General features: G+C 44.0%; 1 long non-coding RNA gene and 2 gene segments (V, D, J or C); 2 read left to right on the forward strand and 1 right to left on the reverse strand.

The window, feature by feature from the left end:
• The first annotated feature begins 1025 nt into the window (after positions 1-1025).
• On the forward strand, positions 1026-13998 carry LOC140460176 (igW chain C region, secreted form 1/3-like). The segment is given in 4 exon segments: positions 1026-1530; positions 11553-11873; positions 13045-13344; positions 13835-13998. Coding segments are annotated over 4 exon segments (816 nt in total).
• LOC140460178 (uncharacterized) lies at positions 13061-55690 on the reverse strand. The gene is made up of 3 exons (XR_011953895.1): positions 55407-55690; positions 36768-37047; positions 13061-13355 (listed from the first exon to the last, which is right to left on the reverse strand). It is a non-coding gene; the product is annotated as an uncharacterized lncRNA (long non-coding RNA).
• On the forward strand, positions 32238-37505 carry LOC140460174 (Ig heavy chain C region-like). The segment is given in 3 exon segments: positions 32238-33277; positions 33368-33685; positions 36789-37505. Coding segments are annotated over 3 exon segments (1002 nt in total).
• Positions 55691-72089: the final 16399 nt, after the last annotated feature.

Here is a 72089-nt window from a genome sequence, read left to right on the forward strand (position 1 = left end):
GGAGATATCTGTACACTGACTGGTGTCTCTCAGTCCCCCCTCTCTCTCTCAGAGGGATATCTGTACATTGACTGGTGTCCCTCAGTCCCCCCCACCCCCTCTCTCTCACAGGGAGATATCTGTGCACTGACTGGTGTCTCTCAGTTTGTTTGTTCTTCACAAGCTCTTTAATTTTGAAATAATGAACCAGGACAATGTGTGACAGGATCTTTCACCTGATTATTGCTGTGGATCTGTTGCCTGTTGGAGAGAAGTGAAATCTCTGCTGGAGGCGTGGACAGGAAGCTCTGTTTCTGGTTCAGTGGGTGGAGCTGCTGGGGAAGTTGGTGAACCTTCACTCACTTCACTCCCCTATTTAAACAGCACTGACTCCAGCTCCAGACAAAGGTGCCCTGAAGCAGCCGGATCTCTGGAGTGTCTAACTCTGTCTCTGCTTCCACACGGCGATGGGGATTACTCCTTATCTCTGTGTCCTTCTGCTCTGTCTGACAGGTGAGAGTTCCCGGGGCTTTCTCCCCACACAGTGAGACTGCTTCTTCCCAGATTCTGGGACTCTCTGTTTATCTGACCAGTTTATTAAAGTGAGCTCTCTTCTGTTTCTCTGTTATTCACAGGTGTCCGCTCTCAGATCGTGCTGACACAGCCTGAGTCAATAGTGAAAAAGCCAGGGGAGTTTGTCAGACTGACCTGTACAGTGAGTGGGTTCAGCCTCAGCAGCTACGATGTGTTCTGGTTGAGACAGGTCGCTGGGAAAGGGCTGGAATGGTTAGCATGGATAGCTCCTTCGGATAACAAAGGTTACGCATCAGGAGTTCAAGGCCATTTCGAAATATCGAAGGACAGCAGCACAGTCTATCTACAGGTGACGGATCTGAGAGTGGATGACACCGCCATGTATTACTGTGCGAGATACTGGAGTGACACAGTGAGAGAGATGGGGGGTCTCCCCATTCAAAAACCTGCCACTGGAAATCTATTTAAACTGCTCTCTCCGGGTGCTATCACTGGCTTTACTTCCTGAGCTGTGGAAATAAATCAGATCCAATTCAATAATCTGGGTGTGGGAACAACTTTCTGTGAAGATATCGTTTGAAAGATGGACAGAACAGTGAGGAACAGAGAGAGGATGATGGAGAGTGAAAACTCCTTGTGGATTCCCCCAGCTTCCCATACAATCCTGAAAACCCTGGCATTGACTCCTGGAGTGTGGGAGACACTCGGATACAGACTGTGGAGTTGTTTGGGACATTTGATTTCGGGCTGGATCCTGTAGCTGTGGTTTCTGAGCCCGGCTGAAACACTGTGATGGGTATACTACCACAGCAGCACAAAACCTGACACAAACTGCCCCGCTCCTAATGACAGTGTATATCCATGGATTTCACATTCCTGTTTCCCAGAGTGAAATATCTAAACACTGACTGGGATTGTCAGGGAAAATGTCGATTCCTGGTAGATAACAAGACAAAGAGGAGGCGATTCTTTTTATGGATAACTTGCAGGAGCTGGTGTACCACAGACAGGAAAACGGTAAAAACACCTCATTTATAGATACATTTGGGACAGGATCAGGATGGAATTTCAGATGAAAATACAGGAAATGGCTGCTCCGGGTTAAAACACAGTTTATATTTAATTCCCTGGGGATTATTATATATTGAGCTCAGGGCCAGTTATTGTATTGGGTGAATGAAGAGACAGAGCACAGTGGTATTATCTTGACTACTGGGGGAGTGGGACCTTCCTGGAAGTGACTTCAGGTAAGACAAACTTCTCAATTCTACTATTTTCGACAATTTATTGTATTTAATGTGTGTTTAGTGAATTTGATAATTCAGTGAAATCAGTGAGATATTTTGGACAATTACATGATTCCATCCCAGAGAGGTGAATTTCTGCAGAGTCAAGAATATACCCAGTAACTGGAGCTGAAACCGGAGACTAGATTTATTCTCAATCGTTAATATTAAACCTCAGAAAACCTAATGAAGGTTCTGGGATCTGTTTAACATGCTCAGCTTGATCCAGATTACATTATTAAGGATACTTGCTGTATTGGGGTAGGTTTAATGATTTTCGACTGTTGGATATTTGGAGGCAGGTTGGGATTTTGTTATAATCTCAGTTAAAAGACAGGATCCAATTGGGTTGTGATTTAATAGTTGGTGTTACAGTGGTTTCCATTTTTGTTTTTTTTATAGTTCATACCTTGTTGAACAGCTTTAAAAGTGTTAAGTTCCTGATTTCACTTGATAATTTTGCGAACTGAGAGAAATTATTTGGACAGAGTGAGATACAGGGATGAGTGTTTATTAAAAATCCCTCATCCCAACAAATTTGCAGCATATTCCACTGAGCTGTCCAGACAGACAGCAAACAGGCTGTGGGTGTGGAATGAAGTTGTGTCTGATTGAGACAGGATTTAGGGTGTGCTTTGACATGAATGGTTTCATTAGCTGTGAGATTTTAAACCCTCTCTCACTCTGAAATCTCTAACTAGACCCACGCTGAAAGGTTGAGAACAGAAGAGTTTCTGCTTGGTTGAAATCGTTCTTGGGCAATAATAGCATGGAATTGATTATTTTTAAATTCATGGATATCATATTTTTCCTCTTCGCTGTTTCAACGTTTACAATCATTGGATTAAAACATTTGACAAGGAAACTTCACCCTAATATATGAGCTGGACAGTGATTAAATCTCACCGTGGGTCTAAGTCCAAAGGGTTTAGTGTCAGTGGAACAAGGTTATTAATATTCAGCTAGTTCTGACCACTGCTCCTTTTAATGGAGATGGTCCCTCAAATGGAAGTAAGGCTTATGGGAAAGGAAGGGGATGATCCTTTTTCAGGGACAGGTTTATATCCACTCGAGATCAAGGAGCTTGAATTGATATTTCACAACTTTCCTGTGGAACAAGAGTTTTGTGAAGGAAACTGATTCTATCATTATTCCTGAGCACGATGATATTCTCCTGTGTGCTTTTTACAATGAGTTTTCTTCATTTTTTAAAAATAAATTTATTTTAATAACATCGTTAACTAAATTAACAGGAAGGGCAATGATGATTTCAACATGTCCCCCTGAGGACATTTACCTAAAAAGATGAATTTTACAAAAAGCACACAGTAAAGTTTCCTCGATCTCCCTGGATTCACTGGGAGAGAAATTCCTCCCGGGGAGTGAGACAGAACAGGCAGTTTCCGACTTGTCACTCCTCCTGCCCAGCACCTGATCCTGAATTTCAGGGACTGACCTGGAATTGAATACCGGGCACTGTGTGGAACAGGCAAGTGATCCGATTCCCTCAGTTCTCCCTGAACCCACCCCACCCCCACCCCCACCCCCTGGAGGAATTTCTACGTTGTAGTGTCTGATTGTAACAAGGTGTATGCAGTGGGAACATCTCTGACCACAAACACTGAGTGAGGGGTCAGTGTCACTGGAGTGAAACACCTCAGTCTGTTTGATTGCAATTCCTATTCTTCCTCACCGGGAAAATATAAAACACTGAACAAATATTTCTTGTACTTGGGTAATTTTAGGTGTGTTTCTGCAGTTGTCGTTGTTCAAGCTCTTGTCTGAATTTACTCACTGAGTGCGTTCTACCTCCTTTCTCATCTTTCTTTTTGTATTCCACTACCTTTTCTTCCTTTGTTGTCAGTTCCTTCCCTTTTCTTTGGTCTCTATTTCTCTTCTTTCCCTGTTTTCATTCCTTAGCCTTTACCTTTCTCCTCTCTCTCTCTCTCTCTCTGTGACCTACAATGCCAATAGAACAGTGCCCCCCCCCACCTCCCCCCATCACTGGGGTTAAAGCTGGAACATTCTGGAAAGATGCTGAAAGGATCAGTTCAGTGTGAGGGGGTGAGGTCTGCAGTAGGATGTTGATACTGGACTGTAATATACTGGTGTGAGATCCTGTCAGCATTGAACAGACATTTCAAGTCTCTCAGCATTTATTATTGAGGATCTCGGAGCTTTTAATCTGATTGGCTCAGTGGTGGGAAAGGTGGTTAAAATTCTCAATGACACTGAGAAAGTGGATGCAGGATATAAGGGTAAAAGGGAATAAATTAAAAGCAAACCTATCACTGACACAGTCCAGTCAGTCTGATGGTGGAGTTGAGGATATTTTTACAGTTAGTAATTCAGGATAAAATTTAAGGCAACCTCATTTACTCAGGGAGTTCCTGTGATCTGTCATATTCTGGTTAAAAGGACAGAAGAATCAGATTCTATTGCAAAGATCAACATCAGATTAATATTGAAAGGAAAACATTTGACAGCCCTCTGGGACAGTAACAGGGGGGTAGATTGAGTGGTTTGTTCCACCAAAGAGCCACCATACACTGATACACGCAGCATAGACAGAGGGGTGCCAGTGGATGTGGCATCTGGATTTTCAGAAAACTTTTGAGAGCATTTTGGAAAGGCCAATCAGGGCAGGACTTATCCACTTAATGGTAAGGGCCTGGGGAGAGTTGCTGAACAAAGAGACTTTGGGGTGCACGTTAAGAGCGCCTTTAAAGTGGAGTTGAAAGTAGGTAAGATAGTGAAGAAGGCAATTGGTGAAAGCATCCAGTTTCGGAGTTGAGAGGTCATGCTGCGGCTGTACAGGACATTGGTTCGGCCAGTTGTGGAATACTTTGTGCAATTCTGGTCTCCCTCCTATCAGAAGAATGTCGTGAAATTTGATAAAGTTCAGAAAAAAAATTACAAGGATATTGCCAAGGTTGAAGGATTTGATCTACAGGGAGAGGTTGAAGAGACTGGGGCTGTTTTCCCCGGAGTGTCAGAGATGAGATTAGTTTGGGATATCTGGTTGGCATGAACGAGTTGGACCAAAAGGTCTGTTTCTGTGCGGTACATCTCTGTGACTCTCTGCCTTTAAATTCCCATACTGGGGATAATAAATTAGACTTGGGGGAATGTATAAGTCTGGATGGAGACAGAAGCAGAGAGTTGGAATAAATGGATCATTCTCAGGACAGCAGACTGTTACTGGTGAGATACTCCAAGGGTCAATGCTAGTTCCATAAATGCTCACAATCCGTATAAATGACATGGATGTGGGGACCAATGGGGATGTTTATAAATTTGCTGATAACATCAAACTGGCTGGGAACATTATTTGTGAGGAGGGTGCAAACAGGCTTCAGGAAGATTTGGACTGGCTTTGTGAATGGGCTAGAATTGGACTTTTAAAATATATTATACAGAAGTCTGAAGTTATTCACTTTGACAGGAAAAAACAGAAAGTCTGATTTGGAAGTGCGAGTGTCCAAAGGGATCTGGGTGTCCTTGTTCATGAGTCACTCAAACCTAGCAGGTGGGTGCCACAATTACCAAAGAAAGCAAACAGGATGTTGGGATTAATTACATGGGGATATGAGTCCACAAGGAAAGGTGCCTTACTGCAGTTGTATAGGGCCTTGGTGAGACCACACCCAGAACATTGTGTACAGTTTTGGTCTCCTTATCCAAGAACAGATAATACTTGCTGTGCAGGCAGTGCAATGGTTGTTTACCAGACTAATCCCTGGCAGGGTTGTTTAATGAAGAGGGATTGAGGAAACTGTGGAAACTATGTCTGTATTCTCTGGAGTTTTGAAGAATGAGAGGTGATCTGACTGAATATACAAAATTCTTACAGGGGCTGATGTGAACAGGATGTTTCCCTTGGCTGGCGATTAGAGCCGGGGGAACCAAAACTCTTAGGATGAGAGGCAGGCCATTTCCAATTGAGATGAGGAGGAACTACCTCTTTCAGAGGATGGTGAATCTTTTGGAACTCTCTACCCAGAGGGCTGTGGAAGTACGATCATTGATCAGGTTCAAGACAGAAATCAGTGTGGATCTGGAGACTGATGACATTATGGGAAATGGAGATAAAGCTGGAGAATGGAATTGAGGGGATGGTCAGCCATGATCTAGAATGGCAGGTCAGGCTTGAGAGACTCAGTGGCCCACTCCTGTTCCTAAGTTCCTGTGTGTGACTGACACACAATGAAAGGATTGACAGGCCACCGGGTGTCTTCTCTCTTGGATAGAGAAGGCTGAGGGGTGACTAAATCAAGATTGTTAATGTTCTGAAAGGTTTTGATCAAATGGAGTAGAAGGAGAATGTTTCACCTTGTGGGGAAGATCTAAGACAGAGTAGACCATTCAGCCCATTGATTCTGTTCCACCATTCAATGAGATCATGACTGATCTGATCATCCTCCACTCCATTTTCCTACCATTTTTTCCATAATCCTTGATTCCCTTTGTGATTAAAAATCTGTCTATGCCAATATTGAATATACGTAATGACAGACCCTCGACAGTCCTTTGCAGGAAAACATTTCACAGATTCACTACCTTCTTGGCGGCATTGTGGCTCAATGGTTAACACTGCAGCCTCACAGCGCCAGGGACCCGGGTTCGATTTCATTCTTGGGCAACTGCCTGTGTGGAGTTTGCACACTCTCCCCATGTCTGCTTGGGTTTCCTCCGGGTGCTCCGGTTTCCTCCCACAATCCAAAGATTTGCAGGTCAGGTGGATTGGCAAATTGCCCATCGTCTTAGGTGCATAGTCAGAGGGAAATGAGTCTGGGTGGGTTCCTCTTCGGACGGTCGGTGTGCACTTGTTGGGTCAAATGGCCTGTTTCTACACTGTAGGGAATCTAATCTATGAGACAAAATTTCTCCTCATCTTTATCTTAAACGGCATATCTTGAGGCCATCAGTATAAGACTGTTCCCAAGGAATCCAATTGGAACCTCTTCAGCCGAAGAGTGGTGAGAATGTGAAATTGTTAAAGGATGGAGTCATTGAAGTGAAGAGTGGAGATGGATTTAAAGGGAAGCTAGACAAGGCTGTGAGGAGAAAGGGAATGGATGGTTATGATGGTTCAGATGAGGAAATATGACAGAACTGATTAGCATCCCATCGAAACCCCTCAACATCTGCTCCCTCCACCATCAATACTTAGTGACAGCAGTGTGTACTATCTACTGCAACAACTCACTAAGGTTCCTTCAACAGCACCTTCCAAACCCACAACCACCACCATCTAGAAGGACAACGGCAGCAAATACTTTGGAACATCTCCACCTACATGTTCCCTTCCAATCCACACAGCATCTTGACCTGGAGCTATATTATTGGATCTTTACTGTCACTGGCCTCAAATGCTGCAACACCTTTTCGAACATGCATGGGTGTCCATATACTAAATGGTCAGCAGGGGTTCAAGAAACATCTCACCCTCATGTTCTCTGGGGCAATTAGGGAGAGGTAATTAATGCTGCCTCAGACAGTGACCCCCTCACTCCAGGAATGAATACAATAAAAGGAGGCTTGAGTGGACCAGAAATACCAGCATGGACTGGTTGGGCTGAATGGCCACATCCTGTGCTGCATATTCTGTCTAGCTATCAAAGCTCCTTTATTATATTAGCCAATACTCATTGTCATGTGCTCAAAGTAGTTGCGAAGGAAATAACTTGTATTTTTATTGCACCTTCCATGAGTTCAGGACATACCTGACCAGTTTATAGCTTTTGAATAGATTTGAAGTGCTGTCGGTTTTTGGAAGCAGTGAATACGTCATTAAACCAGGACCCCATGACCAATAAGATACTGACAGTTTTTAATGATGTTAGAGGGGGGATAAATACTGGACGACACTTTGAGAAGTCAGTTTAATGTCTGATCTAAAAGACCAGCCCCTCCAACAGTGTAGCACTCCCTCAGTAATATCAACCTAGATGTTGTGCTCCAAGAATCAGCTTAAACCCCCAACCTTCAGGTTTAAAGTGACACTGTGACCACTGAGCCACTGCTGAGTGAACAGCTATTGTCTGCATTATACCAGGGCCATAAGGGAACATTACCGTAATCAACTCTTCCAAAGAAAATAACCGCAGGCTGCTTAATCCCCGCCCCCCCCCCCCCCCCCCCCCCACCTCACCCCCACCACTTCATTTCCTAAAACTCTGAACCATCCTGGATCTGTTGCACCTTGAGCTCTCATGGACCAGAGAGTCCTTTGCCTCTGGCTGAGTCAGAATTACCCACAGACCTGACAGAGGTGTCACCAAGGATACACTGAGGGTGAATTTGGTCTTGGCTGTAGAACACATCAGGTTACAGTGAAAAACCTGAAGGGTTTGCATCCACCGCCGCTCCCTCACCACCTGACGCCTGGAGGAGGAACGCCTCATCTTCCACTTCGGAACACGTCAACCCCAGGGCATCAATGTTGACTTCACCAGTTTCCTCATTTCCCTTCCTCCCACCTTACCCCAGTTCCAACATTCCAGCTCAGCGCTGTCCTCATGACCATTCCTACCTGCCAATCTCCCTTCCCACTTATCCACTCCACCCTCCCCGCTGACCTATCACCTCCATCCCCACCCCCATTCACCTATTGTACTCTTTGTGACCTTCCCCCACCCTCCTCTCTGAACTATCACCTCCATCCCCACCTCCATTCACCTATTGTACCCTTTTCTACCTTCCCCCATCCTCCTCTCTGACCTATCACCTCCGTCCTCACCCCCATTCACCTATTGTACTCTCTGTGACCTTCCCCCACCCTCCTCTCTGACCTATCACCTCCATCCCCACCTCCACTCACCTATTGTACTCTTGGCTACCTTCCCCCATCCTCCTCTCTGACCTATCACCTCCATCCCCACCCCCATTCACCTATTGTACTCTTTGTGACCTTCCCCCACCCTCCTCTCTGACCTATCACATCCATCCCCACCTCCATTCACCTATTGTACTCCTTGCTACCTTCCCCCATCCTCCTCTCTGACCTATCACCTCCATCCCCACCCCCATTCACCTATTGTACTCTGTGACCTTCCTCCACCCTCCTCTCTGACCTATCACATCCATCCCCACCTCCATTCACCTATTGTACCCTTTGCTACCTTCCCCCATCCTCCTCTCTGACCTATCACCTCCGTCCTCACCCCCATTCACCTATTGTACTCTCTGTGACCTTCCCCCACCCTCCTCTCTGAACTATCACCTCCATCCCCACCTCCACTCACCTATTGTACTCTTTGCTACCTTCCCCCACCCTCCTCTCTGACCTATCACCTCCATCCCCACCTCCATTCACCTACTGTACTCTTTGCTACCTTCCCCCACCCTCCTCTCTGACCTATCACCTCCATCCCCACCCCCATTCACCTATTGTACTCTTTGTGACCTTCCCCCATCCTCCTCTCTGACCTATCACATCCATCCCCACCTCCACTCACCTACTGTACTCTTTGCTACCTTCCCCCACCCTCCTCTCTGACCTATCACATCCATCCCCACCTCCATTCACCTATTGTACCCTTTGCTACCTTCCCCCATCCTCCTCTCTGACCTATCACCTCCATCCCCAACCCCATTCACCTATTGTACTCTTTGTGACCTTCCCCCATCCTCCTCTCTGACCTATCACCTCCATCCCCACCCCCACTCACCTATTGTACTCTCTGTGACCTTCCCCCACCCTCCTCTCTGACCTATCACCTCCATCCCCACCCCCATTCACCTATTGTACTCTTTGTGACCTTCCCCCATCCTCCTCTCTGACCTATCACATCCATCCCCACCTCCATTCACCTACTGTACTCTTTGCTACCTTCCCCCACCCTCCTCTCTGACCTATCACATCCATCCCCACCTCCATTCACCTATTGTACTCCTTGCTACCTTCCCCCATCCTCCTCTCTGACCTATCACCTCCATCCCCAACCCCATTCACCTATTGTACTCTTTGTGACCTTCCCCCATCCTCCTCTCTGACCTATCACCTCCATCCCCACCCCCATTCACCTACTGTACTCTTTGTGACCTTCCCCCATCCTCCTCTCTGACCTATCACATCCATCCCCACCTCCATTCACCTACTGTACTCTTTGCTACCTTCCCCCACCCTCCTCTCTGACCTATCACATCCATCCCCACCTCCATTCACCTATTGTACTCCTTGCTACCTTCCCCCATCCTCCTCTCTGACCTATCACCTCCATCCCCAACCCCATTCACCTATTGTACTCTTTGTGACCTTCCCCCATCCTCCTCTCTGACCTATCACCTCCATCCCCACCCCCATTCACCTATTGTACTCTTTGTGACCTTCCCCCACCCTCCTCTCTGACCTATCACATCCATCCCCACCCCCATTCACCTATTGTACCCTTTGCTACCTTCCCCCATCCTCCTCTCTGACCTATCACCTCCATCCTCACCCCCATTCACCTATTGTACTCTCTGTGACCTTCCCCCACCCTCCTCTCTGACCTATCACCTCCATCCCCACCTCCATTCACCTATTGTACTCTCTGTGACCTTCCCCCACCCTCCTCTCTGAACTATCACCTCCATCCCCACCTCCACTCACCTATTGTACTCTTTGCTACCTTCCCCCATCCTCCTCTCTGACCTATCACCTCCATCCCCACCCCCATTCACCTATTGTACTCTTTGCGACCTTCCTCCACCCTCCTCTCTGACCTATCACATCCATCCCCACCCCCATTCACATATTGTACTCTCTGTGACCTTCCCCCACCCTCCTCTCTGACCTATCACCTCCATCCCCACCTCCATTCACCTGTTGTACTCTCTGTGACCTACCCCCACCCTCCTCTCTGACCTATCACATCCATCCCCACCCCCATTCACTCATTATACTCTTTGCTACCGTCTCCCCAGCAACCACCGTCCCCTCCGCCCACCCCCCCCCCCACCCCGCCCCACACCCAACCCCATTTATCTCTCCATCCTGGAGGCTTCCTTCCCTCTATTCCTGATAAAGGGCTTTTGCCCAAAAGGTCGATATTCCTGCTCCTCAGATGCTGCCTGACCTGCTGTACTTTTCCAGCACCACTCTGATCTAAACTCTGGTTTCCAGCATCTGCAGTTCTCACATTTGCCTCTTGTATCACAATCTGTCAGCTTCTCCAGATTCTGTGATCTGGTGCCAGTCCATGCAAGTCAACAGCTTTAACCATCTCAATCAGGGCAGGTTTTGAACTCACGGCCTGTTAGACAATATATTTCCATGAGTCCTGAATCCTTTCTTGCCCATATTGCTATTGCCTCCAGGTTAGAAATGTCACTTGTTTTGAATCTATGGTATTTTAATCTCTCAATCAATGTCACCTCAAAACAATTATTACTATCACCATAATTTTGGAGCTAGATTCTTCCATTTATGTGAAGTACCATCTGGTGCTGTCAGTTCTATATTAAATTAATCGATTAATTAATTAGTTTGTGTTTCTGATTCAATTTCTCATCTGGAGGATGGTGGTTCAAACAGTGGAACACTCCAACAGTATCAGCTCAACTCTGAAATGAGCTTGAACACATGACCTTTTGATTTTGATGTGACCGTGAAACCAACTGAGCCACAGCTGATCTATAAATGTGTAAACTCTCTGTGTAACAGTGTAATTGTTTTCAGAAGTAGCTGGTTGTAGCTTTAACACAATCTCTCCAGTTTCATCTAATTGCCATGAATTTATTTACTGGGTCTATCTATTTCTGTTTCAGATGTCCAGATCAAACCTGCAGTTTATGCTTCCAGTACTTACTGTGAGACAAGCTCCAACCAAGATGAGATCAGCCTCCTCTGTCTAGTCAAGGATTTTCAGCCCAAGAGCATCAATCAGAATTGGTCCAGTGACAATAGAGTGATCACAACTGGAGTAAATAACTATCCAGCAGTCTTGGGGCAAAGTATGAAGTACACAATGAGCAGTGTGCTCAAAGTCTCTGCATCGGATTGGAATGCCAACAAGGTCTACCATTGCAAAGCGGGTTACAAGTCAGATGAAATGGTGACAGCCGTGCTCAAAAAGCCTCAGCCGACACGTTAGTACAAGAGCTTACATACCATTCTAAACTGTACTAGGATCAGGGGATGAAGTTGGAAAGGAACCTTCAGCAACCAGTGAAGGAGGTTTCTGCCAAATCGACCACAAATGAATTCTTGTAGCCATAGAGTCTATCCTGACTTAACAGCAGTGCTGCTGGGAGCTAAGTAAAGAGCCATGAGAAATCACCCCAAACGACCCAAGGCAGGGCAACAATGTCATCGCCTGTGATGTCACAATCCCAGCATTTAGTTCTGCTCAAGTCAGTGAAACTGAATATCGGGACTGGGGCAAAGGGGGGAGGGCTGGGGTGGTGGGGTTGTGACACACAGGAAACAAATCCCATAACTTTGTCCACTTTCTGATCCAGCTCCAATATTAGAGCCCTGCACCCACCCTTTAACATATCACCAACAAGATCCTGATTTAGAAAATCATACAGGAAAGGAGGTCATTTAGCCCAATAAATCTGTGCCTGCATTATCAAAGATGCAAAATTGTTTCACTGCTCTGCTCTTTATCCACGATCCTCCCAATGTTTTGTATTCTCAATAATAATCCGTTTCTCTTTCGGAAAATACAGTTGAATCTGCTTCACCGGCCCCTTTCAGGAAAATTCAAACAAATTGTTATATTTCCAAAGGAAAACGTTCTCATGCCAACCTGGGTTTATTGTATCACTTATTACGAGTGATCTCCCTGGAAATGGAAACAATTCCTCTCTATCCTTTACTGGTTGTTTACCTGATTTCACACACACTCCCAAAATCTTGCAGTGTGGAAGCTCAGTTATTCAGATCAAAACAGAGATTCATAGATTTCAACATGCTCTTGACATCAAGAGATATCTAGATAATATGATCATGGCATTGAAGGAGCTGCCGAGCCATGGCACATGAACAGGGGGAGGCCAGTCAGCTCCTTAAGACTGCTCCACCATTTCATTAGATCATGGGTGACCTCCACCTCAACTTCCAGTTACCTGCCTTTGTTCCAGGTCCCAGTATAATGTGATACTTCACTTGGGAGACCGTAGATATGCTGCTAGCACTCTCTAACCCAGCTCACTTCACATTCATGGTCATTCTCATCAGGCTGTTTATTCCCAAGTGAATCAAAATCTGTTTCCAAAACAATCACATCATCTGAAATATTGTATCTTTCCACAGCTCCCCATGTCTTCTCTGTTGTTCCATCCCCGGAGGTTGTCTACAATCAAACTACTGCTGCCCTGGGGTGCATGCTATCTGGATTCTATCCTGACAGTGTCCAGGTTTCCTGGTTTAAAGCTGGAGTGCACCAATCGGGTACCAAACTCCCTTCCAAAACGGGAAAAGGCAATATGTTTGAAACAATCTCTTACCTGACTGTACAGGTGGCAGATTGGAAGAAAGGGGATGAATACACTTGTGAAGTGATCCATGAGGCTACAAGCTTCAATACCAGGATCAACATGAAGTACCAAGAGGGTAAGTAGAGTCTGACGGGGAGAAAGAATACCCTGTTAGAAATCGAATCTCCTCTTGACTGAATGCCTGAACACTTGAATTACTGTCCTTCATTGCAGGGAGAGGTGAGATGTTCAGTATTTTCTGTTTTGATATTAAAGTCACATCTGAGTGGAGTATTGTAATGTAATGTATGAAACAGGAAGACCACCGGGGTGGGGTTGCCTGCCTATTAAATCCCTCATTCCATGTTACTCGACGTAACTGCAGTAGAAAGAAAATCAGACGAGATATCAAATGGTCTTCTGAAACCATCCACAGTCCAAATCACCTTCTGTTTCCTCCCAGTGCTACCCAAGTGCTGTTTCATCACAGAAATCTTTCCAATGCTGAATTTGAATGAATTACCATGATCTGTTTCGAAGATCTCTTGAGGGAGCTTGTCCATAACATAGGGGAAGGAGAGGTAAACATGTATAAACATTTAAATTTGTATTTCTTCCAATTCCAGGTGAAAAACCGACATGCCACAGTTGTCCTCCTTGCTCTTGTTCTGACTTTGTGCCAGTACTGCTCTACCACACTAACCTTAATGTGACCCTCAAAAACGGTGAAAAGCACCAATATAACTGTGCCCAACAAAGGTGTCAAATAAAGTTGTGAGCTCATTGTGAATGGAATTGACTGTTGAATTTTATTACAAGTCATCTGGCAGGTTCAAATCCCCAGCCCATGGAGTCTGTCAGAATGATAATGGAAAGACTGTGAGAAGTGACAGCCCTGGTTAATGTTTCCCACTCCTTATTGAAATGGTCACTGTTTGGTGACCTGGACTGGTTTAGGTTGAAATGTCCTGATCTCACAGTTTGACCCTCACCACCAAGTTGATAAGAATTTGACGATTATTTGTCACCCATGGGGGCCACCACCTTGATCCAATAAAGTAGGATTTGGTCTCTAACTTCAATGATGTTGGTCCTGAGGCAAGTTGGTAATTCAGGCCATAAGGACTTATCTGGTGCCCTGTACAATCCGATAGGTTTTGGGTGGAAACACAGGACAGTAAAATTGGAGAAGTTCCCTTTGATCCTGGAGACTGACAATGGTCAATGAAAGGTTCTCAATGTTGACAAGGAATTCAAATTGACAAAGTTCCTTTTAATGTCTCCATGAGGGTATGTGGAGTGAACTGCTCCTTACCCTGTGATTTCACCATTTTACAATGGTATGGGGAGTGCTTCTGACCCTGTGAGGATTGATTGTGGGAAAGCAAACATTAAGACTTGGTTACTAATAGAATGATCAATGATAACCTGGAAGGAAATTGCTCAACATCTTGTCTGAAAGGTGGGTGAGGGAAGCAGAACATCTGAAGCTAATAACAGGCGTGACCCTGTCAGACACTGTCCTGAACATCAGCTCAAACTGCAGCCAGAGGAGTCGGTACACAGTGTTCATGAATGGTTTTGACCAGGACACAGACAGAGTCATCATTCTCTCTGCAAGTATTAACTCAATATGATATAGACAGAGAATAATCAGTGTGGATCAAAGCAGATACCCCAGTTGTGGGGGTTTGCACAGTGAATGTGTTTGTACACTGATTCTGCAGGATATCTGAAGTGATGGTGATCCTATGACAGGCAACTAAGAAGAAGGACAGATGACAAATTCAATGAATCATTATTCTCCCAGTCTAATAGCTCTTGAATGAAATTAGAGAGGATGGGGAACATATTATGTATAAATGATCACCAACTTCCAACAAGAGAGGACTTTTATTACTTCCTATGATACACCGGGTTTACTGTCCCAATGCAAAAATGAACCAACCTCCTTCACAGGCATGATCATCAGTGACATGTTGCACTTACATATCCTCCAATGTGATAAAACAGCCCAAGCTGGTAAAAAGCCAGAGAGGAATTGGTACTGAGCCAAAAAATGGTGGAATTAGGATGTGACCAAAAGCTTGGCCAGTAAGGTGGTTTTTAACAGTGTCTGGAAGGGGGAGAGAGAAAGAGAGAGAACAGGTTACTGAGGCTGGGGCAGTGAGTTCCACAGATTCGGATCTGGCCACCAATGTTTGGACAAAGGGAACAGAGGATTCACACCCCGAGTTGTACAGAGTTTCCAGATTATTGTCGAGCTGAAGAAGATTACAGATAGAGGAAAGGCCAAGGCAATGGAACATTACGATGGGAATCATAAAACAGAAACTTCCAGTGCTGACCTGAATGAGAGGAAAAGTAAAGAATGATTTGCATTAATATATCGTTTTCATAACCACATGACGTCATTAAGTGCTTCACAGCCAGTTAAGTATTTTAATGTGAAGTCACTCTTATAATGTAGGAAACACAGCAGCCAACCTGTACAGAATGACCCAGTGAGTGAGTGATAAAATTGACCAGAACATCAGCAGTAACCTTCCTGCCTTTCTGCAGAATAGTGCTCTGCCATATGTACCTTCCACTTGACACAGCAGTCAGGACCTCATTTTCATTTCTCATCCAAAGACAACACCTCTGACAGTGCAGCACTCCCTCTGGTCTGCCCTGAATTGCCAGCTTTGAGATTTGTACCCAAGTGGGATATGAGCCAACAATGCCAACACAGAGGTGCCAGCAACAGTGTTTGGTTGAAAGAAATGAGCTTCTTTTTGATTTGGTGTACTCAACATCAGGAATCAATCCACTGTCACACCCATGTAAAAACAAATTTGTTCAGTTGTTCATTTTGCTGAGCAGTTTGTATCTCTGTCTCACTCCATTTCACAAATCAGAGATTACATTTATTAATAGTGTTGTCTCTGAAAACTGCTCAGCCCACAACTCAATTACAGTCCTCGCAGTGGATTCTTGATCACTTGGTAAACACATTCAAAATGGATCTGGCTCTTTCTTAATGCACTGATTGTACATTCTTGGTCAAAACTTACAAACTGAGAACCACAAAACATGTTTGAAATAACCCTTGGATTTTCTAATGATCAGGTATCTGTTCCAGATGTCCTGGATTAAAAACAATTCCAGTTCCAGGCCACTTCTGTCCCTATATTTCTTGTTTCTCATGACAGCTAAGCCTTCCTTAAACATCTGACACCTGCTGATACCGGAAAATGCCAATTCTTCTGAAATTTTTCCTTTCCCTTTCCCAGAAGTGTCTCTATTTCTCCAAAATCCTTCCATGCAAGAGGTTTGGATCAACAAGACTGCCACCCTGGTGTGTACAGCAGTCTGTTCTGATCCCAGCCAGGTCCGGATCACCTGGAATGTGAATGGGAAGCAGAGAAGTGAAGGGGTTATAGCTCAAGCACAGAGAGAGGAAGGTGCCCAATACATGGTCATCAGCCATCTCCGAACAACAGCAGAGGAGTGGGAGAACGGGATGGAGGTTGTGTGCTCTGCTCACAGTGGTTCCTCCTCTTCTCCCGTGTCAAAACGAACAAGGAGCATAAAAGGTAAGCAAGTGAATGAAAAGTTATATCACTGACATTGCCAACCACAAAGGAAAATATTTAACACCATCTTTGTTTTGTTCATTGGTTCCAGTTCAGCCAAAAAGTCCCAAAGTCAGACTGCTGCCTCCTTCAGCCCAAGAGATCAAGAATCACAGCAGAGTTACACTCGAGTGTGTGATCACTGGATTTTACCCAGACAGCATACAGGTCTCCTGGGAGAAGGATGGCAGCCTGATCTCCTCCAACACCCGTGCTGGCCTCACTGCTCTGGAGCAGACAGAGACATTCAGTGTCAGGCACTACCTGAGTGTGAGCACAGAGGAGTGGTGGAAAGGCTCAGTCTTCACCTGTGCAGTGAGTCATCCACCCTCCAACTTTAACAGCAGGAAGGAGGTGAAGATTGTTCAAGGTAAGACCTCAGCCTGATGGCAAGATTGACATAATTCATCCTCATACAAACTCTCCTTCTGCCAGTTCAAAAAGATAAAATTCTTTCCCTGGGTGTAGTTCCATATTTCCCATCGCAGGGCAATGACGGTGAAAATGTATGCCACCTAAATCATTCAGTCTTCCAGTTTGATTTAGGAACAGAACCCTTCCTGCATTTGTTCTCACTACATGGCGAGGTTCCTGTGTGAAGCTAACTTTGACATCATTCTCTCTGAAGGCAATATAAATGTGACCAACAAATGTCTGGAATCCATTGATGGGTTGGTTGTGAATGAATCACATTGATCTGGTAAAAGACGGTTGTTCTATTGTAAAGATGTTGGTTGTCAGTGGAATTGCTGAGAGAGAACACGAGAAATCGACTGGGCCCAATACGGTCAAGTAAACTTTGAGAACAGTTTGACTGTTGAAATGTGAAGTATTCTATTCAAATTGGAATTAGAATTCGAGTTGGTTTTATTGACATGTGCACTCGAACGAGTACAGTGAAAAATTTGCAATGTAGCTGCTTATGCCGCCATCTTAGATACAGGAGACCTAGGTACAGATACTTAAGTCTTTGTTATAGAATTGAAAGATGAATAAATAAAGTCTACCAGAGGAAGGGAAAGGTTTTGAGAATGGAATAGTGGAGGTTAGAGGGGCTTCAGATGGATCTCACAGACCAGCGCAACATTGAGGGCCAAAAGGCCTGTACTGTACTGTAATATTCTGTTCTATGTTCTGACAAATACTCGCATTACTCAATGTCCAGCATAAGAATAAAAAGTTTTTAAAAATTACCCAAGCTACTTTTCTCCAAGTCAGCCTCCAGACCACACTGGGCTTCCGGTCTGCAAGGGACTCAACCTCCCCCCCCACCCCCGGTGGTGACCTGAAGTCCAGGACTTGCTCGTGGGACTTGCCTTCTCCCTCTGGTCTCCAGTCAAGGGCTTGCCCCTGGGACCTGCGTCCAGTACTCTTGGCCTCCAGTCCAGGACTCATCTCCCCATGATGGCCTCCGGTCAGGACTCATCTCCCCATGACGGCCTCCAGTCCAGGACTCATCTCCCCATGATGGTCTCCAGTCCAGGACTCATCTCCCCATGACAGCCTCCAGTCCAGGACTCATCTCCCCATGATGCCCTCCATTCCAGGACTCATCTCCCCATGATGGCCTCCAGTCCAGGACTCATCTCCCCATGACTCCCTCCAGTCCAGGACTCATCTCCCCATGATGGCCCCCAGTCCAGGACTCATCTCCCCATGATGCCCTCCAGTCCAGGACTCATCTCCCCATGATGCCCTCCAGTCCAGGACTCATCTCCCCATGATGGCCTCCAGTCCAGGACTCATCTCCCCATGATGCCCTCCAGTCCAGGACTCATCTCCCCATGATGGTCTCCAGTCCAGGACTCATCTCCCCATGATACCCTCCAGTCCAGGACTCATCTCCCCATGATGGTCTCCAGTCCAGGACTCATCTCCCCATGATGCCCTCCAGTCCAGGACTCATCTCCCCATGATGCCCTCCAGTCCAGGACTCATCTCCCCATGACAGCCTCCAGTCCAGGACTCATCTCCCCATGATGCCCTCCAGTCCAGGACTCATCTCCCCATGATGCCCTCCAGTCCAGGACTCATCTCCCCATGACAGCCTCCAGTCCAGGACTCATCTCCCCATGATGCCCTCCAGTCCAGGACTCATCTCCCCATGATGGCCCCCAGTCCAGGACTCATCTCCCCATGATGGTCTCCAGTCCAGGACTCATCTCCCCATGATGGTCTCCAGTCCAGGACTCATCTCCCCATGACAGCCTCCAGTCCAGGACTCATCTCCCCATAATGGTCTCCAGTCCAGGACTCATCTCCCCATGATGCCCTCCAGTCCAGGACTCATCTCCCCATGATGCCCTCCAGTCCAGGACTCATCTCCCCATGATGCCCCCCAGTCCAGGAGTCACCTTCGCCTGATGACCTCTGGTCCAGAACTCACACAAGGACTTGCTTCCCGTGCCGTCCTGGTCTCAGACTCTACCCCTGTGCCGTCCTGGTCTCAAACTCACCTCCAGGTCTTGCCAACGACGCCCTCCAGTCTGGGAATCATCTTCTCCATTCGTCTGGGTAAGTTCAGAAGTTAAAAGTTTTGGAAGAAACAAAAACTGCAGCAAAGAGAAGGGAAAGAGAAAAGGAACTGGTGGAGCAGAGGAGCTCCAGCTGGAGTGTCCACTCTGCTGCCATCTTGCCGATGTACCCCATTACCCAGTTATTGACTGCAGTCCATTACACTTCAATCCTCACAAAATACCCAGATCAGAAAGTTCATGGGTTTTGAGGAGCAAATGAAATTGAACCTCGTTTGCTGAACAGGATCACGATTTTACAACAATAAGGCGTGTACTCCACTACTCTGAGAGCTTATATGCTGAGAGATCACTGATCATTAGGGACGGTTAGATGGTGACATTTGGTCATTTATGAAGGCAGGGTTAAGCAGTTTACAAATATCAGAATATTTCTCATTACCAATGTGAATATTAAATCCAAGCTGTCAAATTGCTGACCACACCCAATGTTTATACACACTGCCTATGGATTGTGTATGTTAAACCAATGATTACAACTTACTGACAACAGACTGTGATTAACTTCAATGTAATCAATCTCTCAATTTGTCAATATTTTTGTCTTGGAACTGTTCAGTATCATATGTGAAAAGTGAGGAGGGGAGAGAAACCAAAGCCATCTCAAGGGAATAAAAATCATGTTCTTGTTGGACACCGTGTGTTGAATATCATTCGAAAATGCAGCCGGGGAGTTGATTCTCAAAGCTTATTGAGGACTTCGTCTTGATGTTATGTTTAGATTGCATTCAACAGTTAACATCATAATATATAAGGGAGTTGTGATTTTTGGGTGCAATGTGCCTGGAAAGTGTTCAGAACACGTGCTGAGTGTGGGATATCTGAAATGACAACGAGCATTTGGAAATTTAGTAGCAATGGGGAAAATGTGTGAAGCATTTCGTAAACCATCCACTTCCTACTGCCACAACTCAGACATGCCAGTGTAGGGCAGGATGTACATGCTTTATCCAAATGACCCCCAAACAGTAGCAAAAGGGGGATCTTTGACACTCCCTCTGAATTTATGGGCTGTTGTGTTTGTTGCAAACAAATCATCTTCCTTCACAGAGTGTTACCTACAATAAGCTGCCATTCAGGAAAAGATCCTAAGGTATTGCACTGGAGAGTTATCAATCAGAAATTGACACTCAGCCAATGGAGCAGATATCAGGGAGAAGGAATAGTTTTTTAAGGAGCACCTTACAGGACTGAGAGTTGGACATGTAATCATGATTCAGGGATGGATTTCTCGAAGTCAGGGCCTCGGTGCCTGAAGGAACAACTACCAGTGCTGGAGTGAAAGGCCTGGGAGATGTAGAAAGGGTCAGATTTGCAGGAATGGAGAGTTCATTGACACACGTGCAGCTGATAAGTGTGACAGACATAAGGAGATGGGAGACTAAGGAAAGGCATAAACACAAGGATAAGCATTTTAAAATTGAGACATTCCAAGGCTGTTTCGAAAAGAGGGGAGAGGTCCTCATTGCTTCAATCTGCTCAATGTCACAAATCAGGGACTGGGCTGGAGGTGCTTTCAGTGAATAAGCCATTTATAAGTCGTATCTTTTGCGAAGCATCTGCATTTATCTCACTGCATTTCACAGAGTTTCCATTTTATTAACATTGTGACAGTTACATGTTGTTCAAACCCACAACTCAATCACAGTCCTCATTGTGAATCTATTGGTCAGAGTCATAGCAAATGCATTCAAAGAGGACGTAGCAGGATCTTGATGCTCTGATTATGTTTTCGCAGTCAGAGTGCAAGCCAAGGACTATGTGACAATGTTTAAACAATCTTGAGATTATCTAATGTTCAATTCAATGAGGGATTAACTGGTGTTTGATTTCATCCAGTATCAGCTGATGATTTTGCACATTATAAAGTACTGAAGACAAAATTCTCCTCTGTGCTGATCTGTCACCATTTCTCATCAACAGCAATATCTCTATTAACATTCTGAATCCTCCTGACACCTCCTGTCCTGTCAGTCTCCTACCACATTTGCTGTCCTGGCATGTCACTCCCGACACAAAACAATTTCAATTCTTCTGAACTTTTCCTTTCCCATTCCCAGAAATATCAGTTTTTATTCGCAATCCTTCTAAGGAAGAGGTTTGGATCAACCGGACTGCTACTGTGTTGTGTACAGCAGTCTGTTCTGATCCCAGCCAGGTCCGGATCACCTGGAATGTGAATGGGAAGCAGAGAAGTGAAGGAATTACGACACAGCAACAGAAAGAGGAAGGCACCCAATACATGGTCATCAGCCATCTCCGAACCACAGCAGAGGAGTGGGAGAACGGGATGGAGGTTGTGTGCTCTGCTCAAAGTGGTTCCTCCTCTTCTCCCGTGTCAAAACGAACAAGGAGCATAAAAGGTAGGCAAGAGAATGAAAAATTATATCACTGACAGTGCCAACCTCAAAGGAAAATGTTTAACACCATCTTTGTTTTGTTCATTGGTTCCAGTTCAGCCAAAAAGTCCCAAAGTCAGACTGCTGCCTCCTTCAGCCCAAGAGATCAAGAATCACAGCAGAGTTACACTGGAGTGTGTGATCACTGGATTTTACCCAGACAGCATACAGGTCTCCTGGGAGAAGGATGGCAGCCTGATCTCCTCCAACACCCGTGCTGGCCCCACTGCTCTGGAGCAGACAGAGACATTCAGTGTCAGGCACTACCTGAGTGTGAGCACAGAGGAGTGGTGGAAAGGCTCAGTCTTCACCTGTGCAGTGAGTCATCCACCCTCCAACTTTAACAGCAGGAAGGAGGTGAAGAATGTTCAAGGTAGGTGCTGGACCTGACTCCAACAATGACACACTTGTCTCTTCATTACTATAACCTGTAATTGGGCCAGTCATGTTTAATGCTAACAGTAATGATGTACATTATTGTAGTTACGTGAATGGGAAACTAATCTTAAGATCAGGGCAACTGAAGAAAGAAAAACACAATTGTTCTTTGTGTAACTCCTTCCACAATTTCCAATTCCAAAGCACTTTACAATGCAGCCAACAAGGAATTTTTTGAAGTTTAATGAATATTGTGGTGCATGATACCTGCCATTTAATTGCACACACAATGTTCAGGTGAACAGGAAAGGGAGTTTTACTGCTGTAGTATTATCCAGGGCATAAATGGGATCTCCCAGTTGTCATCTTCAAGTTAGTGGCTGTGGGATCTTCTTGTTTCACTTGACAGGACAGACAGGGCATTGCCACATCCAACAGCACTGCCTCAGTGTTGACACTGATGTGTTGCATTGATTATACACTCAATGACACAGAGTGGGCTTTGGACACACACAACTTTCTGATCTAGATGAGAAAGTCCCACCAAGAAGGTAAAGCTGAAATGTTAGCTAATTAGCCACAGAACTGAGATCAACTCCCTCCAAAGTACTTTGATAGTCTGGCTTTATATAAAGTCTGGAAATAAAACGTTAACATCAGTGAAAGGGACTGGGAAGTTTACTTGAACTCTTGCCTACCAAGACCCTTTGTGACTGCAGGAAAGGTAATGGGGCATGGCCTAAAACTGTGGTGCCATATGGGGAGTGTCTAAAGTTTAACTCAGCTCCTACTTGTTCCTTTTCTCATACCTTCCAAATATTGATTTGTGAATATTGCATTTCATTGAACTGCCCTGATCTGCTTCCACAGCCTCCCGAGAGAACCAGCTCCACAGTTTGATTTCTCAGTGAAATATTGGTTCCCCATTTTAGTAATGAATTGACCCCTGACCCACGTAAAGTGCAGGGCATCTCCTCTAATCTGACTATTCTGGTCAAGGTCCAAAAGCTTGCCATGGTTTACATGGTGGTGTGCCTTGAATTTCCTAAATAAACAGGGTGTTGCAGAATTCAGGGGCTGGGTGGAGCTCCCACATTCCCAGCACAGGGATTGGGAGGTGAAAATCTGCAACTCTTCCTGTTCCAGGTGGAAATACAAATCTTCCCGTTCCAGGTGGAAATACTGCTTGCTCTTGCCCTCCTTGCTCTTGTTCTGGGTGTATGCCAAGGTTCCTGTTTCAGACTAATTTAAACCTGACCCTCCCTGATGGTGCACAACACCAATATAAATGCCACCAACAAATCTGTGAAATAAAGTGATTGATCATGAATCAAATGGTCCCTTGAATTTTATTGCAAATTGTTTGGATTTCAAATCAGTCTGTGGTGACTGTCTTAATTAAAGTATGCAAACATGGAAGAGATACAGACCTATCTGAAATTCTCCCAACCAATCCAATCCTTATCGATACAGTCATTTTGTTTTGTAACCTTGACCAGACCAGTTTGGATTAGATTCAGCCTCACAGCTTGACCATTACCTCTCTGGTCTGATTCTAGTAGCCAAGACTTACAATGTATCATCTGACTCAGAAAGACTGCAGAATTGGAAATGGGTGAAAGGGATGGACAGGGATACAGCAGCCAGATATCTTCAATTGAACCAGTAGGTTCAACCCTTTCACTGATGTGGTGCTGAGAAAGGTTAAAGAAGCAGAACACAGAAATTCAAATTCAGCAAGTGTAGGATGAGATTCCTGTGCAGTCGAAATGAAAATAATATCGTTTGTCCGTCTCCTGGAACAATATTAGTCAATGACAGGGCACTCCGTGTCCACAAGAAAGATGCTGGTGGAATCCTTTTTTAAAATAATTTTTAGGAATGATATATTGAATTAGTTACAATCACCCAATAATATCAGCATTTCTCAATTTCACTCATTGAGGCTTTATTATTGGAGGTAACCTGTAATGGGGGGACTGTGACATGTTCAGACATGGCCATAGTGGAAGGCAGGGATGAACAACTCATAAACATGAGAATGTTTGAATTCAACACAGTGCAAAACAAAACTCAGTCTAAAATCATTGACTGCACATCAAAATATGTTTTAAAACTTTTGACGATATCCTATGACAGGCCGGAACACAATCAATCTCAATCCATCAGTAAGTTGAAAGGAAATTAGTTTTTATTCTATGACAGGATGCGACCATTGCTTGTTAAAGCCAGCCTTTGTAGCTTAATCCTCATTGTCCTTGGTAATTGTGAGCAGCCTTCTTGCACATATGACCATCCAGTTGCTTTTTAAATGTTGTAATTGTACCAGTCTCCACCAATTCCTCTGGAAGCTCATTCCTTACAAGCACCACCCTCTCCGTGAAAAAGTTACCACTCAGATCCCTTTTGAATATTTTCCCTCTAGTTCTGTACTCCCCCACCCCAGGAAAAAGACTTTACTATTGACTCTATCCATGCCCCTCATGATTTTATCAACATCCATAAGCCTCTGATGCTCCACTGAAAACAGCCCCAGCCCATTCAGCTGCTCCCTATAGCTCAAACCCTCCAACCCTGGCAACATCCTTATAAATATCTTCTGAACCAATAAATGTTCACCATCTGTTTTAATAAAAGGCCAGGGGGAGAAGCAAGAACCTTGTAAATTCAAAACGTGCTTATTCCTGTCAGGCTGACACTGTGTGCTGAACATCAACTGAAGAAATCCAATGGATCCCAGTGTTCCCTGATAGTTTTGGCCCAGACCCAAGTATTAATTGTATTTAAATAGTGCCTTGAATACAGTGAAGTGTATCAATCTGCTTCACTTCAAACATACAGAAGAAAAATGTTAGGTCACGACGCAGTGACAGCAGTGTGTTCTGTGTCCAAAGTACACTGCAACATCTCAACAAGCCTCCATCCCAGAAATGTCTACCAGCTGGAAGGTCAAAGAACAGTGCCCCGTCAATTCCCCTCCCAGCCACACACCGTCTGACCTCCAACTACATTGAAACTTCATAAATGTTGCACAGTCACAATTCAGGAACTCATTTCATAACAACTAGACTGGAGCTCGACCTACCCCAGATGCACTGCAGCTTACCACCACACCTTCCAGGACAGTTAAGGATGGGAAGCAAATGCTGAAAAAGCACTCTCATATACCAGCATGGATGGAGGTGTGGTTAATGGACAGAAAGCAAAGGGATAAGAGAAAAACCAGGTTGCTGCAGCTATTCACGATCTGTATCACTGACATAGATGAAGAGAGAGTTGTAGGCCTGCAAAAGATTACCGAGATAGGAGGATGTGAGACAACAGAGACATTTGGACAAAGATACACCACATAAAATTGAGGCAATCCTAGCTCAGTGCAACTGGAAAAGAGACATTGATTCAGTATGTTCTACGTCACAACATGATGCACAGGATCACAAGAAGCCTGTGAATAAACAAGGAGAAAGTGAGGACTGTAGATCCTGAAGATCACAGTCAAGAGTGTGGTGCTAGAAAAGCACAGCAGGTCAGGCACTATCTGAGGAGTATCGACGTTTTGGGCATAAGCCCTTCAAACAAGTCTTGATTCAATTGTTCCTTTATCTAATGAGTTCATATCTGTCTCTCTTACTGCCCTTCATAAATCACAGATGCCTTGTATTAACATCGTCACATCAAAAGGTCAATCACACCCACAGCTCAATTGCAGTCCCCACTGTGAATGCACTGACCATACTTACAGGGAACAGATTACAATGATTTCTGCCGTGTTCTTTTTGCCTGCACAATGTTTTCTTGATCAAGATGTAAAATCAAAGAAATGCAAGATAATGTTTCAACTGTCCTGGGAATTTTTAATGTTGATTTACTCCCACGAAGAATGATCTCATTGCAACATATACAATTCAGACAAGCTGGACAGAGAATTCTGGAGCAACTCTGTAGTTCAGGCAGCAACCGCAGAGAAAGAAACAGAATTAATGTTTCCAGTCTGGGATGAACTGTTCTGAAGGAGACCAAAGGGTCATGGTCTCAGGATACAGGCTCGGCCATTTTGGACTGAGATCAGAAGAACTTTCCTCAGAGGGAGGGAGACCTGTGGAATTCTCTGCCCCAAAGATTGGAGAGGTCATTTTCACTGAATACAGTTAACAAGGAAATAGATCGATTTCTGGGGGCTAAAGGTGTAAATGGGTATTAGAAGAGAAGGGGAATGACATTGAGATAGAGGATCAGCATGATCAGACTGAATGACCAAAATGGCCTGATTCTGCTCCAAGTTTCTATTTCTTATATTTCAGCTTCAGTACAGATTCATTCAATATCAGCTGGAGATTTTACAGGTTAAAAAGGATTCAAAATTAAATTCCGTCTTGTCCTTACTTCATATTGATCATGATCAATGCAAAACTGTCTTAAATAAAATTGTGAGGGTTACTGACAACAACCAATAGCCATTCTTCTGAGGTTTTTCCTTTCTTATTCCCAGAAATGTCTATATTTCTCCGAAATCCTTCTATTGTGGAGATTTGGATCAATAAGACTGCTACTGTGGAGTGTGCAGTGGTCTGTTCTGATCCAAGCCAGGTTCAGATCTCCTGGGAAGTGAGCGGTAAGAAGAGACATGAAGTGATTAAGACTCAGCGGCTAATACAAGAAGGAAGCTTACCCACGGTCATCAGTCAACTCCAAACCAGTGTTGAGGAGTGGGAGAGTGGGGTCGATTTTGTCTGCTCTGCCCAAAGTGCTCCCTCCTCCTCCACTGTGTCAAAACGAACAAGGAGCTTAAAAGGTCAGTAAGAAACTAAAAAAATTACATGACCTGGTTAACCTCAAAGGAAAGAGTTTAATACCTTCTTTTGTCTGTTGGTTCCAGCTCCACCAAAAAGTCCCAAAGTCAGACTGCTGCCTCCTTCAGCCCAAGAGATCAAGAATCACAGCAGAGTTACACTGGAGTGTGTGATCACTGGATTTTACCCAGACAGCATACAGGTCTCCTGGGAGAAGGATGGCAGCCTGATCTCCTCCAACACCCGTGCTGGCCCCACTGCTCTGGAGCAGACAGAGACATTCAGTGTCAGGCACTACCTGAGTGTGAGCACAGAGGAGTGGTGGAAAGGCTCAGTCTTCACCTGTGCAGTGAGTCATCCACCCTCCAACTTTAACAGCAGGAAGGAGGTGAAGAATGTTCAAGGTAGGTGCTGGACTTGACTCCAACATTGACACACTTGTCTCTTCATTACTATAACCTGTAATTGGGCCAGTCATGTTTAATGCTAACAGTAATGATGTACATTATTGTAGTTATGTGAATGGGAAACTAATCTTAAGATCAGGGCAACTGAAGAAAGAAAAACACAATTGCCCTTTGTGTAACTCCTTCCACAAGTTCAGAACTCCAAAGCACTTGACAATCCAGCCAATCCTGGTACTTTGGAAGTATAATGACTCTTCTAATGCATGGTACAGTCAATTACTTTGCATCCAGCAATGTTCAGACAATCAGGAAAGAAAGCTTTATTGCTTTTGTTTGAAGAGTGTTGTATTATCTAAGATATGGATGAGATCTCCCAGTTCTTGTCTTCAAGTTAGTGGTTGTGGGATCTTCTTGTTCCACTTGATTGGGCAGACATAGCATTGCCACATCCAGCAGTGCAGCATTGCCTTAGTATTGATACCAATGTGTTGTACAGATTGAGAGTGGTCTTTGGACACATATAACCTAGTAATCTGGATGAGAACGTCCGACCAAGGAGTTAAAGCTGAAATGTTCAGCTAATAATCCAGAGAACTGATATGAATGCTCTCCAAGACATTTTGACAATCTGAATTCATATTAAGTTTGGAAATGAAAAAGTTGACATCAGTAAAATAGACTGGGAAGTTTACTTTAACTCTTACGTGACTAGACTCTCTGTGACTGCAGGAAATGGGTCATGGTATGAAACTGTAGCAGCACATGATAGTGTCCAAAGTTCAAGTCAGCTGCTACTTGTTCCTTTCCTACTGCCTCCAAAATGTTGACTTGTGCAAGAAATCTTTCAGCATCTACTTACATTGTTGCCATGATCTGCTTTTGTAATTTCCCATGAGAACCTGCTCCAGAAGTTGACCACTCATCAAAATATTGGTTCCCCATTTTAGTTCTGAATTGACCCCTGACCCACATCCAGGGCAAGTCCTCTAGTCTGACTATTCTGCTCAAGGCGTGAAAGCTTGAGTTTGCATTTAAATAGCGCGTTGAATAGAATGAAGTTTAGCAAAATGCTTCATTTCAAAAAGAGAGGATAAAAATGTTGGACCAAGACACAGTGTCAGCAGTGTGTTCTGTATACAAAAGGCATTGTTGAATGGACAGGAAGCAAGGTGCAGGGATAAGAGAAATACCAGTTGGCTGTAGCTATTTACAATTTACATCACTGACTTGGAAAAAGAGAGAGTTTTAGGTCTGGCAAAGGTTACAGAGATAGAAGGACGTGAGACGACAGAGACATTTGAACAAGGATACCACATTTAAAATTGAAGTAATCCCAGTACCTGGAAAAGAGACATTCACATTGATTCAGCATCCAAGATGGAGGATGGGAAAAATTTCTGGCTGTAACAGGCTGCTCCTTTTTTGAGGTGTTTTAGGTGTTAGAGGTGATTTCCTCGAATTCCAGGAGCAGCAGTGGCTGTTTGATATGCTGTTGGATTGTTTTGGAACTTTGGAGAGAAGAAAAGTCAAAACAACAGCAGTTTTCAAAGGGAGAGGAACAGACAAAGGCAGCACATGGTCAGGCAGTGCAGGAGAGAGACAGAGAGAGAGAGAGAGAAAAACCCTCACCACTCAGTGAGACAGCAGTGAAACTGCGCAGTTACTGTCTTTGCTGTTTGAATTAACAAACGGTGAGATGTACAACTGATCTTGGAGGAACCTGTTTGGGAGAGGTGACAGCACAGAAACAGGAAAGTAAATAGATTTAAGCGTGGTCTTACAGTAAGTCTTCAGTTATGAGTAAGAGTGGGTTCTTTCTTGATTATATGTTTTATTGAGATATGTCTCTTGATTAAACTTAAACATAGAAGCCATAAGTATTAAGTTAGCCTGGAGCAGTGTTTTGTAGAGGAATAAGACAAAGTTATTTTCTGGATCTGTAGATAGAAAAAAGCAAAAATGGCCTTTAGTAGAGTGATGTGCTTTTCTTGTCGGATGTGGGAGTTTACGGAGAGTTTACCTGTTACTGAGGATTATATCTGCAATAAATGCTGTTGATTGCAAATCGTATCAGATCGAATGGATCGGTTGGAGAGACAGTTAGAGGCAATGAGGAATTAATAAGATCAAGAGGGTGTGATGGATAGCCATTATAGGAAGGGAGAAAAGTTGCAAATACAGTCACATAGATGGGTTAACTCCAGGAAAGGTAAGAGAGATAAGCATGTAATGCATGGGTCTTTTGTGGCTATCTCCATTTCAAATAAGTATGCTGTTTTGGAAAATGTAAGGGGTGATGGATTTTCAGGGGATTGTAGCACAAACAGCAAGTTTCTGGTATTGAGACTGGCTCTAATGCAATGAGGGGTACATCGGGTTCCAAGCGATCAATTGTGTACGGAGATTCTCTAGTCTGAGGATCGGACAGATGTTTCTGTGGCCAGGAGCAAAACATCAGAACGGTGTGTTGCCTCCCTGGTGCCAGGATCAAGGATGTCTCAGGGAGGATGCAGAATGTTCTTAAGGGGGAGAGGGCCCAGTAGGAGGTCATTGTACACACTGGAACCAACAACATAGGAAGGGAAATGGATGAAATTCTGAAGAGAGAATATAGAGAGTTAGGCAGGAATGTAAAAAGGAGGTCCTCAAGAGTAGTAATATCTGGATTACTTCTGTGCTATGAGCTAGTGAGGATAGGAATAGGAGGATAGAGCAGATGAATGCTTGGCTGAAGAGCTGGTGCATGGGAGAAGGAGTCACATTTTTGGGACATTGGAATCTCTTCTGGGGTAGAAGTGACCTGTACAAGAAGGACGGATTCAACCTGAATTGGAAGGGGGATAATATACTGGCAGGGTGATTTGCTAGAGCTTCTTGGGCGGATTTAAACTCGTAAGGTGGGGGGTTGCGACCAGGGAGATAGTGAGGAAACAGATCAATCTGAGATTGGTACAGTTGAGAACAGAAGCGAGTCAAACAGTAAGGGCAGGCAGGGACAAAGCAGAGAACAAGGTAGGACTGATAAATTAAACTGCATTTATTTCAATGGAAGAGGCCGAATAGGGAAGGCAGATGAACTCCGGGCATGGTTAGGAACATGGGACTGGGATATCATAGCAATTGCAGAAACATGGCTCAGGGATGGACAGGACTGGCAGCTTCACATTCCAGGATAAAAACATTGTAGGAAGGACCGAAAGGGAGGCAAGAGAGGAGGGGGAGTGGCTTTTTTGATAAGGGATAGCATTACAGCTGTACGCGGGTGGATATTCCCACAACTACATCCTGGGAAGTTAATTGGATTGAACGGAGAAATAAGAAAGGGATGATCACCATATTGGGATTGTATTATGGAACCCCTCATAGTTAGCGGGAAATTGAGAAACAAATTTGTAAGGAGATCTCAGTTATCTGTAAGAATAATAGGGTGGTTATGGTAGGGGATTTTAACTTTCCAAACAAAGACTGGAACTGCCATTTTTTAAGGGTTGAGATTGAGAAGAATTTATTAAGTGTGTACAAGAAAATCTTCTGATTCAGTATGTAGATGTATCAACAAGAGAAGGTGCAAAACTTGACCTACTCTTAGGAAATAAGGTAGGGCAGATGACTGAGGTGTCAGTGGGGAAGCACTTTGGGGCCAGCGGCCATAATTCTATTAGTTTTAAAATCGTGATGGAAAAGGGTAAAGAAGTTGAAGTTCTAAAATGGAGGAAAGCTAATTTTGATGGTATTAGGCAAGAACTTTCAAAAGCTGATTGGGACAGATGTTCGAAGGTAAAGGGATGGCTGGAAAATGGGAAGCCTTCAGAAATGAGATCACAAGAGTCCAGAAACAGTATATTCCTGTTAGGGTAAAAGGCAAGGCTGGTAGATGTAGGGAATGCTGGATTCAGGGTTTGGTTGAGAAAAAGAAGGAAGCGTATGTCAGGTATAGACAGGATAGATCGAGTGAATCCTCAGATGAATAGAAAGGCAGTTGGAGTATACTAAAGAGGGAAATCAGGAGGGCAAAAAGGGGACATGAGATAGCTTTGGCAAATAGGTTTAAGGAGAATCCAAGGGGTTTTTATGAATACATTAAGGACAAAAGGGTAACGAGGGAGACAATAGGACCTCTCAAAGATCAGCAAGTCAGCCTTTGTGTGGAGTCGCAGGAGATGTGGGAGATACTAAACGAGTATTTTGCATCAGTGTTCATTGTAGAAAAGGACACAGAAGACATAGAATGTAGGGAAATAGATGGTGACATATTGAAAAATGTCAATATTACAGAAGAGGAAGTGCTGGATGTCTTGAAATGCATAAAATGGATAAATTCCCAGGACCTGATCAGGTGTTATATGATCGATAGTCACAGGTGAGGTGCTGGAAGATTGGAGGTTGGTTAACGTGGTGCTACTATTTAAGAAAGGTGGTAAGGACAAGCCAGGGAACTATAGACCGGTGAGCATGACTTTGTTGGTGGGCAAGTTGTTGGATGGAATCCTGGGGGACATGATGTACATTTTTTGGATAGGCAAGGACTGATTAGGGATAGTCAACATGATTTTGTGCGTGGGAATTCATGCCTCACAAACTTGATTGAGTTTTTTGAAGATTTAACAAAGAGGATTGATGAGGGCAGAACGGTATGTGTGATCTATATGGACTTCAGGAAGGCGTCCAACAAGGTTCCTCATGGGAGACTGGTGAGCAAGGTTAGATCTCATGGAATACAGAAAGAACTAGCCATTTGGATACAGAACTGGCTCAAAGGTAGAAAACAGAGGGAGGTGGTGCAGGGTTGCTTTTCAGACTGGAGGCCTGTGACGAGTGGAGTGCCACAAGGATTGGTGCTGGGTCCACAACCTTTCTTCATTTATATAAGTCATTTGGATGTGAGCATAAGAGGTATGGTTAGTACGTTTACAGAAGACACCAAAATTGGAGGTGTAGTGGACAGCAAAGAAGGTTTCCTCAGATTACAACAGGATCTTGACCAGATGGGCTAATGGACTGAGAAGTGGCAGATGGAATTTAATTTAGATAAATGTGAGGTGCTGCATTTTGGGAAAACAAAACTTAGCAGGACTTATACACTTCATGGTAAGGTCCTAGGGAGTGTTGCTGAACAAAGAGACCTTGGAGTGTAGGTTCGAAAAGTTACTCACACCCACTGCTGAATTGTAGGAGAGCAAGGGGTCATGGTCTCAGCTACAGGGTAGGCCATTTTGGACTGAACTGAGAAGAACTTTCTTCAGAGGCTGGTGAACCTGTGGAGTTCTCAGAATCCTCAGAAAGCTGGGGAGGTCGTGTCACTGAACATGGTTAACAAGAAAATAGAGGTTAAGGGTATAAATGGGAATGGGAAGAGAGAAGGGAAATGGCATTGAGATAGAGGATCAGCATGATCAGACTGAATGAACCAAATGGCATGTTCCTGCTCCAAGTTTCTATTTTTAACGTTCTAGCTGCAGTGTAGCTTCATTCAATATCAGCTGGAGATTTTACAGGTTAAAAAGGATTCAAAGTTAAATTCCGTCTTGTCCTTACTTCATATTGATCATGATCAATGCAAAACTGTCTTAAATAAAATTGTGAGGGTTACTGACAACAACCAATAGCCATTCTTCTGAGGTTTTTCCTTTCTTATTCCCAGAAATGTCATTATTTATCCGAAATCCTTCTATTGTGGAGATTTGGATCAATAAGACTGCTACTGTGGAGTGTGCAGTGGTCTGTTCTGATCCAAGCCAGGTTCAGATCTCCTGGGAAGTGAGCGGTAAGAAGAGACATGAAGTGATTAAGACTCAGCGGCTAATACAAGAAGGAAGCTTACCCACGGTCATCAGTCAACTCCAAACCAGTGTTGAGGAGTGGGAGAGTGGGGTCGATTTTGTCTGCTCTGCCCAAAGTGCTTCCTCATCCTCACCGATGTCAAAGCAAATACGTGGAGTAAAAGGTAGGCAATCAGATCAGAACTTAAATACCTGAACTTGTTAATCCCGTGAGAAATGATGAAATAGCTTTCTCGTTTGCCCATCTGTTCCAGTTGAGCCAAAAAGTCCCAAGGTCAGACTGCTGCTTGTACCACCGCAAGAGAGCAAGAATAAAAACACAGTCACATTTGAGTGTGTGATCACTGAGTTCTACCCAGACCTCGTATACGTCTCCTGGGAGAAAGACAGCACTCTGATCTCCTCCAACACCAGCGCTGGACTGACTGCTCTAGAACAGGCACAGACATTTCGTGTCAGACATTACCTGACTGTGAGTGCAGAGGAGTGGAGGAAAGGCTCAGCTGTCGTCTGTACAGTGTTTCATCCCCCCTCCAACTCCACCATCAGTGCCACACTGAAGAACATCGAAGGTAGGGTGTTGGGCGTAATTCCAACATGGAAATCATTTATCCTCACTGCTGTAAACTCTATTAGGATCATTCAGCTTCAACATGAACAATGTACATGTCATAGTCATACTGGGTTTGTCGTGCCTTTCACAAAGTCAATATGTTCCAAAATACTTCACTGTTGATCAAATGTGTTTTTAGCAGTGCAGTTATTGTTCCAATGTAAGAAATATATGAACTAATTTCTGCACAATAAGGGCCCACAAACAGCAATATAATAATAACCAGAGATGGGGGGAGAGTGGCCACAGAGGAGACCTCCCTTTCTCTTGTCTGAACTTGCAGCCAGGAGATCTCTTTGGTCTGTGTGATGAGGGGCCTTCTGATTAATGTTTTGTGTAAAAGACGGCATGTCTGGCAGCACAACATCCCTCAGGACTGGTATTGGGGAGACCTGTCGGGATGATGAGCTCAGGTCTTTTGAGTGGGGTTTGAAAATAAAACCTTTGTTGAGAAAGGAGAAATCCCTGACAATGTTCAAAGGTACACAAGTACAGCCCGAAACGTCGATTTCGCTGCTCATTGGATGCTGCCTGAACTGCTGTGCTCTTCCAGCACCACTAATCCAGTAAGTACAGTTAGTAATCCAGAGAATATGGTTCAAATTTCAGGCAGTTTCAGAATTTGAATTCAACTAAAGATTGGAAATAAAATGTCAGAATTAGAAAAATTAACCGTGAAGCTGTGGGAATTTGAGAAAAACCGAATTGGTTTGTAGTTCTTTCTTTAGAGACAGATACTAGCTGTTCGTACTCCTTCAGCCCTGTAGGAGGCTTGTCACCATCGGTGTTCCCAAGGGCACCGGTTCTGAGTCCTCTTCTGTTTGACATTTACATAAAAGATCGAGATGAGAATATGGAAAGCATGGTTAGTAAAATTAGTAGTACATCAGACAGTGAAGAAGGTTTGCTAAGGTTTCAAAGGGATCTTTATCAAATAGGTCAATGGGCTGAAAAAATGGCTGGAGTTCAATGTGGATAAATACGAGCTATTACACTTTGGTACAACAAATAATGGTAGGGCTGATGCAATGAATGGGAGGGCCTTGGGTAATGTTGTAGAAAAGAGGAACTGAAGAGTCCAGGTACATAATTCTTTGATGTTTGCATCACATGAGACAGGTCGGTTAAAAAGATATTTAGCATACTTGCCTTCATTACTCAGCCCTTTGAGTCTCAGAGTTGGGAAGCCATGTTGAGGTTGTATGGGACATTCATGAGAGCACTTCTGAAATCCCTGTCCAGTTCTGGTTGCCCAGTTAGAGGAAGGGTATTATTCAGCTGGAGAGGGTTCAGAAGAGATTTACCAGGATATTGCTGGGTCTGGAAGATTTGAGTTACAAAGAAGACTGGATCAGCAGGAACTTTTTCCACTGTCGGAAGTTGAGAGGCGACCTGATAGAAGTTTATAAAATAATGAGGGGAACAGACAGAGTTAATGATAGTTATCTTTTCCCAATAATGGGGTATTTCAAGAGTGTGGTGTATATTTAAGATGAGAGGAGAGAGATTTTAAAAGGACAAGAAAGGTAAAATGTACACAACAATGTCACTGATTCATAACTGCCCTCTGAAAGAGTTGAGGAAGTTATTAGTTGTATGTCTGGTGGTGAGCATGAATTGTCATCTTTACAAGTGGCACACACATCCCACTGGGGAGTTAGGATAATAATTGTCGTTCTCCTCCCAGATGAATGTTTGGATTCCAGAATCTCGGTCACCATAAGCAAGCCTCCATTTGAAGAGATCTGGAGGAACAGAACAGCAACCATTCTTTGTGAGGTACTTCACACTGATTTAGAGGGAGTCAGGGTAACCTGGAAAGTCGATGGAATCATGAGACAAGATGGAGTGAAGACCCAGAGTCCCAAGAAGAATGGACATAAAGAGATCATCTTCAGTAGACTTACAGTCCCTGCTGCAGAATGGGAGAGTGGGGTAGAGTGTATGTGTTTGGTGGAGGACAGAAGTTTGCCAACGCCAGAGAAGAGGTCAATCAGGAAAGCCCAAGGTACGTGTTCATGGAACTGTGCATCTAATCCTAGTAAATGAAGTGATTTAATTCCAGAATGCTGAGCAGCCTAACTCTGGTTGTCAGACTATGTTACAAGCCCAGCGATGTGTGCGAGCTCCATCAAGAAACTGAACAGATGAAACCTGAAATCACCACAGCAGCCTTGGTGTGAATCACACTAGCTCCTAGGGAATGGATTGATGGCAATAGGATAGACAGAGAGGGATAAGCAGCATTTTCAACATTAACATCCCATCAATCCAACACTGGACTGTAAAGGAGATTGGTCAGTCTGAGGTGTAGGCTGGATCTGAGCGAATCCACGTTGAGGAAAAGGAGAAAGAGCAGAGAGCACCACATGAGAATAATGTCTGAAACCTCCCTGTTGACCTCAGGACGTGGTTCTCCATGGTTTATCTCAGAAACAGTACACTTTGAAAAGATGCCATTTGGTCTATCTTGTCACTGCCAGCTCTTTGAAATAGCTCTTCAAATGATCCCATGAATCATCAGCCCCATCTCAGCAACCTTATCATCCACAACTTTTCAATTTTCTGTCCAATTCCCTGGTGAATGTTACTCTTTAATTTGCTTGTACCCTCTTTCAAACTGTGCATTCCAAGTTATCATAAAGAACAGAACAAATCAAATTCAATTAATACCCCACCAGTTCATTTGCCATTCCTCTGAAATGTCTGTTCTGACTCGCTTGTCACTGGAAACAGTTTCTCCATGTTTAATCCATTTAAATCACTCATGATTTGAAGGAATTTAATTAATTTGAAGAACACCACAGCTCCATTAATGATTTGGACACTCTTTCTGAAAAGGTGATCCACACTCATGGTGAGACAATGAACAAGATTGAAGATCCCATCCTTGCACAACCTCCTCAAAAAATCAACAGGAAAAGAAATGTTTTTAGTTCCTGATCTCAGAGGAATTCCTGGGGATGCAGAAATTGCTGAGTTTTGTGTTAATAGACAAACGTGTCAGGTAAATACAGACTGAGTGAAATATGAAGTCTAACCTCCATTTTCTCTGTTTCCAGTTGATGTTAAGACTCAGCCTCAAGTCTTTCTCCTGCCCCCTTCACTGGATGAGATGGAGTCTGCTCACACTGCGACCCTGGTTTGCCTGGTCACTGGATTCTCTCCCGCAGAGATCGACCTGGTTTGGATCGCCAATGATACCCTTCTGAAGACAGGGTTCATGCATCAGCCAGTGACTGAGGACGGCAGAGGTGGCTGGAATTCAGGCAGTCACTTGACGGTCTCTGCAGAGGAGTGGAACAGCGGCACCACGTATTCCTGTGTGGTGGGACACGAGTCAGTTACAGCAAATGTGTTCAGAAGCATTAATAAATCTCACAGTAAACCCAACCTGGTTAATGTCTCACTTGTTCTAACTGATAGCTATAACTCCTGTTCATAACATCTGCTGATTTATACAATCACCCATTTATATCATCCCTGTAAATGGATGGTTAACACAACCAGAAAACTGTTGTGAGCACTTTGAAACCTCTCTTCTGGGAGCAATGTGCTTCAAACATGAACAAATTCCAACATTGCTCAGAACTTGAGTGTAAAAATAAATCTTTAAATCAGCCAACACTGTTTTCTCCAAATACCTGAGATCCTCAGGTTTTTTTGAAATGTTTTGTGTGCTGCCCCTGATTATGTATGAAATATGTGTGAAACTCCGCAGAATGTTAATTGTATGTCAATGTACTGATCAAATTTCAATAAACCTGACATGAAAAGTTTCAGTGTTAGTTTAGAGTGATCATTGTTGATGGGTTTGGGAGAAAATAAATCAATAACTTGGGACATGAGCTGTGGTGAATGCAGCATGTTCAGAGTGAAAGGTATTTTTGAATCTTTACTTGACAAAGCTCTCCCACTCCACTGTGATTTCCTTGCCTTACATCTTGGTTGATTTTAGACGAATTGATGTGAACAATTGCTGTGATTAGTCCACACTTTGATTATCATCATGTCATAGCAGTACTTGCCTTTGGTCTCTTGATTTCTCCATTTCAAATTGCAGACAGTAAGTTTCTACAATAAAAGCTTGATAATAACCAGATCATCTGCTTTTTGCTGTTGGCTGAGAGATAAATGATGACTGGCTGAGACACTGAAGAGAATCGCCCAACTCGTTTGAAATGGCCATGAGATCATAGACATCAACCTCATCAGGAGGTACCTTCTTCTCCACTCGCAACACTTTCTCAATCTTACATTGGAGTGTCAACTTAGCTGAGGATCACAAGGATCAGTGATGAAACTTGAACCCACGGTCCTGTGACCCACAAGCAAAAGTGCTCACGACCAAACCACATCACGGTGATTCATGAATTGTAGGCTTTCAGACTCATTTCATCCCTCACATCACCACCTACAAGTCTTTGTGTCATTGAGCAGATGTTCTATTCTACAATTGATATTACAAGGTAGTTTTGTGTCTCGTATAATATTAGGTCAAATAAAACATTCTCTCGAATCAAAAAGAAAGACGTATTTGAAGTTTTCAAGGATATCATCCTGACTGTGGGGATAATCTCAGAGTGCTGCACAAGAGACTTGTTTGTTTGCTGGTCATTGAGTGTTATTAGTGCCAAGGAGGCAGAAACTTGAGTGTTACAGCCTGTAGATTAGATAATGCACCAGAGAAACCGAGAACTGACAGAGTTGGAAAGATTAAGATTTTGGAAACAATTTAATGTTCATGTTGTTTGTTTCTGCATTCCTTTGGGACAAAGAATGAATGTGACGAAGAGAGAGAGAGAGAGAGAGAGAAACAATGAGAGTGACAATGAAACAAAGAAGGGAGAGAATCAGCGAAGGCCAGATGGAAGACAGTGAAAGAGGGACGAAGATAGAGCCAATGGTCGAGACAAAATCAGACAGATTGAGAATGAGAGAAAGCTTTTCTAAAAGTTTCCTGCTCCCAGTGCAGCTCTACCATGGTTTCTTCCTTAATTGTATTATCCTCAGATTATTGAGATGCTGGTGACCTTAATGAAATGTTCACAGTCAACTTTAACAGCCACAATATCTCTCTGTTTTAGCAGTCCCTCCCGATGTGAAAGGAGAAGAAGGGAAGGAAGAAGTGGAAGATATGGATGGAGATGACAACGCACTAACAGTTGCTGCCTTTGCCATTCTCTTTATTCTAAGTTTTCTCTACAGCACCTTTGTTACTGTTGTTAAGGTAATTGGAACTTTCACTACCAAATGAACAATAACATATCCTGCCTGTATGTGTAAGGTTTATGTTCAGTTTATCACCATAATATCTCACCTGACTCTGAGATTCGAGCTCACACATTAGAAACAAACTCAGAGTTGAATGTTGATCCTTTCATACTTTGAAGTTTTTCTCATCACTGGGTCTGTGGGTCATCATCCCCCCAAAGAAGGGGGTCAGGCCCATAGGTCTTGTGTTCCAGAATAAGCTCAGACATCAAAGCACTTAAGTCTATCTCCCACAATAAGGTCAGATGATCTGACCTAAAGGACCCATCTCTGAGAATAAGGACAGCTTGTTCTGTTGGGTTACACAGCATATTCCATCATCTGAAAGATAAGTCAGCAGTTATGTACCTGAACAACAGAGTTCTGCATAATTATGGCCCTGATCACAACCAAGAACTTATTCTGTAGCCATCATCTCTTCGGATAAGGGCAGATGGCCTCAAATTTATCCATCAAATTCTTGAAGTGACAGACATTTAGAAAAAATTCATGGATCCGATCATCGCTGGCTAGACTATTCCTAAATGCCCAGAGGGCACTTAAATATCACCCACAATGCTGTGGGCCTGTACTCACTTTAATACCAGACCCGGTCAGGATACTAGTTTCTTTTCCTAAAGAGCATTCGTGAACTCGAGGGATTTGGTCCCTCAAACCTGCTCTGCCGTTCAACAGGATCACAGTTGATCCAACACCCCTCACGTTGACTTTCCTGCCCTTTCCTCGTAATCCTCAATTCCCCAATTGATCAAGAATCTATCGGTCTCAGCCTTAAGTACATACAAGGACTCTGGCCCCATAGCTGTCTGCAGTAAGGAGTGCCAAAGACATACAACCCTCTGACAGAAGAATTTACTCTTCATCTCAGTCTTGAATTGGCATTACTTTAATCTGAGACTGTGTCCACTGCTCCTGGACTGTCCCATGAGGGGAAATATCTTCTTAGTATTTACCCTGTCAAGCCCCGGAAGAATGCGACATGTTTCAATAAGATCACCTCTGAATCTTCTAAACTCCTGCGAGTAGAGTCCCAACTGTTTAAACTTTACTCAGAAGAGAATCATCCAAGTGAACCTTCTCTGAACGGCCTCCAATGAAATAATCTCTTTCCTTCAATAAGGAGAGTAAAACCATTCAAACTACTCCCGATGCGACCTCAGCAGCACCATGTACAGTTGCAGTAAGACGCCCCTACCCTTACACTTTAACCCCCCCCCCCTCCTGAAATAAGGGCCAATATTTCATTTGCCATCCTGATTACCTGCTGAACCCTGTGTGGTGGTTTGGAGATAGTAAGGACTGCAGATGCTGGAAGTCAGAGTCAATGAAATGTGGAGTTGGAAAGGCACAGCAGGTCAGGCAGCATTGGAGGAGCAGGGGAGATGATGTTTCGGGTTGGGACCTTTCATCAGGAGTGACTGTGTTAGCTTTCTGTGTTTCATGCATAAATATCCCCAAGTCCCTCAGTGTTGCAGCTTTCTGCAGTTTTTCTCCATTTGCTTGATCTTTTGTTGTCCCTTCCAAAACAATAACTTCACATTTTGTCAGATCATACTCTATTTGCCCATTTACCTAACCAATCAATACTTTTCTTTAAACTATTTGTAACCCCCTTGCAACCTGCCTTTCTCCCCATTTTTGTGTCACCTGCAAATTTTGCGACATTACATTTGCTTTCTCCCTCCAAGTCATGAAAATATATTGTAAACAGTTGTGGTCCCAGCACTGACCCCTGCAGGACCCCACTGGTCACAAGTTGTCAACCTGAAAAAGAAACCTTTATCCCCACTTGCAGTTTATTGTTCCTTGGACAACTCCCTATCCATGTTAATCTACTATCTCCAACAGGATGGGCACTTATTTTATGACCTCACCTTTCGTGGGCTAATTTGTCCATCTCCCAGAATAAGGAAAGACCACCTGTCCCTTTAGGGACAATCTCCCAGAATAAGGAATGACTATCTCACTTTTGGGGTCTGTGTCCCACAGTAAGGAAAGTCCACCTGTGTTTTTGTGTCTATCTGTACTTTTGGCTCAGACTGCCTGTGTCACACAATTGTACCTTACCCTGCTGTCTGTATTACAGGTTCAGCAGTGACCAACAGATGGATAAGACTCACATTCAGACGAATTCAAGATGTGAATAGTCCAGAAATGTCATTGTCATGTCTGAGAATGGTGCTTTCCAGCTTTCCAACATTCAATGGAAAATACTCAGCTACTGCACTGCAACAGCTCATTCAGGGAGATAAAACTTCAATGGACTCAGGAGAATTGAAAAGGGGAATTGGGAGAATATATGAGAGTTGACGATAAGGTGAGGGAATCGGGATTGGGAGCATGGAATGAGGAATGGAGGGAGAGTGGAAGGTGAATCAGGATGGAGTGGAAGAATGGGATGGATGGTGGAGGACTGATCCCTTGGGTCTTGTGAAAATTATTGTAGAAATAAAAGTTATTCAGATTACGGCCTGCAGCTTTTTAAAAAGTCTTTTCATTGATGTAAAAGTTTTGATGTGAAATGAAATCAATAAAAATGAAAGGTGAAATGAAATAAGTACTGGACTGAATGACTACAGTCACTGGGCAAATATATCCAAGGACTTGATGTTGGAGGAGAACTGAAACCCAGTGTATGAGCAAATACCCCAGTTATTGAGGGACACAGTCCCCAGAACCAGATATCGGAGATCCACAAACTGATGAAGGAGTGAATATTATACAGTGTAGGTGACAGACTGAGGGTTGGTGTCTAATGCAGTAAACAAGCTCACACAACCAGGGCAAGATATTGTCGGGAAACCCTTGTTAAGAAAAACTATGGGAATACCACAGCTTTATAACCACAGGAGTTTTATATCCCAGAAATAGATATTTGGTGAATTCTTCATTAATTTGTTAATGGGGTATGGCTGATGCTGACTAGGTCGGTGTTTTTTGCCGAACTAATTGCTCTGGAGAAGGTGCAGATGAATTATCGTCTTGAATCACTGGAATTCTTTGAGTATCAGGGCTGTTCGTAAGTCGGTTCCAGGTTTTGGATAAAGTGACGGTAAAGGAAAGGTGCTTTGACTCCAAATCAGGATGGTGTGCACCTTGGTCACTGCACTGCAGGTGATGACGATGCCAGGAGTGAAGGTTGAAGATGGCTGATGAGGAGGGAAGGTATTGTCCCAGTGGTATTATCGTTGGAGTATTAAGCCAGAATCCATATCTGAGGATATGGGTTTGAATCCTATCATGGCAGGCACTAGAATTAAGGGTAGAATGAGAACCAGGAAAGCTATGAACTCAGGGAAAAAGAATCCAGTATCAGGGTGTTATTCACCAACAGGACTCAGGTGTATTGCAAAGCAGTCACCCAGTCTATGCTTTGTTTCCCCAGTGTAGAGTAGACCACATTGTGAGTAGCGAATACAGTCGACTAGATTGTATGGAGTCCTGATAGTTAGTCTGGTCCAGATAGTTAGACTCAAGATCTGGATGTCTGTGGCACCCACTTCAAGGCCAAGTATTGGTAGGCATTATGGAACAGAAGAAAATCTGGGAAAATCTCATCTATGTGTGACAGGAGGAACATAATCAAGAAATAGATATCATGGGCCCGTATTATAGCACAAAGAGATCTGGGGTACAGGTTCATAACTCCTTGATGGTGGAGTCACAAGCAGATAGGGTGGTGAAGAAGTCTCTCAGTATGCTTGAATCCAAGTTTCCTTCTCTCATTTCTGTGCAGTAAACCACTTGAAACATCAATAAACCTAGTTTATCTTCTCTTTAACAACTGTTGCAGCAGCGATTTCTGAAAATGGGAGGGGGGTGGGGGGGGGGGGGGGGTTGGTTTCTAGTACATCACTACACTGAGTTGTGATAAAGTTTGAGGGCTCTTGGCCATGACTGTAATTAAAACTGGGCAATGAGGATTTGGGTGTGATATTGGTAGATAGAAAGATGAAGGAAAACAGCAGTTTCTGTGCCTGTGTTTCAGACAGGGCACTGGAAATGGCAAAGAATGTCCAGCAGGTGGCAGACATGCCCCGGCAGTGTCTGTGGGACTTTCAAAACCCAGGTTGATTGACCTGATGGATACGTTGGAGGTTGTAATACTTGACAGGGCAAGAATGGCAGAATAATTCAGGTACTCAAAAAGGTCTTAGGTTGAAAGGAAATACAGAGGAGGTGGGGTATTTTGCACAATCAAACACTGGTATCAGGACATATTCAGTTACAGTGGCTGGAGCATCAGAACAGAATGAAGAAACGAGAGATGACAGAAAAGGACAAAGAAAGAGATATATAAGAAGATTGAGATGCTTATGGAAATGTAAACAGATATTCCACTGCTGTTGCTGTAGCTGAGGCTGAAGAAGTTCAAGAGAATTATTGTATTAAAAGTAGAGGTTTGATGACCAGACCTGCAGATGAAGAATTGATGGTTGTTCATCAAATAATGGCACTGCCCAGGTATCACGAGGAGATATTGTGAATAGCACATGGAGTTCTTATGGCATGGCATAGAGGAATATGGAAAGCACAGGTATCAATAATCAGGTATTTTACATGACCAGGACTTCAGAAAGACATAATGCAGTTTTGTAAAACATATCTCATATGTCAGACGGTCGGAAAATCTCAGCAGTGCCTTTGATACCTGTACCAATTTTGATGAACTTCAATAAAGTGTCAATAGATTGTGTAGGATGATTACTATCATAGTCTAGTCAAGGTTCTGAGTTAATTCTTGTCTCCTTCCTATGCGAAGGATGTTGTGAAACTTGAAAGGGGTCAGAAAAGATTTACAAGGATGTTGCCAGGGTTGGAAGATTTGAGCTATGAGGAGAGGCTGAGTAGGCTGGGGCTGTTTTCCCTCGAGGTTGAGGGGTGACCGTATAGAGGTTCATAAATTCATGAGGGGTATGGATAGGGTAAATAGACAAAGTCTTTTCCCTGGAGTGGGGGAGTCCAGAACTAAAGGGCATAGGTTTAGGGTGAGAGGAAAAAGATATAAAAAGGACCAAGATGGGCAACTTTTTCCTGCAGATAAATGTGCGTGTATGGAATGAGCTGCCAAAAGAAGTGATGGAGGCTGGTACAAATGCAGCATTTGAAAGGCATCTGGACGGGCATATGAATAGGAAAGGTTTAGATAGATATGGGCCAAGTGTTGGCAAATGGGACTAAGTTACGTTCAGATAACTGGTTGACATGGACGAGCTGGATCGAAGGGTCTGTTTCCGTGCTGTTCATCTCAACGACTCTATGACTCTGTCTAAACCATTCCAGCAAATCATGAACAGCTTGGGAATAAAATAATTGAAGTCATTTGTGTATTATCTGTAAACACAGTGAGCTCTGGAGAGGGATCATCAGACACTCAAAAGCATAATCAAGGCATACTGTCATGGATACCCACAGGAGTAGGATAAAGAATTAGATTCTTGCTATTTGCTCCCAGAGGGTCACAGATCAATCCACTGGTTTTGAATTGGTTTGGGTTGGTTTCTGGTCATGAGATTAGAGGTCTATTGAAGTTAATTGGGGAGAAATTCTTGAACAAATAAGATGATTCCTCAATAATGGTTAATGTGTCTATGGTTCAAGGAAGACTCCCAAGAGCATGTAGGGTAGCACAAAGGCATTTGAATGTTTTACAGGTGAAAATGAAAGAATGGCCAAGGAAACATTCAGCAATTGGAATGTTTCAAGGATGGCGAAGGTTTAGCATTGATGCTGTTACAAAATGAACAACTGAAAGCAAAATTCTGTGGTTCATATAAAAATGTTCAGAGGATTAGGAAAGTAATTGATTGGATAAATAATCCTGATCATAGGAAGAAGAATTGGTTATGTTACACAAACATTCTGAAATGGGATTATCATTAGGAACAGGATAAAAAGTGAAGTGGGAGGTGGCACGGTGCAGTGTGACAATAGGCACACGGACACACAAGATGGCCGCTGAGCCATAAATTGGCCACTTGACACACAAGATGGCCGCTAAACCACAATATGGCGAGAGGCAGCAGAGCAAACACAGACACTGCCTGGGGCCACCAGAATGCCAGCACAATGCACTCACAACCTATCTGATTAGTTTAAGGCGGGTGGGGGACAGAATACACATGAGTAGCGCATAGTGCCCACCGAAGTGTCTGGGTCCACCAACACCTTTGACAGAAATGCTAACAGCTTGATACAGACTCAAGACAAAGTGCTAATAGCCAGGGCTGCAGTAATTGTCCTTCTCAGGAAGAGCAATTAGTGTCAATTACTACAGCAATGGACTTCTGCTCAGACATTGAAACTGACAATATCTGTACTGAAACTGACAACGATTCTGCAATGTTTACAATAAACAAACTATGTTACAGAGACAAGGACCTCATCACTGACCTATTATATTACAAAATATATAAAAGTATCTTGACATGTGCTCCAGGTGGGGAGAAGACTCACAGCTGACCACTGTGCTGTTGGTGTCTTTCTCTCCCCAGAGCTCCTGTATTTCCTTGTACAATAAACTCTGTCGTTGAACCCTGACTCTGACGCTGAGGCTGGTGATTTTCCCCACAATAATGGGCGCTGCAAGCAGGTGCCCTGGTCAAAGGCCACGATCAGGGAGCCAGGGTAAGAACCAATTTGTACCTGCAAACAGGAAGAGTCTTACCGGGCCATGGACACAGTTTAAAAGGTATACCAACTGCAATGTCTAACTTGCTACAGTACTGAGTTAAAACAAAATTAAGTGCATGTCTGTGGAGAATAAGTGGTAACTGTATTAACTGTTATAAGAACCTGCTGCTTGTGCTGAAACAGCCAGAGGACAAGGTAGTGCCTGTCTCAAAAACCCCGTCCTAAACCAGTTGTTAAGAGGGCTAGCCTCCCCCACACGAAGATTGGGATTTGAAGTGGGAATTGTAGCGTCAAAGGTACTCAGAGTTGTGAAGCACAAGTGGCAAATCCAGGTAACATTGGACTCTGTAGGGGCGAGCAACACAGAGTCCAGTTAGAGTTTAAGTTAAAAGTTGGGTGCTGTTTAAATTTGCAATTTCCAATGTGGTGAGGAAGAGGAGCTGATCACTCTGACCAAGAGCCAAATCTCAGTGGAGCCCATGTTACCAAGCTGAGGAACATGGACACTCTGAGTAACTATGATACTCTGTCAGTCCATGGTAGAACAACAGAGATGAATAGTGACGGTGGCCGGGAGGGTAAAGAGTCCCACCAATAGGGAGCACACCTTGTAAGGAGGCTGTTACGGCGGTACGGACGGCACTGGGACAGTATTATCGGCCGGGGGTAGAGAAGTCCCCACTGGTTAGGAACACTTCATTGTTGGTGTTATCTGGGCTACACAATCTGCTCAATGGCAGATCAAAGTTTTAAGGGGGTATACTGCAGTTTCCCTTATTGAGAAATACAAGGCAGACAGACAAGGGTTTGACAGAGCAAATGAAGAAAAGGGTTTGGGATCCATCCCAAACATTAGGATAACAGAGAGAGTGGATAGATAGATAAACAGAAACGAAATAAAACTAAAAAGATAGGGGTAATGTTAGTGTACCAATTCCAGGCCTAATTGAACAAGTAGGTGCCTTCACTCGCAGGTGGAGAAAAGGCCAAGAACGAATTGAGGATCTGGAGGACAGGATAAAGGAGTTAGAACAAAGATTAGAAAGAGTACGGGAGGAAAGGGAGATTGACTCTATCCCCTCCTACAAAACCATCCAGCAGGGACCAACTGCTCCCTCTTTTGGGTGAACCATGCAAGAGTATAACTTAGCGCCCGTTACCAGAGGAGGAACAGACTCACAGCCCAAAGCAAATTATAAACCCTTCACTCCAGGGGAGAGGCAGCAAATTATGGCCTCCCAAGGCAACTTACAACCCTGGAGCAAAAACACCAGGTTCTGAGATGAGCTGGATAGTGTATGGGTAGGGCACCAACTACACCTGAGAGAAATACACCAGCAGGTCTGGACAACTTGCCCAGCAGACAAGTGGAGTCAGGTAACAGGTGGACCTGATGCCACAGCAGCCTGAGACTTTAGGGGAAGATGGTGGGCACATGCCACTTCCCTTACAGCTGATGTAGATGCCCAGCAGGCCTCTTCGCCAATTTTAATAAAGAAATCCAAGAGGGTGGTAGGAAATGCTCCCACAAACTGGAGCAAGATCACGAACACTGAGCAATTTAAAGGGGAAGGAGTCTCTGAATATGGGGAATGATTATTTAGGGTCTATCAGGAATGCTCAGGGCAAGCAAACTCAGATCGGGGGGCCCAGGTATTCATCGAAGCTTTTAGAGATAGGGTCTCGACGTCCACCCCACTCCCTGAAAATGGGAGTAATAATGTCCTAGGATTATGATGATCTAGTTGAGTGGGCGAGCAGGGTGCAGGAGGCAGAAGCTCATGATAAAGGCAACACCTGACAAAGCAGCCGACCGGAATGGAGGCAAGAGCAGAACAAAACTATCCTGCCACAACTGTGGTCGACAGGGTCACTTTGCTAGAGAATGTAGGGTCGCACGAGTAGGGAATAGAGCAGGGAATAATGTAAAATACTGCAGCCACTGCAACAGAAAAGGACACATAGCAGTAATACACTAGGAAAAGAATGGGACACCCCCAAACACCATCCAAAACACTGCAGAACCATGGGGATTCCGAGGTCAGCAGAGCTGACAACCAGCTGCCCCTATTTGTGAGGAGAAGGGAGAGGGGAATATTTACGTACCTGCAGTAATAGGAGGGAGGAAATATGAAATACTAGAAGACACAGGAGCGGATGCATCCATCACAAACTTACCCTTACCCCACACAAATAAAATGGGGTAGGAGGGGATAAAACACCAGCTTCCCTAAGTGACACTACCCTCGTTGAAATAAACAATACATACAACAGGTATTACTCAAATACAGAAGGGCCAGCAGTCACTGAGTTGCCCAGATGCATAGCAGCCTTCGACTGTGCTGCTTGGGCCCTTCGGGTTAGTGAGCCCATCGTATTGACAGGGAATGTCATCCTCCACACCAAACACACCCGAGTAGAGATGCTGAACACAGGGAAACTGAGGGCCGTCTCCAATATGAGAGGGGCAAAGTGGGAGGCAGTTCTTTTATCCCCAAGTCAGTCCATGGTAATAGTTAGGGATATGGGAGAAAACCCAGCTGAGGGAATTCTAGACATCGGGGAACTGCACAACTGTGGGGATATAGATGGGGATGAAGATAGGGGGAGAATAAAGGATACCCCCCGAGACAGAGTGGGGGAGACCCTCTTTGTGGACAGGTCATGAAAATATGTAGCAGGGTCGCCCCAAATACGATGGGCTGTGGTAAATGGTACGTTAGAAACAGTTATTTCCAGGAGGATTGATGGAAGTCAGTCAGCGCAGGTAGCCAGAACTGATAGCACTCACCAAAGCACTGGAACTAGCAAAAGGAAAAATCGTGAATATACATATGGACAATCAATGTGCCTTCAGTGTAGCCCATGACTACATGGTGGCATGAGGTAGCAGAAGGTTCACCACCGTAGGAGAACCCCTATCAGACACCAGTTAAGAATTCAGGCACTATTACGTGCCAGTGAACAGCCTGAAGAGGCTGCAGTTATAAAAATAAAAGCCCATCAAAAGGAGCCAGCAAAAGCGAGTCCTGGTTGGCTAAAATTCAAAGGAAACCAGGCAGCAGACTGAGAAGCTCAGAAAGCCCTAAAACAAGAAGCCATTGTCAAGGCTGCAATAGTGACTACTGAATTAGCGAAAGATACTGTCCAAATTCAGCAGCTACAGGAGGACACCCCGCAGAAAGAGAGCAAGCAATGGAAACTCAGGGAGACCCATAAACGTTAAGATGGGTCCTTGGGGACCCTGGGGAGACCTTCAGATAGGGCCATTACCACATGCCCGTGGAAAAACATACTGCCTGGTCATCACAGACCAATTTACCCGGTGGGTAGAAGTATTCCCGACCAAAAGCTGCACTATGACCACTGTAACCAGAATATTAGCGGAAGAGGTAATCCCGAGGTAGGAGGTAGGAGGTATCCCTCAAGAGCAACTCCGACCAAGGGATGCATTTTACAGGCAAGGTCATGAAGACTGTCTGCAAATTACTTGGCATTAGACAAAAATTTCACATTACCTCTCACCCCCAGAGCTCAGGGATGGTGGAGAGAATGAATAAAACGCTCAAAAATACTTTAGCTAAGACTATGCAAACCTCAGACAGAACATGGGCTGATGTACTGCCAGCCAGACTAATGAAAATAAGAGCCACCACAAATCAGGCAACCGGGCCAACACCATTTGAATTAATGACCGGGCAAGCAACACAATTCCCAGAGACAATAATAACAGGTGACACTGGTGTGGGTCCACTAAAAGACAAAATTCGGCTGTATGTAATAGAATTAAGTGCTCACTTGAAAGGGATGTGGAAATCTGTAATTGATAAACAGGATAAAAAGAACAAGGCGGGGGAATTTGAAATCTTCCCTGAGGTCCCAGCAGCAGGAAGCTGTGTCCTGGGTACTGCCCGACAAACCAAGCTTTGCACCAAAACGGAAAGGGCCATGCAACGTGGTAATAAGTGGGGACACCTATATCTGTGTAGGTATTAAAGGAAAAGGCACATGGAAGCACTGGACCCAACGAAAACCGTTAAAGATTCCTACGACCAAAGTAATGTCATTGACCATTCCCCAGGTACAGACAGGAATGGCGGACAAGACGGTCATCCCTGTGGGAATACCGAAAACACAATAGAACAAACCACACAGAAGCACGACTGCACCTCCTGACAAAAACAAAGATTTTGACTGATAATTTTATTTTTAACTGCTAAATGTTAATACCTGTACATATTTTAATGTGTTTAAGTGTCGTGACTGTCAGGAGCCTGTCAGGATTTGAAGATAACGTCTTGTATAAAACCCACCTAAGTTTACATGGGAACTGAACTGTCTGCTACCCACTGGTGCGATCAGTAGAATCCCTGTTTGTGGCCACCCCGGTGTGGACCCCTTGTGACCTGTATACAGTAGACACATCAGGAGCGCTGTGTAAGGGGCAGTAAGGGGACTCCAGGGTAGATGTGTGCAGCTGGGCAGGACTACCGGCCCATGGGACTGGGTCCCCCAGCCTAGGGAAGGGAAGAGCCAGTTTAAAATCCGGTGATTACCCACTCTGTTTCACAGGGCAGGGATGAGGATGTGTTTATGCCCCGGTTCCCAAAGATAACTCATGTGTCCAGACACAGTGCACTTATCAGCACTGTACAGTCACCAGGGGACAGTTTGCCTGCACCTGCAGTGAGCAGGCATGCTTGAATGTGACCGTGGTCAGACTATTCATATGTGGTCAGTGCAATGGCACCCATGTCAGCTCTGCCACATACCCCTTCGACACTCACCAGCAGGGGGGGCACCCAAGGAACCAGGAGGCGACATGTTGGACAGACAGACGGAAAAACAGGACAATGTATGTTACCCAACGGTGAAGGGTTTTGCTTTTCTATTTAAGGGGACTTATGCGACAGACACCCCACACCTCCCAAACCTGTTCACGATGGGGACAATTGCATCCCTTACTGTACCATTCCCCAGAGGGGACATGTTCGGAGAATGATTTCTGTGCTGACTGGCAGGTCCCCACCACTTTGGGGTCATCATTGGGACATTGATTCTTGGGATCTCTATCTTTAGGGGCACAGCAGGGGTCGTCAGCGCTAAAAACCGAAATTACCTTGTATGTGGCCTCATTATCTTAGGCAATAATAGCTCAAACATTCTGGTAACAATTAATACAGAGCTGGCTGAACTCAGATCTACACACAGCAGACAAGTCACACGCTGGATTATCAACTAGCACAGCAAGGGAGAGCTTGAACAATTATTGGTGACAATGTATCACCCATGTTATTGATGCCTCTTCGAACATTACAGAAACCATCAAGAATATCCGAGACCAGCTCGAACATTTTCGACAGGGAGCCACAATTACAGACAGCTGGCTAAATTGGTTGATAGGTAAATCTTGGGTACCCAATTTGGCACACGGGATAGTTCTCCTCATTGCACACTTACTGGTATTCTGTGTGGGCCTTGGGTGTTTAAAGCTCTGCTGTAAGGTGCTACTGACTGTGTCAGCAGCGAGTCTCACCACGGAAGACCCCCAATGAAATTGGTACTCCACGATACCCCTCGGGAGGAGGAGCTCCTAGAGATGACGTACCTCCACTTGTAAACAGGAGGAACAAGTGTATCAGATAATAAGGATAGTGGAAGATGATAAAATTAGAAGGAGATATTTCTCAAATCAAACCTCCCAAAAATGCACTAGCTTATTATCACATTTACAGACAAGACAACAGGGAAATCTTTTAAGACTGCTAATGACGTGTGAAGTAATTTGTAGAGAACAACCCAGACGTACCACAATAGCTGGATATGACATGGATGTGCAGGAAATTCAGGACTGGTGAAACTACATCCTTGAACCAAGAAAAAGAAGCTCACATGGAAACAGAGATTCAGTACATGCTGGAAAACCCATGATTGAACTGAATCAGAGCAAACCAGTAGTGTTCTTTCCTAAACTGGATGGATTAGCTAGATTTTGTGGATGGATTATAGAAATGTGAATGCTGTCACAAGGACAGATTCACACCAAAGTCCATGGTTGGAAGCCTGCATTGATTGGACTGACAGTCCCTCAGTCCTCTTGAAGATTTATCTAATGCCCTGTTTACATTGCTGAGGCACATGAAGCAAATTGGAGCTAAAGTTCATAACTCCAGATTTAGAATTATGGAATCCCTACAATGTGGAAGCAGTCCATTTGGCCCATTGAGTCCACACCAACCCTCCAAGTGCATCTCCCACCCAGACCTAACCACTTCCACTATCCCTGTAACCAACATTTCCCATAGACAATCCACCCCAAACCTGCTATGGAAGGAAAACACATCCTGTGGAGGAAATCCATGTTGACGCACGGAGAATGTGCAAACTCCACACAGACTGTCACCTGAGGATGGAAGCTTAGGACTGGGATAATGTAGGAGGAGGGGAAATGACGAAGGTGATGAAATTCACATTTATCCCTGTGTGGTTGCAGGGTCCCAAGATGGAATATGAGGCTTCGGGTGGTTACGGTTTGGTGGTGGAGGAGACCCAGGATCTGCATGTCCTTGATGGAGTGGGAGGGGGTGTTGAAGTGTTCAACCACGGGGCAGTGGGGTTGGTGGGTGTGGGTATCTGAAACGATCCACAAGAAAGCATCCTGTCTCCCCAGTATATAGAAGAGCACACCAGGTGCAACGGATGCAGTAAATGACATTGTTGAGGTACAGATAAATTTCCGATAGATGTGGAAGGATAGCTTGGGGCCTTGGAAGGAGGTGAGGTGAGTGGTGTGGGCACAGATTTTGTCCTTCCTCCAGTGGTAGGGAAAGGTGCCAGGAGTGGGGTGTGAACTGCTGGGGGGTGCGGGCCTGAGAAGTTATGAGGGGTAATGAACATTGTACAATTATCGGCAAACATCCTCACTTCTGACCTTATGATGGAGGGAAGTCATTGATAAAGCAGTTGAAGATGGTTGGAGTTAGGACACGATCTTGAGGAAGTCCTGCTGACATGTCCTGGAGCTGAGATGATTGATCTCCAACAACCACGACCATCTTCTTACCTGCCAAGTATGACTCCAACCAGTGGAGAATTTAACCCCCTCATTCCCATTAATACCAATTTTGCTCAGGCTCCTTGATGCCACACTCTGTCAAATGCAGCCTTGATGGTAACAGCTGTCACTCTCACCTCGCCTCTGGAATTCAGTTCCTTTGTCCATGTGTGAGCCAAGACATGAACGAGGATAGGAGCTGAGTGGCCCTGGCAAAACCCAAACTGGACATCACTGAGCAGGTTATTGCTACAAAGGTACTGTTTGATAGCACTGCTGGTGACACTTCCATCATTTTACTGATGACTGGGGAGACTAATGGGGCAGTATTAGGCTGGGGCTGGGTTGGCTTTGACCTACCTTCTTGTGATGTTATTGTACTGGAAGAACCTGGCTCGGGGAGTGGCAAGTTCTGGAGCACAAGTCTTCAGCTACTCTCCTCTTTTCCCATATGATTGCATTCCATTTCTATCCTTTTCTCAAGTCCGGTCATGAGTGAAACATTCCCATAGCCCAGAAAAAGAGGGTGATATTTCTGGGTATACAGTAGCCATAATGGTGTTAATGAGGGAATTCTAGGATTCCGACCCAGCAACACTGAAGGAAAATGGATATAATCCTAAGCCAGGATGGTAAGTGGAATCTGGAATGTGCTGCGTAGGGAGCATTTGGTGAATTTCTGCAGTGCTTCCTGTCAGTGGTAGATGCTGCGATTGTGCATCATTGGCAGAGGGTGCAATGTGGTGCCAGCTAAGTGCTTTACTTTGTCCTGGATGATGTTGAGCTTTTTCAGTGCCACTAGAGTTGCACTTATCAGACAATGGGAAGTATCCTATCACATTCTTATATGTCAGAGGATACAGCAGGACACAGATCAGTTGGAGGCATGGGCAGAAAATGGCAGGTGGAGTTTAATCCAGACAAATGTGAGGTGATACATTTTGGAAGGTCAAGTACAGGTAGAAATTATACAGTGAATGGCAGAACCCTTCGAAGTATTGATATGCAGAGAGATCTGGGTGTACAGGTCCACAAATCACTAAAGGTGGCAGTGCAGGAAGACAAGGTAGCTAAAAAGACCATTGGCATTCGTGCCTTCATTGGAAGGGGCATCGAGTGTCAGGATAGACAAGTCAGGCTGTAGCTTTATCGAACTTTAGTTGGGACACAATTGGAATATTGTGTGCAGTTCTGGTCACCACACTACCAGAAGAATGTGGATGCTTTAGAGAGGATACAGAAAAGACTTAACAGGATGTCGCCTCGTATGGAGGATTTTAGCGATGAAGAAAGGATGACAAGGTTTGTTTTCACTGGAATGCAGGAAGTTCAGAGGCGACCTGAAAGAAGTTTATAAGATTGTGAATGGCACGGATAGAGTGGAAAGCATGAGGCGTTTTCCCAGGTGGAGGGATCAATTACAAGGTTCAAGGTGCTGGGGGCAGTGGGGTGAAAGGTTCAAAGAGATGTGTGAAGCACATTTTACACACAAAATGTGGTGAGTGCTTGGCATGCACTGCCAGTGGAGGAGGTGGAAGCAGACACAACAGCAGCGTTCAAGAAATACCTGGACAAATACATGAATAGGAAGGGAGTAGAGCAATATGGATCCTGTAAGGGAAAATAGTTTCAATGTGAAAGGGCAAAGTGTGTCAGAGCAGGCTTAGAGGGCCAAAGGGGCTGTTCCTGTGCTGCACTGTTCTTTGTTCTTATGCTATGTCCTGAAGAAGGATCCTGCTTAAAATGTCGACTCTCTTGCTCCTCGGACGCTGCCTGAGCTGCTGTGCCTTTTCTAGCACCACGCTTTATCAACAATGTCGATTGTGGACAGGCCTTGGGGAGCCAGGGGAGATTCCTAGCACCTGAACTCATCCGGTAGAGTGGCAGAGTGATAATGTCACTTGACTAGTAATCTAGATGTCCTGACTAATTTGCTGAGGCAGGAAAAGTAAAATAATACAGATGTCAGGAATCTGAAATAAAACATCAAGTGTTGAAGAAACTCAGTAGGTCTGGCAGCATCTGTGGAAGATGAACAGAGTTTACATCTAAAATCTGAGATACAGAGTCTCTCCAGCATTTTCTGTTTTTAATTCTCTGGGGACATGGACTCCAAGTTGCACTGCAGCACCTGATGGAACTCAAATTCAGTGAGTTAAATCTGGAATTAAAAGCTAGTTACAGTATTGTTTTACAGTTGTAAAAACCTATCTTGTTCACAACTTCCCTTCAGGGAAGGGAATCTGCTCTCTCTACCTGCTCTTGTCGACATGTGACTCCACACCCACAGCAATGTGACTGATTCTGATGTGAAATGGATAAACAAGCCACTCAGGTCATGAGCAATGAGGAAGGGGGCAGCAAATGCAATCCTTGGCAGTGATGCCCACATCCTATGAAATAATAAATCAGATATAATATACTGTGTAAATTCATGGCAGTGCAATCCAGGCACATATATCTCCCTTCTCTCAATCACCACCTCTTCTACTCTGTAACACCACATTCAATTCACTTCCTCTTGTGATCTCTCCCAATCTATCACATTCCTGCCCTTATTCCTGCTTTATAACACACTATTCTCCTCCACCTCATTGTACTGCGTGCAAACATGCAGCTTCAGCAATGTTCCCAAGTGAGAAACAATACCCCGCCCACTGCTCCCACAATTCGCCCATCGACAAACCCACTCTCAGAGAGGAATAAATGATTCCCTTACTGTGTCACTGCAGTATATTTGAGTCAGCTCCCAGGCATGGACAGTTCTTTTTCTTTTACTCTCCTTCAGTGAGCGAATGCTGAAACCCTCTGTCCTCAGTATAATTTTCACACTCAATGACTGCAAATAACGGCCTGGGCCTCTGTTTCCTGTTTTGAGACTGTTCGCTTCTCTCCCATCAGTCATTGTCCAGGCAGCCTGTTTGCACAAAGTGCAGCCAGCATCTGAGAGACAGCTTCTACCCTGTGCAGGGTCAGCTGGGACAGGAGGGAGAAGGGAGAAAGCGGAATAAGGAAAGGAGAGAGAAAGGGGAACAGGAAGATAGAGTGGGAAAGGGACAGAGTATTGAGGATCAGATGTGGGGAGATGAGACCACTAGGACATTGACGCCCCTTTTTAGCCTTTATCCACTGTTTTTCTCTGTCTGCCCTGCCTCTCCACCTATTCACTCTCTCCTCCACCTCCCCGCCCCTCCTTAACTCCCCACGAGCAGCATAAAAGTCAGTTTTCCCTAGCTATCAGTTCTGAAGGAGGATCAATGGACTTCAAAGATTAACTCTGCTCTTTCTCTATACATGCTGCCAGACCTACCAAGTGTGTCCAGCAATTTCTGTTTCCGAGTGCCTGAGAGCTTCATACTGGAGAGCATACCCAGGGTGTGGGTAAACGGTGTGTTCCCTGGTTACTGACAGCTACAACACCAGTAAATTTTCTGTAAGAATATACACCCCAGGGCTAGATATTGAGGGAATATGAACAGATAATTGAAGAGATTTCTTCTGCCAGGTTATTACGGAACTGGTTCTACAGTTGGGGCAACACCCTGAATGTAAGTTTTTGGAAACATGTCAGAACCGGACACTGAAGACATGCATCCTAGGACAAGACATTATGTGAGTACATCCCAGGAACACAAGTAGATACCTGGGGGAACACAATTATTAGATCAGTGATGAGGGGATTTTTACTGTCATTTAAGACTGAAGTATGAATTAAGAAATTGAGGCATAAATCACAGACCAGAGATTCCACATCACATGAGAAAGAACACCCCCAAACCACTCTGGAAAATGCACAACTCAACACTTTCCAACTCCTAATGTCATCACTGAATCTTTCTCTCTCCGACACTTACTCTTTTCCTGTTTAATTCATTTCTCTTTCTATCTCCTTTCCACTTATTACAGAATGTCACTACAATTCCTGTTCTTTCTCTGTCCCATTTCAAAACACATTTTTACCCAATATTTCCTCTCTTGCTCTCCACATGCAGTTCCATTTGATCCCTTTTCCAATTACCCCCAGTACCTCTCCCACTCCAGAGCATACTCTGCCCCTCTTTCTTTTCTCTCTCTCTCTCTCTCTCTCTCCCCCATATTCTCCTGTTTATCACAGCAGTCTGTGTACCATGCAGCTGCAGAATTTCTACCAGAAAACAGAATCTGCTACTAACCAACAGAAGCTCCTCCCACCCCTGAGGTCACCCATCTGTAAATTCACTTAATAGAGTTACCTTACACACACAATTGCTCATAAGGAACAGGCTGGTCCTCTGCTTCCTGTTTGAGCTGCTTGTTTCTCTCCTCTCAGTCAATTGTAAAGGCTGTCAGCTCAAACAATGGGCAGACAACCTGGAAGTGCCAGCTTCAGTTTCTGTGCAGCATGGAGAGGGAGGAGGGAGAAAGTGGGAGAAATGGCAGTCTGTTTGTATACAGTGCAGCCAGATTGTGTGTCACATTAAGTGGCAGACAGACGGAAACAGGGGGAAAAAAAATTCAAACCTAAGAAAGTATGAAATATTGTAAGGAGTCAGCCATTGACTCCTGAGAGCTTGTCTCATGTTGCAACAAAAACTTGTTTGCTTTCTCCCAAATCTCAGTTTCTCACACTCTCATCACATCCATTCATACCCGTCAACCTATTGAGGCAATCTTGAATTTATTCAATAACTCAGAATGCACAGCACTCTCAGGAAGACAACTGAAAAGATCAGAATACTTTAGATGAAGACATTTCACCTCACCTCAGTTGTAAATAAACAGCTCCTGAAGCTTAACCTGTGATTCCTCATTCTAACCTCTTTAATGTCATGTTGAGGTATTGGGGTTGCCACTCAATCATTCAACAACCCAGTTTAATGTTCTAGGAGACAAGTTCAAATATCATCATTTTCGTGAAGTGTGTTTAGTATGAGACCCAGGCTCAATTCCCACCTCAGGCGACTGTGTGGAGTTTGCACGTTCTCCCCATGTCTGCGTGGGTTTCCTCCGGGTACTCCGGTTTCCACCCACAATCCAAAAAATGTGCAGATAGGTGAATTGGCCACGCTAAATTGCCCGTAGTGTTAGGTGAAGGGGTAAGTGTAGGCGAATGGGTCTGGGTTGGTTGCGCTTCGGCGGGTCTGTGTGGACTTGTTAGGCCACAGGACCTGTTTCCACACTGTAAGTAACCTAATCTAATAATGATAAGCTCGGCTAATAGTGACCATAGATTGATAATTATCATACAAATTCATCTCGTTCACAAATGACCATTTGGGAATGAATATCCATGATCCTCTTTAATGACTGGTATGTCATTACAGATTCATAAAATTGTCCTTGAGTTTTCAATGCCCTCTGAAATGACCACGCAAGACATTCAGTTGTACCTTAAGACCTGTGCTCCAGTCCTAATCTGCCCCTAACCAAGCTTTTCTAGCACAGTTACAGTATTGCCATACCCTGACAATGTGGAAAGTTGCATGGGTATATCCTGATCACAAAAAGCACAACAAATCCAACTCACAAATAAAGCCCTATCAATATACTCTCAATCATCACCAAGGTGACGGAAGGTGTGGTCAACAGTTCTACCAAGTCACACTGACTCAACACTAACAGCCTCACCCCTGCTCAATTTGTCTTCAATTTGGACCTACTCAGCTCCAATCTCATTGCAGCCTTGGCTCAAACATTCACAAAACAGTTGAAAAGAAGAGGGGAAACTGATGGGGTCTGCCCTTGACATCAATCCTGCATTTTACTTAATGTGATATCACGCATTGGTGTCAAACCTACAGTCAAAGGGATTCAAAGTAAGCAATCTCTTCCACGAGTTGGAGTCATCATTAGCACAAAGGAAGATGGATAAATGGTTGTTGGAAGCCAGTCACCACATTCCGAGGACTTAATTATTGAAGTTTCTCAGAGTAGATAATGTATAATAAACCTGTTGGGAGATGTTATTACACATCTCTGAGTAGGTGACACTTGAACTCAGGTGCCTTGCCTTCGAGGTATGGACACTAATCCCCTCGGCCTACAATCTTCAACTGCTTCATTGAAGAACTGTCCTCCATCATAAGGCCAGCGGTAGGAATGTTCTCTAATCATTGCATGATGTTCAGCAGCATTCACAGCATCTCAGATACAGCCTGTGTTCATTTGCAGCAAGACCTGAACAAAAATTCAGTTTTGGGTACACAGTACATAGAACAGTACACCACAGTATAGGCTCTTTGGACCTCGACATTGTGCCAATCTTTTAGCCTACTCTGAGATCAAACACACCTACATTTTATGATCATCCAGATGCCTATCCAAGAGTCACTGAAGTCTCCATAATGTATCTGACTCTATGAACACTGCTGGCAGTGCATTCCACTTTCTGTGCAATGAACCAACCTCTGACATTGGGCTTTCATTTTGGCAGTGGGGCTGAGTGGGAGTGGTCAAACTGCACTCTGGGAAGGTGAGTGAACTGATATATTTGGGCAGTGGTGAAACCCTGAGACACTACACATGCAGTGTCTCTCACCCACCCTCCTCCTCTAACAGAAAATAAAAGACTCTGGTGGATGGACAGGGAAGGGTTTTCTTTTTTTCTTTTACCATATGCTGGTAAGTACTGTGATTTATTTATTTTATTTAATTTATCTATTATTTGATATTATAGTTGGGCTAAGTTAAGCTCAATCATAAAAATGGCAGGAGATCCCAGACCTGTGTTGTGCTCCTCTTGCTCTGGGACACGGCTGATATCCCTGACTCCTTCACGTACAGCAAGTGTGTCCAGCTGCAGCTCTTGTGAGACCACATTGATGGCTCTGGAGGTGCTAAGGAGGTCATGGATAGCACATTTACTGAATTGGTCACACCGCAGATTAGGATTACTGAGGGCGAAAGACAAAAGGCAGAGGAAGAGCAGGAAGGCAGTGCAGGTATACCCTGCAGTCATCACCCTCCAAAACAGGGATACCATTTTGGATACTGTTGGGGGAGATGGCTCACCAGGGAAAGGCAGCAGTAGCCAGGTTCACGGCAACATAGCTGGCTCTGTTGTAGAGAAGGGCAGGAAAATGAGTGGATGAGCTATAGTCAGAGGGGCTTCAATTCTAAAGGGAGCAGCTAGGTGGTTCTGTGGTTGAAAACAAGACTCCTGAATGGTATGTTGCCTACCAAGTCACGTGTCAGGAATGTCGCAGATCGGCTGCAGGACATTCTGAAGGGGGAGGGTGAACAGCCAGCTGTCATGTTGCATATAGGCACGAATGATATCGGTAATAAATGGATGAGGTCTTCCAAGCAGAAGTTAGGGAATTAGGAGCCAAGTTAAAAAATAGGAGCTCAGAGGTAGTAATCTTAGGATTGCTACCAGTATCACATGCTAATCAGAGTCGCAATGGAAGACTGAATGAGTGACTCGAGAGATGGTGCAGGAAAGAGGGATTCAAATCTTTGGGACATTGGGACCGGTTCTGGGGGAGGTGGGACTATTACAAATAACAGTCTACACCTGGGCAATGTCCTTGGGGGTGCTTTTGCTAACGCTGTCGGGAAGGGCTTAAACTAATGTGACAGAGGGATGGGAACCAAATGAGGAGGTTAGTGGACAGGAAGGAGGTAGTAACTAAAGCCTGTAAGGAACTAGCTAATGAAGTCAGCAAGACTAAGAGGACGAATAAGCAGGGAGCAGATGATGAACACAAAGTGACAGGTGGTCTGAGGTGCACTTATTTTAATGCGAGCAATGCAGTAGATAAGGCAGATGTACTTGGGCTTGGATTAGTACCTGGGTGTTGGCTCAGATATTCTCAGAGCACATGTAAGTTACAAATTAAACACACTTTTTTGTAACAAAGCTGGTGAGAGATCAATAGTCTATAATCCAGAATATCAATCAAGATATCCCTAAATGAATTAATGATAGATCTCTGATGTTTCATAAAAAGGCAGCATATTTTATAGCCCTTATGTGCATAACAATTTTTTTTTCCCAGTTCCACAATATAATGCTTCTGACTTTAATTAAGTTCCCATAATTTGAATTAGGTGATTAATACATTTGGTGTTCTTCACATCGATTATAACAAAGGGAAGAATGTTTCCTATATGTTGTCCTACTTGCAGCAATGCAGATAATACCTGAACTACTGTCAGCATTCTAGTTATTACATTATGGAAACTGTCTGGGAAAGGACTGTCTGGTCGCCACATTACCAAAAAGATGTAGATGCTTTGGAGAGGGTGCAGAGGAGGTTAACCAGGATGTTGCCTGATATGGAGAGCACTAGCTATGAAGAGAGGTTGAGTAAATTAGGATTATTTTCATTAGAAAAATGGAGGTTGAGGGGGGAGTCTGCTTGAGGTCTACAAAATCATGAGAGGTATAGACAGGGTGGAGAGCAAGAAGCATTTTCCCAGGGTGAAGGACTCAATTACTAGGGGTCACAAGTTCAAGGTGAGAGGGGAAAAGTTTAAGGGAGATATGTCTAAAACGTTGTTCATGCAGAGGGTGGTGGGTGCCAGCAGAGGTGGTGGAGCCGGGCATGATAGCGTCATTTAAGATGTATCTAGACAATACGTGAATGGGAAGGGAGCAGAGGAATACAGATCCTTGGAAAATAGGTGACAGGTTATGATAGAGGATCTGGATTGGCGCAGGCTTGGAGGGCCGAAGAGCCTGTTCCTGTGCTTCAATCTTCTTTGTTCTTTGTTCTGACATCTCCCCTAAACCTTCCTCTAATCACCTTAAAATTATGCTCCCTTGTGATAATCATTTCTGCCCTGGGAAAAAGTCCCTAACTATTCACTCGACCTATGCCTCTCATTGTCTTATACATCTCGATCACTTCACCTCTCGTCCTTCTTTGTTCTAATGAGAAAGGCCCCAGATACCTCAACCTTTCATTATAAGACATGCCCTCCAGTCCAGGCAGCATCATGGTACATCTCCTCCGCACCATCTCAAAAGCTTGTGCATCCTTCCTAAAACAAGGCAACCAGACTGAACACAATATTCCAAGTGTGGTCTAACCTGAGCTCAATAGGGCTGCAGCATAATCTCGTGGTTTTTAAACTCAATCCTCCTGCTAATGAAAGACAACACACCATATGTCTTCTGCACAACCCTATCAACTTGGTTCGCAGCTTTGAGGGTTCTATGGACATGGACCCCAAGATCTCTCTGTTCCTCCACACTGACAAGAATCCTGTCTTTAAACCTGTATTCTGCATTCAAATTCAACCTTTCAAAATGAATTACTTCACACTTTTCCAGGTTGAACTCCTTCTACTACTTCTCAGACCAGTTCTGCATCCTGTCAATGTCTCCTTTTAACCTCCAACAGCCCTCCACACTATCTATAACTCCATCAACCTTAGTGTCATCGGCAAACTGACTGAGCCACCCTTCCACTTCCTTATCCTAGTCATTTATAAAAATCATAATGAGAAGAGTTCCCAGAACAGCTCCGTACAGAACATCACAGGTGACATAGCTCCAGGCTGAAAACTTTCCATCTGCTACCACCCTCTGTCTTCTATGGGCCAGACAATTCTGAATCCAGACAAATTTCCCTGTGCCCCATACCTCCTTACTTTCTGAATGAGCCTTTCATGTGGAACCTTATCCAATGCCTTGCAAATATCTATGTACACTCCTCTACCTCCATGTACACCTCATTCACTGCTCTACCTTCATCTCTGTGTTTTCTCACATCCACAAATAATTCAATAAGACCTGCTCCTCGCAAAGCCATGGTGACTATCTCTAATCAAACTATGGCTTTCCAAGTAATCATAAATCTTGTCTCTCAGAATCCTCACCAATAGTTTGCCCACCACAACACAAAACTGGCTGGTCTGTAATCCCCTGGATTATCCCTATTATGCCTTTCTTGACCAAGGGAAAAATGTTTGCCACCCTCCAATCATTTGACACTATTCCAATAAACAGTGGAGATCATCACCAAAGGCACAGAAATCTCTTCCCTTGCTTCCTGTAGTAACCTTGAGAATATCCTATCTGGCACAGGGGACTTATCTATCGATCCTCTTGTTTTTCAAAATGTTCAGCATCCTCCTTCTTAACATCAACCTGTCAAGCATATCAGTCTGTTTCATGCTGTCCTCACAAATGTCAGGTCCAACTCAATAGTGAATACTGAAGCAAAATATTAATTAATTACTTCCCCTACCTCCTCGAACTCCAGACACATGTCCATTCCAATATCCCGGATTGGCCCTACCCTCACTCTGAACATCCCCTTGACCCTCACAGAAATATGTAACGCCTTGGGATTTTCCTTAATCATACTCACTAAAGCTTTTTCATGACTCCTTCTAGGTCTCCTAAGACCATTATCCAGTTCCTTCTTGGTTACCTTGTAACTCTGTCAAACCCTGTCTGGTCCTTGCCTCCTCAACTTTAATTAAGCATCCTTCTTCCTCTGACGAGATGACCCACATCCCTTGTCACCCGAGGTTCCTTCACCCTACTATCCCATCCCTGCCTCATTATAACCGGAATGGCTTCCATGATTCAGAATTGCATTTTTGTTGCAACTGGTTTGAAGCTTTAATGAAGAAACTCAAAATTCTACAAGTCTGCGTGGACATGTTTGTACTTTTGTATTTTCCAATAATTTATGAATAAAGTATATTCTGAAATTTACAAATAAGTAAACCTGGGCTGGTGGACTACTCATCAAGTTATTCAATCACCACTCTCCACCATCTTCTCCCTCACATTTTCGAGCCATTTTCTTCCACCATTATCAAGCAAATAATCCATCTCAATCTCATCTGATGCTCACAGAATTCCTCTCACCATATTTCAGCCACTTCAAACCATTTCCCAGAGTATGAAGAAATTACTGAATGTACGGGTTACAATGATAATGATGGGGTCTGATAATATTCCACTTGTGATACTGGAGACTCTCATTCTCGTGGTGCCCTGAGCCATGCTGTTCCAGTGCAACTACAAAACAAGCATCTGTCTGACACAGTTTCCTTGAAAGGGTTTTTCTTTCTCTTCCCAAGGAATGCTGACCATTTGAAAGAACAGGACCTGGTGGGGGTGATAGTTTTTTTGGACATCCAAGCAGAGTGGCCATTCCAATACATTTGATTTTAAACAAGTTGTGCCTGAACACCTATCGATCCATTTTCAAGAAGGCCACATGCATTTTTTCATTGGTTCTCCCACTGAATCCCACTGATGGAAGCATTGCTGATGGAATTTCTATTGCATTCTTCTGTATCACTGATACACAGTAGAGCACAGTACTGAAACACTGGAGTGTCGTGACGACAACTGCTCTATCTGCAATAGGTTTCATTCACTTGTCAAAGTCCTGCTGTGAAACATTTGTTGCTTTAATTGGTGGAAGGCTGAACTGGTCAGATTTGTTCTCCTCATTGATGGCAGCCTTTTTGAGACAGGGAACTGCCAACGTATGGGAAGTCTTAACATAGTTCAGAGTCTCACCTTCAACATATGTCGGGTGGAATATTTGACTGGTCAGTTGTGGGTTGATCTGAGTTTTATTTTGACAATATTTAAGAACAGGGTTATTGTCATAGGTTTGCAAAGAAGGGACTTGTAGAAATCTTTGTTGTAAGTCATTTATCATTGATCCTCACTGGGTGTAGTTTCAAAATACTACTTATATGCAACAGTGACCAAACCCCATGAAGCTATCTTGACAGATGAACAAATCCACGTGACAGTAACAGCTATGTCTCTCCATTGGTGAATTAGGATTCAACTATCCCTCCTTTTTAAGTCTTATGCACCAAAGTAAGTGGAGTAGTTCAACACAAATTCATAGTCATCAGGCTACTGAGTAAAGCTGGAGCATTAGATGTGTGGTCAGGTACACAAGTTGCCAAAATCATCCATTATTTACAGAATGGTCTCTAAACATCTCAATTTAGCCCTACCACTGAGCTCAGACGTACCTGGGAGGGCAAGTCAGGGTGACACTGGAACGATTCCTCACCATAAACAAGTCTTCACAGTACCGCCAATTCATTCATCATACTCCTTTCAAGTCAAGTGGCAATGAGTGTTCAATGAAACAGCAGACACAATGTACTGCAACCACAACCTAGCACAGCAACAGCTCAAGCCACAGGACCATCTTCCATCAAACTGAAGTGATGGTGGATTAAGGTTGCCTCCTGAGTGATGAAGTAACCCTCTTCAGGATCACATGTCTCACCACCATGACTAGATGGGGCTGTTAAAAATGCTCTCCACATTATCTGCTTCAATTGTGCAGGCCAGTTTACCCTGAGTGATTGTAGTGTTCAGCCAATGACTGTAAAGAAGACAAGCTCATCCTTTCGAACATCAACATAGAGAATGTCAAAAATTTCATGACTATTCCAGAGCAGGAAGATCAGAGAAACAAAGAAAGCGGAGAGGTGATACATCCAAAAAGTAGTGCTATGGGCAGATAGGAACAGGAGGAGCCCATTCAGCCCCTCGAACATGTTCAGTGTTTCATTAAGATCATAGCTAATCTGTGACCTAAATCCATTTGGCTGTCTTGTGCCTATATCCCTTGTAACTCTTGCTAAATAAAAATTAGTCCACCTCACATTTAAATTTTACAATGGAATTAGCATTCAACACTATTTGAGGAAGCAAGATCCAAAGCTCCACTACCCTTTACCTGCAGAAGTGCTTTGTAATATGTCTCCTGAATGGCTTGAACTTAATTCTTAGACCATGCCCCTGTTCTAGAATCTTATCCAGTGGAAATAGTTTTTCTTTATCAACCTTGTCTTTCCCTGTTAATATCCTGAAGGCCTTGAATAGTCACCCCTTAACCTTCTAAATTCTAGACTATAAAGAATAATTTGTCAAATCTCTCCTCATAACTTAACCCCTGAAGTCTACGTATCATTGTTGGAAACCGGTGCTGAATTCCCTTCAGGGCTAAACATCTTTCCTTAAGTGTGCTGCCCAGATCTGCTCACAGTTGACTAAGTTGGGTCGAATTAGAGTTTTGTATAACTTTAGAGCAGCATACATCTCTGTACTCCAGCCCTTTCGATATGAAGGCCAGCATTCCATTAGCTTCTTGAATATTTTCTGTACCTGTTCATGGAATTTCAAAGAACTATGCACCTGAACCTCAAATCTCTTTAGACTTCCATGGTATGAAACTTGGAGTTTTCTAAAAAATATCCTGATCGATCTTGCATCAGTCCAAAATGGATAACTTCACACTTGCTTCTATTCAAATTCATGTGCCCCTTCATCAAATCTGTCAATAAACTGTTGTAATTTTATGCTAGCATGAACACTGTCTACAATGCTGCTCAATTTTGTGACATCAGCAAGTTTGGATAGTTGACTTTTTATGCTATTATTCAAGTTGTTAATGAATATAGTGAACAATTGAGGCCCCAATACAGATCCATGCAGGATACCACTCATCATGTCATACTAATTTGAGTACTTACAGATTATTCTCTGTTTCTTGTCACTCAAACGATTTCCAATGCAAGTCATTAATTTGTCCTCAATTTTGCTGGCTTCCACCTCAGTGACAGTCTCTTGTGTGGGTTGTTTGATAAAGTCTTCTGAAAATCCATCGAAACAATATCCATTTACTCACCCTTCTCCACCAGCTTTCAAAAACTCTCTGACCAACCTTCATTAGTCCACGCTGACTCTCTCTGATTAACCAAACTTTTTCAAGGTGATCAGTTCCACTATCTTTGACTGTAAACTCCAACAATTTTCCCATCATAGATGTTCGGACAACTGGTCTTAAAACCCTAGTTTCCCTCTGCCACCATTCTGAAACAGCAGGGTGACATGAGCAAATTTCTAATCCAGAGGTCCAACTCCTGAATCTAAGTAACTGTGAGAAAATATGGTTATGGCAATAGCAATGTGTTCTCCTACCTGCTTTAAAACTGTGGAAGAAAGTGAGATGGAGAGTCCATGACACCATCAGTCGGAATGATCCATGCAATTCTGGACTTTTTTTACTAAATGGGTACATAGGGTGCAATGCATCCAGAAAAAGAAAGTTGCATGCATTTTGGTTTTGTCTTGTCAATTTGAACACTTTGCATGTTGTACAACATTTGATGTTGATGCCACTTTCACTGGTACAGAATGCTTCAGAAAACATGGCAGAGAAAATCCTGCTGAATGGAATGACAGCCAACTCACAGCTCTGCTTCATTCGCTTTGTGAATTGGAAGGTGTCAGAGGTTGGTCTACCAATCAGGACATGAGCATATATGGCATCACAGAATTACCTCACCACAATGATGATAGCGCCTGGACAGTCAACTTTCATCACACTCTTCAGTAGGCCCTCATCATCACGTCAGAATCTTTAATCAGATTAACAATATTGATGACAAGATGCAGTTATGCTCTTATGGCGTCTCCAGAAGCTGCTGAGAAGCAAAAGACCATTTGTACCATGACTTTTTCTGGTACTACATTCACTCGATGGGAGAAGGTCAACAATGCACAATCCTGCAATGGTTGCAACTCACCCAAAAACTTTGCTTCCTTTTGTAAATATGAGAAAATGTTGCATCTTCAAATTCAAGAGAAGTGGTTTCCTGATTCCACACTATCTGGAACAATTCAATCATACTGTTAGTGAGTAGAGAGATTCCTCTCTTTTATATTTTACCTAGGTTTGATTCTGACAACAGTGCTTCGCCACTTGACAGAAAATGGCTGCTTTGATGGTCTCAGCTTTGTTGAGCATGGGAATTCTGTGACAAGTAACTCACTTCCTGACTCCCCAGATCCTGACCACTATCTTCTCAGCAGAAATCAGGAATATGATAGAACACTCTTCACGTATTTGCTAAATGCAGTTCCATCCAACACTCAACATGCTTCACACAATCCAGGAGTTTAAAACACATTTGATTGACATCCCATTCAGCTCCTTAAACAACTTTACAAAGTGGCAGCAATGCGGCCTATTTATAAACCTCACTGCAATACCTTGTCAAGGAAGCTTCTGCAGCACTTCCCAAACCTGCAAAAGCTACCACCTAGACAAAGGGCAGCAGGTTCCCAAGTACACTATCACCTGCATATTCCTATCCAAGGAGCACATCATTCTGACTAGGAACTATACTGCCACTCCTTCAGTGTCTCTAGGTCAAGGATCTGGAGGTCCCAGCTGATCTACACTGTAAGTAGCTTCACTCAATGAACAGCAGCGACTTGGTCATTTGGCTACGATCAAGTGTGATACCCTTCTGAACTGAGTTGAATCCTGTTTTATTTCATTTTGAATCTACCCCCACCTCCCCATGTCTTCAACCTAATGCTTCAAGAACATTTGAGTTCTCCTCTGATTGGTGAATATTCCATCTAGTTCACACCTAATGCCAATACAGTAACGACTTGACAATCCAGAATGACCAGAAATAACCTAAACCCCAAGCCAAGGGGTTCACATCTCTGTGGTGCTAACTGTGAAGAAGACAGAATTCATGCCACTGAACTGAGTCTTCTTTATTCAAATGCAATCAATTTCAATCTGCAAAAGTCTTCTACCTACAGGGATTTCTCAACACAGAAACTTAAATACTGTGTTCAAAAACATCTCAAGATAGTTGGAATGTCTGAAAGCATTCTAGGACAAGAGTAATGGGACATTATTTTCAATCTTCACTGTGGAACTACTATATTCACAGGCACTGCAACAAAACCACATTGTGACCATTCATCTGTCCAACAAGTCAATGTCAACAGACTGCAGGTTGGCGAACATGGTGCCACTATTTAAGAAAGGTGGTAAAGAAAAGCTGGGGAACTATAGACCAGTGAGGCTGACATCAATTGTGGGAAAGTTGGAGGAAATTGTGAGAGACAGAATTTACATGTATTTGGAAAGGCAAAGCATGATTAGGGATACTTAGCAAGGCTTTGTGCATGGGAAATCATGTCTCACAAACTTGATTGAGTTTTTTGAAGAAGTAACAAAGAGGACTGATGAGGGCAGAGCAATAGACATGACCGATATAGACTTCAGGAAGGCATCCAACAAGATTCCTCATGGGAGAATGGTTAGCAAGGTTAGGTCTCATGGAATACTGGGAGGACTAGCCATATGGATACAGAACTGACTCGAAGATAGAAGACAGAGGGTGGTGGTGGAGGATTGCTTTTCAGACTGGAGGCCTGTGACCAGTGGTGTGTGCAATGATCAGTACTGGGTCCACTGCTTTTCGTCATTGATGTAAATGATGTGGATGTGAACATAGGAGGCATAGATTCTAAATTTGCAGATGACACCAAAGTTGAAGGTGTCGTGGACAGTGAAGAAGGTCATCTCAGAGTACAATGGGATCGTGATCTGATGGGCCAATGGGCTGATGAGTGGCAGGTGAAGTTTAATTTAGATAAATGTGAGGTGCTGCATTTTGGAAAAGCAAATCAGGGCAGGACTTATATACTTAATGGTAAAGTCCTGGGGAGTGCTGCTGAAAATGGAGACCTTGGAGTGCAGGTTCATAGTTCCTTGAAAGTAGGTAGATATGGTAGTGAAGAAAGCATTTGGTATGCTTTCCTTTATTGGTCAGAGCACTGAGTGTCAAAGTTGGGAGGTCATGTTGCGGTTGCACAGGACACTGGTTAGGCCACTTTTGGAATATTGGGTGCAATTCTGGTCTCCTTCCTATCGGAAGGATGTTGTGAAAGTTGAAAGGGTTCAGAAAAGATTTACAAGATGTTGCCAGAATTGGACGGCTTGAACTATAGGGAGAGGCTGAATAGGCTGGGTCTATTTTCCTTGAAGCATCGGAGGCTGAGGGGTGACCTCATAGAGGTTAATAAAATCATGAGGGGCATGGATAGGTAAAACAGACAAGATCTTTTCACTGGGGTGAGGGAGTGCAGAACTAGAGGGCATAGGTTTAGGGTGAGAGGGGAAAGGTATAAAAGGGACATAACGGGAAAGTTTTTCACACAGAGGGAAGAACGTGTACAGACAAGACTAGGTTAGGATGTCTGGTCGGCATGGACGAGTTGGACCGAAGGATGTATCTCCATGCTGTACATCTCTATGACTCTGTGAATTTTTTTTACCAGGTGCATTCAGGTGATTGGAAACAGCATGGAGGTTAGTGAACTGTTCAGGATTTAGAGCAGCAGGCAACAGGTCAAACAGACCGTGACAATGAATGCTGGAGAATCCATCCATTGTACATCTATCCCTCCAGCTCAACTATTGCAAGAGGTTAGGGGTTCCAGGTTTAAAATTGTAAATTGCTGCACACATACATTTGAACACTTGTTGGTCATTAGTAAAGCAAGGGGAGGTTGCGGTGTTATGGTAACACCACTGGATTAGTATTCCAGAATCCCACACTAATGTCCTGGATCAAATGCAGTAAATACTGAAGAAACTCAGCAGGTCTGGCAGCATCTGGGGAGACAGAAACAAAGTTAACATTTCAAGTCCATATAGAGCACTTTGTGTCCTAATGTACTGAACTGTTCACCTCAAGGATTAAACAGTCGCATTACACAAACTAGTAAACAACCTCCAGGGAACCATGCAGCGCTCACAGAACAAATGGAAAATGAAACTAAAACTACGTAGACATACAGATCAAATTTAAAATGATTCATCACTCCTACACTTTAGAACCCGAGGTCTGAAACAACAATAGATTATAAACTTCATAAGTTATAGATGGTCACAGTAGGCACTAACTTTAACAGCAGTATTTGTGTGTGTGCTGGACGATCTGGTGGGATCGATGGTTACCTGGGCACCACATACACAGTGTTGACAAAAATTGGGAGAAGATGCCAAACGCAACGACGTCGTCAGCCAGAGGTCCTGCAGATAGTGTCCCAAAGGGATCTTTCCCTCCAGCTCTTTGGGGTATTTACTTTTAGTTTTGACCAGGAATGACGATGTCATGCCCCACCCCACCCCCCAAATTCATTCCCCTGTGTTTTTTTTACCCCCCCTTGTCCCTGTGTGGTATGGGTGAGTGACCTCCCTCTGAGCCCTCCCTCCCTCCACAGACTGACTGCAGGAGACGGAAAGATCGCGCAACGTCACCCTCAGCCCGCGCGAGCTCGGGCCTTTTCAAACCGCCAACGGCCGGAGCGCGAGCAGAAACGCGAGGCTGTGATTGGCGGGGCCGCTCCGCTCTCGGGGGAGGGGCGGCCGCTTGGCGCAAGAGTTTGGGTGTTTAAATCTGAACGGCCAGAGCGCGAGCAGCAAAGCGAGGCTGTGATTGGTGGGTTCGTGGTGGTGGCGCTGAAGATGAAGAAATGCACAAGTTGCTCTCATCGAGTGAACTCAATAACCCCCAAAGCCATAGATTGTAGTTCAGTCCAGTTTAAAATCCTGGATTCATTTGGGGGGAGAGCAAAGAAGGGAAGTATTTTCTTATTCTTCCAATCAATGATGTCAACGAATTACGATTTTTGAGAGAGACTGGAACTAATCAGTCACCAATGCTGGATGGTGATGATGCAAGTGGATTTCCAGAGGAATCAGTGAAAGGAAAATATAAATTGGAGGGATACACTGGTTCTATTATGGAGAGCTGGATTGAAGAATGACTGAGCAAATGTTGAGACGTTGGAATTGGAATAGTGTACCAACAGTGAAGAGGAGGAATTGATTTTATCCTAGTCTACGACCTGTCTGGTTCAAAAATATTGGTCTCATTGAGGATGGTGCAGTAACCAGAAAAAGTAACAGCAACTGAGATGCTACAGGAGGAACATTCTGTGCTTTCTGACTGTGTTGTGATTAGATCTCAGTCTCTCAGATTTAGAGAGAAAGAGGGGTCAATGAAATGGGAGATGTCATGGAAATGATGTTCCAAGTTGCAATTTTTGAAAACTTATACAATAGGGTCAAAGGTAAAGCTAAACCTATTTAGACCACCTTCTTGAAATGCAACAAAATGGCAGATCCTAACTGAGAGATCTGTATCAAACAGGCCACACCAAAACAGGATCAAAATCAATGTCTGAATGTCATGACTTAAACAAAAAGTACCATGACGAAATGGAAACCATCTCACATAGTAGCCAGTAAGGAATGGGCAGTCATTCACTGGGTGGTCATTCCGTGTGAGTATTGGAACAATATTTCACGCCTGACTCAAAATTCCAATAACCAGTGAAGATGCAAACTAAAATAACAAAACATTTTTATTTCATAATGATGTGGTTACATTTTGCCAGACATTCCTTACAGGTCGGGTCGAAGGCAAACCCCAACCACCAATACACCTGCATCTTTAATTGCGATACCAGCTTTTGAAAAACTGTTCAGCAGGCTCTTAACAGATTGTGGAATGTGCTGTGTCAGGAACATTTGACGAATTTCTGCAGTGCATCTTGTAGTTGGTACACACTGCTGTTACTGTTCATCATTGA

The sequence above is a fragment of the Chiloscyllium punctatum genome, chromosome 36 (genome assembly GCF_047496795.1).
Source record: "Chiloscyllium punctatum isolate Juve2018m chromosome 36, sChiPun1.3, whole genome shotgun sequence".
In the NCBI taxonomy this organism is placed as follows: Eukaryota; Metazoa; Chordata; class Chondrichthyes; order Orectolobiformes; family Hemiscylliidae; genus Chiloscyllium; species Chiloscyllium punctatum.